The sequence below is a fragment of the Oncorhynchus mykiss genome, chromosome 20, assembly GCF_013265735.2.
Source record: "Oncorhynchus mykiss isolate Arlee chromosome 20, USDA_OmykA_1.1, whole genome shotgun sequence".
Taxonomy (NCBI): Eukaryota; Metazoa; Chordata; class Actinopteri; order Salmoniformes; family Salmonidae; genus Oncorhynchus; species Oncorhynchus mykiss.
The window spans coordinates 23766086-23838174 of NC_048584.1; the positions used below are offsets into that span (position 1 = coordinate 23766086).

Consider the following 72089-nt stretch of genomic DNA (forward strand, 5'->3'; position numbering starts at 1 on the left):
TGAAAACCCCATTCATGGCCAGGGCTAATGCTGCGTTGTAATTAACTGTGATTACTGGAGCAGAGGGCTCTCTCTCCCTCTCCCTCGCTCCCTCCCTCCCTCCCTCCACTGGTTTCCTGGGCAGACCTAGGACCTCAAGCCCCCGGTGCTCATGGGAAATCGTGTGCATGCCTGGCCCCAGAAAGGCCTCCATTCAGCGGTCCGCATGCTTGACCTCTCAGGGGTCAGCACTCTGCTTTGTGTCCCGCGACCCCACCGCGACCTGGGGTCACCTACAGAGGTCAGTAGGTCAAATCCAGATGCCTGTGTCTAATTTCACCCCAACTGGATTATCCTCCCAAATCTGCCATGAAATGTGTCCCCAGAAAAATGCCCCTAACTACAACTGCTGGCCATGTACTTGGTCCTGCCCCTGCCAGTCTTAGCAAGGCAACTGCCTTCCATACCTTCATGTACCCATCTCCTGCCGGCCTCATTGCACGCAAGCACACACACACACACACTCCCTCAAACCCCAGCCGTATCCCAACCGAGGCCTTGGGCCTACCTTGAGGGATTAGGTGTGGACAGCCAGGACCCTCCAGCCAATCAACCAGTCTGTCACATTGATTTTGAGGGGTCACTGGAGCACAATGGCCAGGCTTTTCGTGTCTTAACCTCCCCATACCTCCGTGACGCACACACACTTGCGCATGCACCCACACACACACTCTTTCCCCTTCCCTCTCCCACCACCGAAAGCTCCATCGGATCCCTGCCTGTCAAATCCCCCTTCCCCAGAGCCCTTACTGGGGTAAAGTGCTCGGGTCATCCCCCTCCTCTGGTCCCACACCTGCCTGGTCAGATGACACAATAACCACTAGGGCTCAGGGAAGTTACCCTAACCACAGATCTAGCCTATAGGATCGTCTTCCTTTCCCCCAGTCATGACTGTAACATTTGGAAGAAATACACAAAACTGAAGCAAAGAATCTGAAGCAAAGAACATCTATTCTTCTTTAAAGTTTTATGTCATACTACACCTATTGGTGTATTGCCGCCTCCTACTGTATGGGTTCTTCTTCTTTGATATTACTGTGGTCTGCAAACAAATGCTATAGATGCATGCCTCCACCTACTGTTTTGGCTGTATATCAGCAAAAAAGAATGAACATAAAAGTAAACTAAACTAAACTCAATGTAGTCCTTTATTCAGATTCAACTGCCAACACCCATCCCTACAGGCTCTCAACTGCCAACACTCATCCCTACAGGCTCTCAACTGCCAACGCCCATCCCTACAGGCTCTCAACTGCCAACACCCATCCCTACAGGCTCTCAACTGCCAACGCCCATCCCTACAGGCTCTCAACTGCCAACGCCCATCCCTACAGGCTCTCAACTGCCAACGCCCATCCCTACAGGCTCTCAACTGCCAACGCCCATCCCTACAGGCTCTCAACTGCCAACACCCATCCCTACAGGCTCTCAACTGCCAACACCCATCCCTACAGGCTCTCAACTGCCAACACCCATCCCTACAGGCTCTCAACTGCCAACACCCATCCCTACAGGCTCTCAACTGCCAACACCCATCCCTACAGGCTCTCAACTGCCAACACCCATCCCTACAGGCTCTCAACTGCCAACACCCATCCCTACAGGCTCTGTTGCCTGAGAAGGAAGAGCATCTTCAAATCAAATCCCTTTGTCACATGCGCCGAATACAACACCTTACAGTGAAATGCTTACTTACCCTTAGCCCTTAACCAACAATGCAGTTTTAAAAAATTGACTTGGCGCTAGATCCTTGGACAGTAATCTTTGCAATGTTTTGGCAGTGAAGTCCTGGAAACCCAAAAACCTCTCAGCCCCAGATACTATTAAGGCCAGTTTGTTGGACTTTTTGTTTGTGTGTGCAGTACAATTAATCACATGCATAATAAATACCATAAAATAAGATTGTCTATTCTCTGCCTGAAGGTTTTTCATATGGTCGCGGCTGCGCAAACACAGTTCATTTGTTGGCTCTAGGGACGCTACTTTTCCGAAATGCTGTAACACGCCTGGCCGCTAGAGAACGCCCAAGCGCATCATGAACAGTCTTGTCACGATTCAACGACAAAAGAGATAGGAATCCCAACTGCAATGAATAAGACAGTGTAACACCCAGCCAGCAGACTATAATCATGCTGCGTCACGCAATCCCTTCTCGAAAATCAGGAGTCGAGAAACTTCACTATTTTCCACGAAAGTACGTAATGTCACGATTCCAAAGCTATACGATATTACAGAGAATATGTCTTACATCTCGGAAAAGAGACGTATGGACAATTTACACATTGGGCGTTAATACGATTTCAAAGAACTTTCCCATGCCCTCAAAAGTATCTCTGGGTATAATATGAGCCAGATGCATTGGTAATAAACTGCACAGCTCTAACAAAGAACAAATCAGAGAAAATAGGCATCGTTGTGAGTGCGGGACTCCGCGATTGTACAGCAGAGGCATTACAAGGAAACCTGTCGATGAATGTTCCTTCCACACAGGCACCTGGAGTGGGGTGGGGATTTATTTTGTTTGTATTGTATATGACGTTGGTATTTTCCCGCAATGGATATTTGTTATTTATCGTTCAGAATCCATACAGTAGGTGGCGACAATACACCAATAGGTGTAGTCTATCATAAAACCTTAAAGACGAAGAAGAGTAAAGAGCCAGATTCATACTTCCTGTGTACACGTTCAGGAAATAGTGATTTCCGTAGCTTTTGTAGTTGTTTATCTCAAATATGAAAATACAACTTTATAGCGTTATGTGACGGATATACATTGATATCGGTCTATTTTAACCAAGTGGACGAGTCACCGATGATAACATAAGCTTCAACATCAAGGGAATCGAAAACGGTTAAGGTTAGGTGTGTGTTGAACAAAGTTTTTGCAACAACAAAAGCTCGATTTCCTTTCAGCTGTCAATTTTTCATTTTGAACGTACATGCACGATGCAGATACATGTATTTTATTTCGTGAAATGAAATATAACTACATGTATTTTAGCTGAATGATCTAGTTTGCCTGTTCGGTATGTTTTGGTTTCTCTAGCTATCCTACTAGCGCCACGTCACATAGCTCTTGAAAAAGATACGCTTTGGAAAAAGTAAAGCAGAATCGGACGGATTCAACTACTGTCATCATTGTTACTTGGACCAAAGAACGGCTGCCACTTTACCGTGGTCATTTCTCTACGTAGTATTGAACGTTTTTTGTGTGGTGAAGAAAACCTAAACATTCAAAATGACGGCGGCGGCTTCAAACTGGGGTTTGATCATGAACGTGGTCAACAGCATCGTTGGAGTGAGCGTTCTGACCATGCCGTTCTGTTTCAAACAGGTACGGTTTCCGCTATCTTACACCGGTCACACGATTATTCCATTGCAGAGGTAGTTTATCTTATCGTGTGTAGCGACTTTGAACTCACGATAAGCTACTAGTGTGACGGCAGGTAATGAGTGAACATTTGTTCCGTGTTTACCTTTCCACGCGCCTTAACAGGTGCATTATACAGGCTGTGCCTCATGCTTTATGCTGATCTTGACATCTTTGTACCGAATTGCAGTTTTAGGCCCCCATCATGCCCTTGTTAAACTGAAATGTGTATGACAGAGTTGCCATATTTGCAGTTTTGACATAACCCTCTCTGTCTCTGCTTCTCTCGCTCTAGTGTGGGATAGTGCTGGGGACTTTGTTGCTGTTCTTCTGTTCGTGGATGACCCACCAGTCGTGTATGTTTCTGGTCCACACGGCTAACAGCACCAAACGCAGGACCTATGCTGGCCTAGCTTTCCATGCCTACGGCAAACCAGGCAAAACACTGGTGGAGACCAGGTAGGTGTCCTCTCCTTTGAGAGCCAATACTGTTTTGATGTATGTCTTGTGTCTTTAGAGCCTTGATCAAATGCTAATATCTGAATTTCTCTCCCTCTTCCTCCCACTTTCTCTTGGTCTCTCCCACTCTTCCTCTACAGTATGATAGGTCTGATGTTGGGGACCTGTATTGCCTTCTATGTCGTCATCGCTGACCTGGGCTCTAATTTCTTCGCCCAGTTGTTGGGCCTACCGGTAGGAGTCAAGAGTTTTGAATTACAGAAGCAATCAGAGAATACAATGGGGCCGCATGATTTGGACAAAATACCCAAGTGCACATGTTTTGGGACAGATATTGGTGTTATGAATTGATATTTTTAAAAGCTTGGTAATTCCATCAGCCATGGTTAATACAAGTGTCTGGGTAAAGGACATCACTTCTAAAATGAGATCATATGAATTAATACATACCGTGCTACCTGAATAAAAAACGAATTAAACAAATATTTTACAATATTGTTATACATATGATAGCAGATAGGATTATTGCACCTACATATTAACCAATGGAATATAAAGCTTATGATTGTGTAATTATGTATAAGTAGGCCCAATCATTGTTATAATTTAAATGAAGTCACATTGCTTTAAAAACATCTAACACGTAGCCTACTTATTGCAAGGTGCAGCCTGTGACCAAAACATTGGAGTCTGGTCCAGTCATTCAATGTGATGGCCTTTACCGCGTTTGGTCCAGTCAACACACCGACCTTTCAGTTGAAACTACTCATCAAGTGTAGTTTCAAAGGAATGTAGGGCTCGGTTGTAAACAACATGTGTGAACTCTGTTTCAACTTCTCAATTTTGTTATATAGTGTTGGCATGGCGACTTGGGAGAAATGCAGTCTTTTATCTCCTGTCCAGCTTTTTTATTATTATTATTTTTATTATCTTGAAGCCGTCTACAGTTACATGCACACAATATGATTATTGTGAATAATCAGATTTAAACGTTTACATTATTTGCAAGAATACTTATTTCCCTAATGATCCTGTTTACATGGATACATCTGAAATCAGGGTAGCCTATTTGATTCTGAGTTCGGACATATAAAGTTTCTATTTAAAAACCATTTCTAAGATTAATGCATTCACTTTACCGAACTCACCCCATTCTTGGTTTTAATGTTCATGTGTCACATGCACAAAAAAAGAAGGAAGCTTGTGCTTTTAATTAGTGTACACTTACTTTGAGTATGATTTAGGCAGATTAAGATAAGCAGAGTAAGGTGTTTACGTGTCTAATGCCATACTCGGCCTAGTGCCATAATCAGTTTAATATAGAATTACTAGTGTGCATGTAAACGTAAGTGTAGACATGAGTCATGTCGTTGGCTATATGATAGATGGGTGACAGCCTCTGTGATTTCTGTGTGTCTGCGGGTTGTGTTTTCGTAGGGTGTTACACTTGAAAACGCATTAGCAATCAATGCCTGCTTAATGTACAGTGCATTCGGAAAGTATTCAGAGCCCTTGACTTTTTCCACATTTTGTTACATTAGTCTTACTCTAAAATTGATTCAATATTGTTTTCCTCATCAATCTATGCACAATACCCCATAATGACAAAGTGAAAACAGGTTTTTAGACATTATTGCTTATATATATTTTTTAAAAATAAAGCTTATTTACATAACTATTCAGACCCTTTCCTATGAGACTCAAAATTGAGATCAGGTGCATCCTTTTTCCATTGATCAACCTTGAGATGTTTCTACAACATGATTGGAGTAAATTCTGTTTATTGGATATGATTTGGAAAGGCACACACCTGTCTATATAGTTGACAGTGCACGTCAGCGCATAAACCAAGCCATGAGGTCGAAGGAATTGTCTGTAGAGCTCTGAGACACTGTTGTGTCGAGGCACAGATCTGGGGAAGTGTACATTTCTGCAGCATTGAAGGTCCCCAAGAACACAGTGGCCTCCAACATTCTTAAATGGAAGAACTTTGTAACCACCAAGACTCTTCCTAGAACTGGTCGCCCGGCCAAACTGACCAACCGGGGTAGAAAGGCCTTGGTCAGGGAGGTGACCAAGAACCCGATGGTCTCTGATAGAGCTCCAGAGTACCAATCAGGCCTTTATGTTAGAGTGGCCAGACAGTAGCCACTCCTCAGTAAAAGGCACATGACAGCCCACTTGGAGTTTGCCAAAAGGCACCTAAAGGACTCTCAGAACATGAGAAACAAGATTCTCTGGTCTGATGAAACCTGGATCGAACTCTTTGGCCTGAATGCTAAGCATCATGTCTGGAGGAAACCTGTCTCCATCCCTACAGTGAAGCATGGTGGTGGCAGCATCATGCTGTCAATGTTTTTCAGCGGCAAGGACTGGAAGACTATTCAGGATCAAGAGAAAGATGAACGGAGTAAAGTACGGAGAGATCCTTGATGAAAACCTGCTCCAGAGCGCTCAGGACCTCAGACTGGGGTGAAGGTTCACCTTCCAACAGGACAACGACCCTAAGCACACAGCCAAGCCAACGCAGGAGTGGCCTTTCGGACAAGTATCTGAATGTCCTTGAGTGGCCCAGCCAGAACCCGGACTTGAACCCGATTGAACATCTCTGGAGAGACATGAAAATAGCTGTGTAGCAACACTCCCCATCCAACCTGTCAGCTTGAGAGGATCTGCAGAGAAGAATGGGAGAAACTTCTTAAATACAGTTGTGCCAAGCCTGTAGCGTCAAGACTGGAGGCTGTAATCGCTGCCAAAGATGCTTCAACAAAGTACTGCGTAAAGGGTCTGAATACTTATGTAAATATTATATTTCAATTTTGTATTTTTTTTAATACGTTTGGTAACATTTCTAAAAACCTGTTTTTGTTTTGTCGATATGGGGTATTGTGTGTAGATTGATGAGGGGAGGGGGGGAAACAATTTTATCCATTTTAGAATAAGGCTGTAATGTAACAAAATGTGGAAAAAGTAAAGCGGTCTGAATACTTTCAGAATGCACTGTAGGTGGCTGGCTATGGCTCGATCTTCATAAAATAGGGGATGGTTCTTCTTCAAATGATTGAATAAATGTGTCGTGTTGCCTCTCGTCTCCACAACTCAAAAGGTACTTTTTGCACCACACTTGGTTTCCTTGTACTGTTGCTGATTTGTTCAAACCGATTGTTTGCGTGGTATGATTGGTTAGAGATTGTGTCCTTTCTCGCCCTCCGCAGGTGTCATTTGGTTTCCGTGTGCTGCTGCTGATCACGGTGTCCCTGTTCATCGTGCTGCCTCTCAGTCTGCAGAGGAACCTGATGTCATCCATCCAGTCCTTCTCTGCCATGGCCCTCATGTTTTACACGTTCTTCATGTTCACGGTGAGACCAAAACCACACAGGTAGGGGAAGGGGTACAGGGCTGCCTGCAGCAGGTGTAATGTTAAGAGTTTTGCTAATATACATTTTACTCGATAGGTTTTTACAAAGAATTATGGCTCTTCTATCATGATGATATGTGTTTCTAATTCCTGTTTCACACTGATAGAATAATGACTGTTGACACTGTGACTCCCTTGCCTTTTCTTTGACCCTATTGCGAAAATGTGTTGATGTTGATGTTATTGTCGATGGCTCTGTGAATTTCTGTAGTATTTGCACTGCTTACACAGTTAGCCTTTTAGTGCTGCTGGTGTATAGTGTAGCCTCTTTGTGCTATCCTGTGCTCTGCCCCAACCTCCTGTAGTAAAACCATGACATCTCTACTGAACACCACTGTGAGTTGGAGTACTGTTGTGTCTGGGATTAGAACCAGTCCTGGCCCTGACCTCCACCCACCTTGGTCCAGACCACTAACCCTCTAACTGATGTATCTCCCTTCCTCTCCTACTTCTTTCTCTATCACTGCCGTTCCTGACCCCCCCCCTTCCTTTCTGACATCTCCTTTACGATTCTCTCTACCTTCCTCTCCCTTGTGACTGTTTCTCTCCTCTCCTGTGTTGCTGCTGACTGCTGTCTGGCTGGCTGCTGTAGATAGTCATGTCTTCTCTGCGTTACGGCCTGATCTCAGGCTCCTGGTTCGAGCGTGTACACCTGTGGCGGGTCAGGGGCGTCATACAGTGCCTGCCCATTATCGCCACCACCTTCTGCTGTCACCCGTAAGTAACCATGGAAACAATCCTTGAACTCCGACCTGGGGGAAGGTATCAACTCGGACGCTAAGGGGACAAAATTCAATCCCCAACCCACCTACCACCTCCTAAAAGTAATAGCATCCTCCCTCTCAATCTCCAATCCAATCCTCGCATTTCCATTTCCTCTCCCCTCTTCAAATTCATTTTTTGTTTGTCTTTAGGTTGTTTGTGTGTCTATGGTTTGGAGGCAAGGGGGTGCACAATTATTGATTGCTCAACCCCTGTCCCCCCAAACTGCCATCCTCTGATGTGGAGGATGCTCATGGAGCTCTCTTTCTCTGGTCCTCTGGAGCTGGATATGGGAATCAACTACAGACAGTAAATGCCGTACCGATCAAAACATCTGCCCCTCAGAAATATTTATTTTCTTGATCAGTCTTTAAATTCTGCATTTTAGTTGGTTGGGCTGCACGAAATGAGTAAAAATCAAATTGCTATTTTTGTACCAAATATTGCTATTTTACTTGCGATTATTGATCAAAACACTTGGTTAAACTGATGGAATCATAGAAATTGAATTATGATTTTAATTTTATGGTTGGAATACAGTGGGCACTTGGAATTCAGTTCTGTTTCGCATGACAACAAAGGGAGGAGATGGTTGTGACAGAGCAGGAACCAAAGTGTTGGTCAGTCTTTCCCATGGGAACCTAATTAGATTTAAATGGATAGGTACATTCATACAAAGATTTTAGAATATTCTTCACCTTTTCCTCTCTGATTAAGAACAAGCTGTCTCTCATTAAGAACAAGTAGCATTAGGAGCTAACAGGAAACCTTTAGGCATATTTGCAGTTTCCTAAGGCCAACTAAGAGCAAGTTACACTAACAAATAGTATAATATAGAAAATATGTGGAATTATATTAAGAAGTAAGGTGGAAAGTTGTGTTCTTGTTTGGGAAAAATCTGTTGACTGCATGCTGTTTGGTCGATGCATGCAGAGTGAAGCTCGAGAAACTGCCTGGCTGAGTGACGGGGCGGAGAGAACTCTGTCAACTTAAGCAATAAATCCAAAGTAAAAATACGGGCCTTACAGATGGCTGTTTCAAAATAACGCAGCCTCTTGTCATATGGATATTGCGCATCTCAATATCACAATTTAGATTACCATTTGATTAAATGTGCAGCCCTACAAATTGGACATTGGGCATGTGTAAATGTCTAACAGGTTCGAGAGGATGATTTCTGATTTCGTCACAGCCTTATTTGGGCAGGAGGAGACTTTTTTATCAACATGGCATATTCTGTCTCGTTTTTTAAATGTTGTGTTCAAATTCATTTTCTCCGGTTCCTCCCTTCTTCATTCTTTCACTCATGATCAGACAGGCCTTCAGAATGGGCTTTTCTCCTCCTCTTCAATCCTCCTGTTCTTCTTTTGGTTCAAGCCATAACTCCCCCCTGCTCTCCCCCCTCCCTCCCTCAGATGGTGCTGTCCTCATTCAAACACGGGCTACTCAGTGGCTTTTGGCTGGGGCGGGTCAGTTTGGTGCGCTGGGACGGTGTCTTTCGCTGCCTCCCTATCTGTGGCATGGCCTTCGCCTGTCAGTCGTAAGTACCTCCCAGTCCCTTCCCGCCCCTCCTGCGCAGTCCCTGAAAGGGTGATAGGATATGGGTTGTGTTCATTAGGCACAAAAAGAAGTCCGAGACACTTTATAAAATAAAAAATAAAAAACATAATAATAATGGAGGGGTACACACCTAAACTTGTCCAATAAGTTTCCTGTTTCATGCCTATTGAACATGACCAGGATGTAGAGTCTAGAGACAGAAATATAATGGGTAGAATGGACATGATAGTCATGTGGTCTTTCTTTCATGCTGCTCCTAATTTGTTGTTTAATGTGCTATTGTTGCATGTAGAACACTGATAAATGTACTGAATGGAGCATGACTACATGCATTCATAAAGACAACACAAAGGCTATAGGGTTAGTCTGCAAGGTGACGGAGACAGAGTTAGGGGTGGGGGAGTTTGCTGTTTCACTTTCACGGCTTCACACTTAACCAATCGGCTACTTCATTCCCTGTTCTATTGCCAGGTACTTCTACTTCAAGATGCAGTCGCCTGCTGTAGTTGTATCTGTCTAACAAAAGTGCATCATGTTGTTTCGGTGTGGGTTTTATAATGGGTTGCCAGGAACTGCATTCTAGCCCTGGGAAAATAGGTTATTTATCACAACAGCACTGCTTGCATACCGGCTGTTAAAGCCTGGAGACGAGGTGTTGATTGGAGATCTTGAGGAGTAAAGAGTAGGATCTACAATGTAACTAGCGAGAGATGGACTAAGAGAGCATTTTCTTCCTCTCTGTCCTGGAAAGCCAGGACAGAGAAGAGCTACTCAACTGTAGGGGTGGGAGGGCTAAGAGACCAGAGGTGGCAAAACAGAGTATTCGGGTTGGGGTGTAGGGTTTGAGCCTAGCCTGAAGGTAGCTGCTCCATTGGCAAGTGCGATGGTCTTGTAGTGGATGCGAGCTTTGACTGGAAGCCAGTGGAGAATGCAGAGGAGTGGTTTGACATGGGACAACTTCAGAAGGTTGAACACCAAGTGGGCTGCAGTGGTCTGGATAAGTTGCAGGGGTTTGATGGCACAAGCGGATAACCCAGCCAACAGCGTGTTACAGTAGTCCAGACAGGAGATGACAAGTGCCTGGATAAGGACCTGCGCCACTTCCTGTGTGAGGTAGGTTTGTACTCTACAGATGTTGTAGAGCATGAACCTGCAGGAGTGAGTCACTGCTTTGATGTTTGCAGAGAATGACATGCTGTCCAGGGTCATGCCAAGGTTCTTTGCACTCTGGGAAGGGGACACGTGGAGTTGTCAACCGTGATGGAGAGATCTTTGAACGAGCAGGCCTTCCCTGCGAGGAAGAGCAGCTCCTTCTTTTTGAGCTTGAGGTGGTGGGCCAACATCCCAGCTGAGATACCTGCGTTTCGCTACCTTGGTGTCAGTAGGGGGGGAAGTTGAAAAGTAGTTGAGTGTCATCCACATACAAATGATAGGAGGGACCATGTGAGGATATGACAGAGCCGAGTGACTTGGTATATAGAGAGAAGAGACGGCCTAGAACCGAGCCCTGTGAGAGAACGGGGTGCAGACAAAGATCCTCTTCACCTGATAGGAGTGGCGTGTCCGGTAGGATGCAATCCAAGAGTGCAGAACCTGAGACACCCAGTCCTGACAGTGTCGAAGGGCAGCAGGTAGATCTAGGAGGATGAGAACAGGGAGAGAGTCAGCTTTGGCAGTGCGGAGAGTCTCTGTGACACAGGAGAGCAGTCTCAGTTGAATGACCCGTCTTGAAGGGTTAGGGTCAAGAAGATCGTTCTGAGAGAGCTGGTGAGAGTGTTGGTCAGAGACGGCACGCTCAAGTGTTTTGGAATGAAAAGAAACAAGGGATACCGGTAGGTCGTTTTTGACGGCAGAGGGGTTGAGTGTTGGTTTCTTAAGGAGGGGAACAAACATTTTGAAGTCAGAGGGGACATGCCAAATAAAATGTTATTTGTCACATGTTTTGTATAACAACAGGTGTAGACTAACAGTTAAATCCTTACAGGCCCTTCCCAACAATGCAGAGATAAAGAAAATTGAGACATAATAGAAAAGCAATAACAATAACTTGGCATTATACTAGGACTGACCCCAATTATTCGACTAGTCGATTGTTTGGTCGATAGGCTGTTGGTAGACCCAAGATATTCTTTAGTCGAGCAGAGGCAAATATATACCCTACTGTTCAAAAGTTTGGGGTCACTTAGAAATGTCCTTGTTTTTGAAAGAAAAGCATGTTTTTGTCCATTCAAATAACATCAAATTGATCAGAAATACAGTGTAGACATTGTTAATGTTGTAAATGACTATTGTAGTTGGAAACGGCAGATAATATATATTTTTAATGGAATATCTACATAGGTGTACAGAGGCCCATTATCAGCAACCATCACTCCTGTGTTCCAATGGCACGTTGTTAGCTAATCCAAGATTATCATTTTAAAAGGCTAATTGATCATTAGAAAACCCTTTTGCAAAAGAAAACCCTTTTGCATTTTAAAGAAGCAATAAAACTGGCCTTAGACTAGTTGAGTATCTTTAGCATCAGCATTTGTGGGTTCAATTACAGGCTCAAAATGGCTAGAAACAAAGACCTATCTTCTGAAACTCGTCAGTCTATTCTTGTTCTGAGAAATGAATGCTATTCCATCTAGAAATTGCCAAGAAACTGAAGATCTCGTATAACGCTGTGTACTACTCCCTTCACAGAACAGCGCATACTGGCTCTAACCAGAATAGAAAATTGAGTGGGAGGCCCCAGTGCAAAACTGAGCAAGAGGACAAGTACATTAGTGTCTAGTTTGAGAAACAGACGCCTCACAAGTTCTCAACTGGCAGCTTCATTAAATAGTACCCGCAAAACACCAGTCTCAACGTGAACAGTGAAGAGGTGACTCTGGGATGCCTCCTCCTAGGCAGAGTTGCAAAGAAGAAGCCAAATCTGACTGGCCAATAAAAGATTAAGATGGGCAAAAGAACACACACTGGACAGAGGAACTCTGCCTAGAAGGCCAGCATTCCGGAGTTGCCTCATCACTGTTGATGCGCACCTGATTACACATAGAATAAGGCCTATAGGATACCTGCCCTGCTTGCAAATGTAGGCATATAAAATGGGCCCATTTGGGGATGTGGTAGTATTTCTGATTGGCTTAATGCACCACAACTAATCAGCTGTGGAGCTTCTCAAAATTATGTTTTCTTCACCTCAAACAGCAAGTAAACAAAGTTTAGCAAACAGCAAGTAAACAAAGTTTCTGAGGGCCCAGAATTGTATACAATGTACAATGAACTTCAGGCCAGACCCAAGTTAATAGTTGATCCAATGTTTCAAGGTTATTGCAGACAGGCCATGTGTGTAGCCATTGTGATTTATCGGATATTTATTTTTATCAGGATATTTTCTACCTGCAGGCTGCAATGTTTTTATTTGTTGGCTTTATAGGCTATTTTTACATAGTTTGTCCTTTTCATTTCGATTTGGATAGAATTTTGGTTAACCACATGACAATGATTTTAAGATATGAATACGTTATTATAAACGAAAGGAAACTGTCCTACGAAAATGTTCTATGAAAACCATAACTGGCACACAGATCGGTAGAAATGGTAAGATAAATTGGCATTACACATGAGAGGTTGCCGACTCTTTGTTTAGCCTGTTACCGACAACTTCAGGAGAGTAACGGCAGAATCGGCGAAAGCCAGTAGGAGCGGGAAGAGGATGGTCGGGACAGGTTCAGTTTTATTTTCTTCTTGTTATCTTGATCTCGGGCTCCCTCTTGAGTCATTTGTGTCTTATTTCATCAAACAGTGAGCTTAAAGCTATTGGACTGTGGAGCAGTGGAAATGCGTTCTCTGGAGTGATGAATCACGCTTCACCATCTGGCAAGTCCGATGGACGAATCTGGGTTTGGCGGATGCCAGGAGAACGCTACCTGCCTTAATGCATAGTGCCATCTGTAAAGTTTGGTGGAGGAGAATTAATGTTCTGGGGCTGTTTTTCATTCTAGACGACTCAGTTTTAGCAACAGTTTGGGGAAAGCCCTTTCCTGTTTCAGCATGACAATGGCCCTGTGCACAAAGCAAGAGCCATACAGAAATGCTTTGTCAAGATCGGTGTAGAAAAACTTGACTGGCCTGCACAGATCTCTAACCTCAACCCCATCAAACACCTTTGGGATGATTTGGAATACCGACTGCGAGCCAGGCCTAATTGCCCAACATCAGTGCCTCACCGCACTAATGCTTGTGTGGCTGAGCGGAAGCAAGTCCCTGCAGCAATGTTCCAACATCTAGTGGAAAGCCTTCCCAGAAGAGTTTAGGTTGTTATAGCAGCAAAAGGGAGACCCAAGTCATATTAATGCTCATGATTCTGGAATGAGATGTTCGATGAGCAGGTGTCTACATACTTTTGGTCATGCAGTGTACATGGGGTACAAGTACCAAGTCGATGTGCAGGGGTACGAGGTAATTGAGGTAGATATGTACATATAACCTATGAATAAAGTGACTATGCAACGTGATGGGTATTAAACAGTAGCAGCAGTGTATGTGATGAGTCCAAAACAAAAGACTTGCAAAAAGGGTCAATTCAGATAGTTTGGGTAGCTCTTTATTTAACTAACAGTATACCAGTTTTATTTCTTGAGCGTAGATGCTGTTCAGGATCCTATGGGTTCCAGACTCCGCTTGCCATGCGGTAGCAGAGAGAAGAGCCTATGACAATATTTTTGGGCCTTCCTCTGACGCCACCTGGTATAGAGGTTCTTGATGGCAGGGAGCTCGGCCCCAGTGATGTACTGGGCCGTACGCACTACCCTCTTTAGCGCGATGCCAAGCAGTTGCCATAGCATGTGTTGATGCAGCCAGTTAAGATGCTCTCAATGGTGCAGCTGTAGAACTTTTTGAGGACCTGACAGCCCATGCCAAACCTTTTCAGCCTCTTGAGAGGAAAGAGGCATTGTCATTCCCTCTTCACGTCTTTGTTTTGGTGTGTGTTTGGACCATGATAGATCCTTAGAAAGTGGATACTGAGGAACTTGAAGCTCTCGACCCGCTCCACTACAGCCCCATCGATGTGCTCGGCCCGCCAGTGGTCAGGGATGGGGGAAGTGAGGAATGGGAGGAGGTCTCCGGAGATGGTCTAGAGAAGGGAGGGGGAATGGGGTCAAGCAGGCAAGTTGTCGGGAGGCCGGACCTCACCAGTTGCAGGATTAGAGGGGAGAAAGAGGTCAAGGTGTAGGGTAGTTCTGTGTGAGTGGGATCAGTGGAATCAATAGGCTGAGTGAATGAGGAGCGTATGTCGTCAACCTTCTTTTCAAAGTGGTTGGCAAAGTCGTCCACAGAGGGGGATGGGTGGAGGATTAAGGAGGGAGGAGAAGGTGTAAGAGTTTCCTAGGGGTAGAGGTGGAAGCTTGAAATTTAGAGTGATAGAAAGTGGCTTTAGCAGTGGATACAGAGGAAGAGAAGATAGACAGGAGGGAGTGAAAGGATGATAGGGTCTCCAATAGTTTAGCTTCCTCCATGCCCGCAATCCTGTTCTGTAAGCTCACAATGAGTCACTCAGCCACGGGGCAGGAGAGAAGGGCCGAGCCGGCTGGGAGGAAAGGGGATTGTGCGAGTCATAGGATGGAGAGTAGAGTTGAAGAGGCAGAATCAGGAGGGAGGATTTAGCAGAAGGGGGAGATGATAGGATTGAAGAGGAGAGAGGGGGAGAAAATGGCAACAGCACACAACCATCTGGGTAGGGGCTGAGTGGGTAGGGTTGGAGGAAATGGAGACCGAAAAGGAAACATATTAGTGATCAGAGACCTGGAGGGTGGTTGCAGTGAGATTAGTAGGTAAAAAGCCTCTAGTAAAGATGTCAAGCATATTTCCTGCCTTATGAGTGGGAGGGGACTGGGGAAGAGAGGTCAAAAGAGGCAAGGAGGGGAAAGAAAGAGGTGGAAAGAAATTCATTTAAGGCAGACGTTGGGAGGTTGAAGACACCCAGTATGAAGAGCTGTGAGCCATGTTCAGGAAATTAGCTTATCAAGGTGTCAAGTTCATTGAGGAACTCTAAAGGCACCTGGTGGACCATAGATGACAACAATGTTAAGCTTGAGTGGACAAGTGACAGTAACAGTATGGAATTCAACAGCATAACCCATCCCTCCCTCCCTCCCTCCCTCCCTCCCTCCCTCCCTCCCTCCCTCCCTCCCTCCCTCCCTCCCTCCCTCCCTCCCTCCCTCCCTCCCTCCCTCCCTCCCTCCCTCCCTCCCTCCCTCCCTCCCTCCATCTTCACCTCCATCTGCATGTTCTGTCACTGCCTCCTCTCTTCTGTCATTGCCATGGTGCCTGGGATGAAAGGGGAAGGGTTTTGGGTGGGTGGGTGGGTGTGTGTGTGTGTTTGGGGTTGACTGGTACATACGCTTACGGTTTGCATGTATGAAGTGTCTTAAGGGAGTTTTTTTGGAGGTGATTGGGTAAGGTTTATTGGGGGGGGGGGGGGGGGGGAGAGGCTGACTGGTGCTGAGACTGGAACAAGAATAATTATCCCACCGAGGTAACAATACTCTCGCACGGGCCTGTCCTAGTGTGTGTGTGTCACACTCTAGCGGTGATGAATGTTATTTGGCAGGGCCCTCTGTTGGCCAGTGGTCAGACAGCGAGCGGAGCGCTGCTCGACTCCATGCTGCTTCAGCCAAACCGCTAATCAGACCAATGGACGGCTGCCATCTAATGTATTCACACACTGATTAAACAGCTTTCAACACATACGCTTTTTATGACCTTTTTATTAAAGCTGTTTACGTTCATTTATAACATGACTTAATATCACCATTAACCAGGCCAAGACTATAGAGTTATGAAACTGTGCAGTCATAGAATAGACAAACACTAATGAAAATGTCCCTCTGTGATACTGCTGTGGAGTCAAACAAACTAGACAAGCAATATGAAGACCATGTCTGTCCCTCTACCCACACATGCTGGAGTGTTAGTTTCAGTTTGACGGCAAGAAGTATTTCAAATCAATAGCTATAGTACGCTGTTTTACAGATCGTATAAACCCAATAAGAAAACATACATTGGACTATTTTACAGATGGTTGTAAACTATAAATAGAATGAAAAAACATTGGAATGAGGTATATTGAGAGAATGTACAGTACTCTACAGGTTTGAGGTCTCGTTCCAGTAAGCTGTTTTATTTGAGCTCAGCTATAAGTTGGAATAGTTCCTGAGTTTAAACAGGCGTCAAGGAAAAGCACTGTGGGACAGTGCTGTACACCCATAAAAACCAGAAAGAGGGAGTGAATGAAAGGGAGAGAATGCGGTAGAGAGACATGGTAACTGTATGCTCTCTCTTTCTCTCTCTTTCCCGCACACACGCACACACACACAAAAGTGAGTGCAAAAAAGACGGCCAAGAAAGGTTATAATGCTCTAACCCTCGTCGAACACTAGCTGTTATATAGAAGGCCTGTACATTCCCCTGTTAATGTGCTGCTGGCCTGTTCTTTTACAGCGCTGCTTGATGACAGACAGCCCGTTCTGTCGCTTCTTTGTTTCTCAGAGATAATAACCAGCACTTTACTGCACCCCTCCCTGACTGACAGACAGCCTCACCCACTCTCATTCTCTCACACACACACACACACACTAGTGCATGGCATCGCACGAACACGCACATACGGTGTCGCACATACGGTGTCGCACACACACTGTGCGGAAACCACAACTGCCTTTTTGCTGTTTTTCTCTCCCTGTGTGTTAATCTAATATGATACCAATGCTGATCCTCCCTGTTCAATCTCACCATCTATAATGAGTAGAGATCTAAACCGTCAGATAAACCTTTATACCCTCTCATGACCAATTTGCCTCGACCAATATCTTATTCTTTGATTCAAATATACAAATTTGATTTTGATTTGATTATGATCTTTAAAAACCCCAAAACATTGAATTATCCCCAGTTGATGTTGACAGCTGTGGTGTCTTTAGAGAGAGGAGACCAGACTACAAAGTTTGTACTAAAACTTTAGCTTTTTCTAGTAGAGCACAAAGTTTGCCCTGAAATTTGACCTGTCTAGTCCTGTCTGATGTGGCAGCAGTAGTTTGTGTGCTGGTTGTTTGTTTACAGGCAGGTGTTGCCTACCTACGACAGTCTGGACGAGCCCTCCATCAAACGCATGAGCACCATCTTCACCACCTCCCTCAACGTCGTCACCACCTTCTACATCACGGTGAGTGGTGCACGCTGATGTCACTTCCCGTCTCGATGTCTTCACCGCATAGTACGTGTGTGCGTGGCTTTTGAATTTATCACTGTGATTTTCCCCTCTTCCCTCCTTCCTTCCTCTATTCCTCCTCTCCTCCTCTCTCTAGGTGGGCTTCTTTGGTTACGTCAGTTTCACAGACGACATAGCCGGTAACGTTCTGATGAACTTCCCTTCTAACCTGGTGACAGAGATGATCCGGGTGGGCTTCATGATGTCAGTGGCTGTGGGCTTCCCCATGATGATACTGCCCTGTAGACAGGCCATCAACACCATGCTGTTCGAACAACAGGTGAATCTATACACAAATGAAGGTTAACACACACAGTAAACAGTGATAAGAAATGATCATTCCCTAACCAGAAGAGCTTTACTGTAGAATACTGTTATAATGAGTATTTTTGTCCCCCAGCAGAAGGACGGGACGTTTGCTGCAGGGGGGTACATGCCTCCACTTCGTTTTAAGATGATCACCCTTGCCATCGTCTTCGGAACCATGCTGGGAGGCATCCTCATCCCCAATGGTGTGTGTTTGTATGTGCGTGTGGTGCAGGCGGGCATTCACGTGTGTGTGTGTGTGTGTTCACGTGTGTGTGTGCGCGACTGTTCGCGTGTTCTTATGTTTGTATGTCCGCAGGCCTTCATGATGCATGTGTTGTTTTATGTGTGTGTTGTAACTCAAGCTTTTTACGATGTGTGTGAATATGAGTTTATGACTCAGTGACTGTCACACTCTTAACACACACCTTAAATCACACCTCTACTTTTATCTCCTCTGGACGAACAGACAGGAAGATAGCGCTATTATTCTCCCTTCCTCACACACAGCCACACACACACACACACACCCTCTGGCTCATAGACCCCCACAGCGCACATTTGTTCTTTAGTGGTCTCCGTTAGTTGTCTGTGTGCTGTAATAATGATCTAGATGTGAAGGTTGGGGTGAGTTTGAATGTTTTATTCATCTTGTTTGGTAAGGCTATTTGTTAGGGCTGTGTTTGGGTAGGGACACACACACACACACACTGCTGTGTTTGGCTGGGGTGTGTGTATCTAATCAGGCTAATAGAGAGGAAGGGGGAGGAGGGACTCCAGGGGGAACAGACACTAAATCTGAGGGACACAATATAGCCTGGGTTCCCAGGATGAGAGATGGGGCCTGGGCCCAGCGCCCAGACAGACCTGCCCAGGGGAGGGAGGGGTTGGGTCGGGAGGAGGATGGCACTGGTACTGGCTTGAAACACAGGTTCTGTAAGTGAAGCTTGTACTAGATTAGATCAGGGGTGTGTATGTTTGTGCTTCATTTGGGACAGGGCCATGGGCAAGATGGGTTGAAAGATGGTGTGGAGATACTGACTTCTGATTGAACAGGAAGGCTAAGCCCTGTCTCTGTACTGTATGTATGGTGTGGAGGTGCAGGAAGAGGTGGAGAGAAAGATGAGAGCGGATGAGGAGGATGAGGACTGTTAGCCTGACTGACGCACAGACCCACGTGGTACACTGTCAGCTGGAGTATGTCGCTTTAGCCAACCAAGGGATTGTGTGTAACTAAATGTTTCTCTATGATCTTATGTCTGTAGTGGAGACCATCCTGGGACTGACTGGAGCCACCATGGGCTCCCTCATCTGCTTCATCTGCCCCGCACTCATCTACAGAAAAATACAGAAGAATGGACTCACTGCACAGGTACCACACACACACACACACACACACACACACTATCCCTACTAACCCCATCACTGACCAACATCCCTCTCTCGCTCTCTCTCTTTCATTCTCTCTCTTTCTCTCTCTCTCTCTGGTGGTCTTCTGTAGCTCAGTTGATAGACCATGGCGCTTGCAACAACAGGATAGTGTGTTTGATTCCTGGGACCACCCATATGTAAAATGTATACACACTTTTGGATAAGCGTCTGCTAAATGGTATATTTTATTATTATATAATCTTTCTCTCTCTCCCTCTATAGCTGGTGTTATGGGTGGGGTTAGGCATCCTGCTGGTCAGCACCCTTACCACGTTGTCAATCTCAGCCAGTGACTCCACCCCCAAGCATGCCCCTCCTCCCCCTGCATCGGTCAAGAGTGCCATCTTTGGGGTCCTTCCTGATGTTCCTGATATACGGAACGGTACAGCCCATATATTACTATTATAGCCACAGGCCATGTTCCATCGCCGAGTCAACTTTCCATTCTATTTTGTTATTTTTTTTTCTTTTCTAATCAGTTCCAAATCTGCAATGTTCAAAACTCCAAAGTTCACATTTTGATGTCATTGTTGGAGAGAGAGGTGCAGAAAAGTGAGAGTATAGAGAACAAGAGCCAAAAGGTGAAAGCAATCTTAAAACAAAGAAATATGGAACCGCAGATAAATGGGGGAATATATTGTGTTTTTGACTGACAGACAGCTAGACAGACTGACAGACGGGGGTAGAGGATAACCACTTGATAATATCGAAGAGAAGCAGGGTTTGACATTGATGGAGCCAGAATGATGCCCTTCAAACTCCAGTTTCTCATCTTCCCCTTATCCCCCCACTCTCTCCCCCTTTCCTTCTCACCTACTCCCTCTCCTCTTCCCCCTTTCCTGGGCAGCTGAAATGCCTGCTAGCTCTTTCCTGTAACAGTGGTATCAGATGGAGGTGGCATGGAGGGAGGGGTTGAGAGATACAGACAGAGGAAATGAGGGGAGAGATGAGTGAGACAGGAGGGCTGGGGTTAGGGGCTTGAGGGGTTTTGGTAGGAGGAGAAGAGGGGGATCGTAAAAATTAGAAAGAGCTCCACACATAGGAGCGAGGACAGTTCACACAGCCTCATCCTCTGCCTTCCGTTTTCCTCTTTCTATCACTCTTTATCTCGCTCTCTCCCTCTGACTGATAGTCGCCCACTTCCTTCCACACCTGTTTCCTGTTTATTGCAGATTAGTGAGGCCAGTAGAACAGAAGCATGGGTCTCTCTCTCTGTACCCTCTCGTCATTTTCTCTCCTGATTCTCTCTTAGACTGTACTGTAGCAGGTATTGTATTTATTGCATTAGTGTTGCATCTCTTTATAGTTTAGATCTCTGCTGCCATCTAGTGGATCTCACACTCACACATATTGGTATATACAGTGCGTTAAGGAAAGTATTCAGACCCCTTGACTTTTTCCACATTTTGGTACGTTACAGCATTATTCTAAAATGGATTAAATAAAAATGTTCATCAATCTACACACAATACCCCATATTTACTAAGCGAAAACAGGTTTTTAGACATTTTTGCAAATTGATTTAAAAAAAAGATACCTTATTTACATACAGTACCAGTCAAGTTTGGACACACCTACTCATTGAAGGTTTTTTTAAACATTTTTAAAAACTATTTTCTACATTGTAGAATAATAGTGAAGACATCAAAACTATGACATAACACATATGTAGTAACCAAAAAAGTGTTAAACAAATCCAAATATATTTTAGATTCTTCAAAGTAGCCACCCGTTGCCTTGATGACAGCTTTGCACACTCTTGGCATTCGCTCAACCAGTTTCATGAGAAATGCTTTTCCAACAGTCTTGAAGGAGTTCCCACACAAATTCAATTGATTGGTCATGATTTGGAAAGTCCCACAGTTGACAGTGCATGTCAGAGCAAAAACCAAGCCATGAGGTTGAAGGAATTGTTCGTAGAGCTCCGTGACAGGATTGTGTCGAGGCACAGATCTGGGGAAGGGTACCAAAAAACATCTGTAGCATTGAAGGTCCCCAAGAACACAGTGGCCTCCATAATTCTTAAATGGAGGAAGTTTGGAACCACCAAGACTCTTCCTAGAGCTGGCCACCTGACAATACTGAGCAATTGGGCCAGAAGGGCCTTGGTCAGGGAGGTGACCAAGAATCCGATGGTCATTCTGACAGGGCTCCAGAGTTCCTCTGTGGAGATGGTATTCCTTCTGGAAGGTTTTTCTATCTCTGCAGCACTCCACTAATCAGACCTTTATGGTAGAGTGGCCAGACGGTAGCCACTCCTCAGTAAAAGGTACATGACAGCCCACCAAAAAGCACCTAATGGACTCTTAGACCATGAGAAACAAGATTCTCTGTTCAGATGAAACCAAGATTGAACTCTTTGGCCTGAATGCCAAGTGTCACATCTGGAGGAAACCTGGCACCATCCCTATGGTGAAGCATGGTTGTGGCAGCATCATGCTGTGGGGATGTTTTTCAACAGCAGGGTTAGGAGACTAGTAAGGGAAAGTTGAACGGAGCACAGTACAGAGAGATCCTTGATGAAAACCTGCTCCAGAGTGCTCAGGGACCTCAGAATGGGGCGAATGTTCACCTTCCAACAGGACAACGACCCTCCGCACACAGCCAAAACAATGCAGGCGTGGCTTCGGGACAAGTCTCTGAATGTCCTTGAGTGGCCCAGCCAGAGCCCGAACTTGAACCCGATCTAACATCTCTGGAGAGACCTGGAAATAGCTGTGCATCGACTTTCCCCATCCAACCCGACAGAGCTAGAGAGGTTCTGACATATTCAATCAATCCTTATCCCATTCTGCTGTTCCCAAGAAAGCGATGGTAACTGAGCACTCACTTCTGTCATCATGAAGTGCTTTGAGAGACTAGTCAAGGACCATATCACCTCCACCCTAGACCCACTCCAATTTGCTTACCGCCCCAATAGGTCCACAGACGACGCAATCGCAACCACACTGCACAAACCCATCTGGACAAGAGGAATAACTATGTGAGAATGCTGTTCATCGACTACAGCTCAGCATTTCACACCTAGTACCCTCCAAACTCGTCATCAAGCTCGAGACCCTGGGTCTTGACCCCGCCCTGTGCAACTGGGTACTGGACGGGTCGCCCCTAAGTGGTGAGGGTAGGTAACATCTCCCCCCCGCTGATCCTCAACACTGGGGCCCCACAAGGGTGCGTTCTGAGCCCTCTCCTGTACTCCCTGTTCACCCACGACTGCGTGGCCATGCACGCCTCCAACTCAATCATCAAGTTTGCAGACGACACTACAGTGGTAGGCTTGATTACCAACAACAACGAGACGGCCTACAGGGAGGAGGGGAGGGCCCTCGGAGTGTGGTGTCAGGAAAATAACCTCACACTCAACGTCAACAAAACAAAGGAGATGATCGTGGACTTCAGGAAACAGCAGAGGGAGCACCCCCCTATCCACATCGACAGGACAGTAGTGGAGAGGATAGAACGTTTTAACTGCCTGTTCACCCCGCTATCATCCAGAAGGGGAGGTCAGTACAGGTGCATCAAAGCAGGGACCGAGAGACTGAAAAACAGCTTATATCTCAAGGCCATCAGACTGTTAAACAGCCACCACTAACATTGAGTGGCTGCTGCCATACATGTAAAAAATGTATCACTAGCCACTTTAAACAATGCCACTTAATATAATGTTTACATACCCTACATTACTCATCTCATGTATATACTGTACTCTATACCACCTACTGCATCTTGCCATCTTTATGTAATACATGTATCAAGCCACTTTAAACTATGCCACTTACTATGCCATCTTTATGTAATACATGTATCAAGCCACTTTAAACTATGCCACTTATTATAATCTCATATGTATATACTGTACTCAATACCATCTACTGCATCTTGCCTATGCCGTTCTGTACCATCACTCATTCATATCTTTATGTACATATTTTTCATCCCTTTACACTTGTGTATAAGGTAGCTGTGGTGAAATTGTTAGATTACTCGTTGGTTATTACTGCATTGTCGGAACTAGAAGCACAAGCATTTCGCTACACTCGCATTAACATCTGCTAACCATGTCTATGTGACAAATACAATTTGATTTGATCTGCAGAGAAGAATGGGAGAAACTCCCCAAATACAGGTGTCCCAAACTTGTAGCATCATACCCAAGAAGACTTGAGGCTGTAGTTGCTGCCAAAGGTGTTTTTGCTTTGTCTTTTATGGGATATTGTGTGTAGATTGAGGGTAAAAAACGATTTTATCCATTTTAGAATAAAATTTATAAAATAACGTAACAAAATGTGGAAAAAGTCAAGGGGTCTGAATACTTTCCGAATGCACTGCATTCTCTCTCTCTCTTGTCTCGCTCTCATTTCTCTCCCTCCCTCTCCCTCCCAGCAGTAGAAAAGCCAGTGGCAGTGAAACAGCCTGAGGTGAAGCCTGTGTTGGCGGAGAGGCCTAATGCCCCAGCTGCAGTAGAGCCAGACCGTCCAGTGGAGAGACAGCAGGAACAGGCTGAGGCCCCCCAGATCAAAGGACCTGAACAAGCAGTAGCAGACATGAAAAATAAGGAGGAGGTACAGCTGGACCGCCCCGACGCAGGTATGGAACTAGGGGGAACCTTTCAGAACTAGGGAGAGAGTTTCAGAACCTAGGAGAACCTGTTAGAACCAAGCAAAATCCACTAGACTGCAACATATAAGAAAACCAATAATCTATAAGTGCTAGGTTTAAAAGAAAAGTCAGGAATACTATTTACAGCAACACATGAAAACCCATGTGTTATACCTGTGTGTGTGTGTGTGTCCCTCCTCCCTCCCTTCAGGTGTGGCGGTACCTGATGGGGAGGCCCATCGGCACGAGCCGCCCATCCCTCACGATGAGGTCCAGATAGAGAAGAGGAAGAACGACGCCGAGCTGGAGGAGGAGAAGAACCAACCTGCAGCTGGAGGAGAAGAGGGGCAGTCTGAGGGAGGAGAGAAGAAGGAAATGGTGGTGAAAAAGGAGGAAGTGGAAGAGGCCGAGGCTCAGTTCAATGAGGTGCTGGAGAAGCCTGACCCGGGGGTGGGGAAGAAACAAGAAGTCCTGCCCCTAAAGGAAGTGGAGAAACTTGGCCCAGTGAAAGAGGTGCTTGCTGTGAAGGATATGGTGGCTGAGCAGGCGCTGGTTGAGGATTTGGCCAAAGCCCCAGATGCTGCTGGGAAACGTGCGTATGACTGTTCTTTATCCAGAACATTCAATCAACTCAGATGCTCAGGGATTTGATTGGCAGTAGATGTTTGACGTCACCCGACCTTTGACACTGTGGTTTAGGTGAGCCGGCGGCCCCAGTTCCTGTGGCAGTGGTTCCTGGGGCAGCGGAGGTGGCTGCTGCTCCAGAAGCAAAGGAAGAGAGGGAGGGAGGAGCAGAGGACAAAATGGATGGTAAGTGGAAGAGTAAGAAGGAGTAAAGAATTGAAGTACAGACCAAGGACCAGGGTTAGCAGCTCATAGACTGGCAGAATGGATGGATTTTTTAATAAATTCTTGTTATAGTGGATATACAGTGAAGTCGGAAGTTTACATACACCTTAACCAAATATATTTAAACTCAGTTTTTCACAATTCCTGACATTTAATCCTAAAAATGCCCTGTTTTTAGGTCAGTTAGAATCACCACTTTGTTTTAACATTGTGAAATAATAGTAGAGAGAGATTTATTTCAGCTTTTATTTCTTTCATCATATTTCCAGTGGGTCAGAGGTTTACATACACTCAATTAGTATTTGGTAGCATTGCCTTTAAATTGTTTAACTTGGGACAAACATTTTGGGTAACCTTCCACAAGCCTCCCACAATAGGTTGGGTGAATTTTGGCCCATTCCTCCTGACAGAGCTGGTGTAACTGAGTCAGGTTTGTAGGCCTACTTGCTCGCACAGGCTTTTTCAGTTCTGCCCACAAATTTTCTATGGGATTGAGGTCAGGGCTTTCTGATGGCCCCTTCAATACCTTGACTTTGTTGTCCTTAAGCCATTTTGCCACAACATTGGAGTATGCTTGGGGTCATTGTCCATTTGGAAGACCCATTTGCGACCAAGCTTTAACTTCCTGACTGATGTCTTCATATGTTGCTTCAATATATCCACATAATTTTCCCTGCTCATGATGCCATCTATTTTGTGAAGTGCACAAGTCCCTCCTGCAGCAAAGCACCCCCACAACATGATGGTGTTCTTTGGCTTGCAAGCCTCCCCCTTTTCCTCCAAACATAACAATGGTCATTATGGCCAAACAGTTCTATTTTTGTTTCATCAGACCAGAGGACATTTCTCCAAAAAGTACAATCTTTGTCCCCATGTGCAGTTTCAAACCATAGTCTGGCTTTTTATGGCGGTTTTGGAGCAGTGGCTTCTTCCTTGCTGAGCGGCCTTTCAGATTATGTCGATATAGAACTAATTTTACTGTGGATATATAGATACTTTTGTACCTGTTTCCTCCAGCATCTTCACAAGGTCCTTCGCTGCTGTTCTGGGATTGAGTTGCAGTCTTTGCACCAAAGTACATTAATCTCTAGGAGACAGAACGCATCTCCTTCCTGAGCGGTATGACGGCTGCGTGGTCCCATGGTGTTTATACTTGCGTACTATTGTTTGTACAGATGAACGTGGCACCTTCAGGCGTTTGGAAATCACTCCCAAGGATGAACCAGACTTGTGGAGGTCTACCATTTTTTTTCTTAGGTCTTGGCTGATTTCTTTTGATTTTCCCACGATGTCAAGCAAAGAGGCCCTGAGTTTGAAGGTAGGCCTTGAAATACATCCACAGGTACACCTCCAATTGACTCAAATTATGTCAATTAGCCTATCCGAAGCTTCTAAAGCCATGACATTTTCTGGAATTTTCCAAGCTGTTTGAAGGCACAGTCAACTTAGTGTATGTAATCTTCTGACCCCCTGGAATAGTGATACAGTGAAATAATCTGTTGTAAAAAAATTACTCCTGTCATGCACAAAGTAGATGTCTTAACCGACTTGCCAAAACTATAGTTTGTTAACAAGAAGTTTGTGGAGTGGTTGAAAAACGAGTTGTAATGACTCCAACCTAAGTGTATGTAAACCTCCCACTTCAGTTGTCCCATTCCATGCTTTGTCTGTATTCTTTCTCTCTCTGACTTGTACCGCCTCTTTGTCTGACTGCTTCTCTCTCTGTCTATCTCTCTATTCTCGCTTTCCATCTCAAGTGTGTCTTTGGCAACAAGCTTTTGCCTGGTTGTTTTTGAAGAGTGGATTCTCTCGTTACTTTCTCGCTCTTTGGCTTGATTCACTCAGGACACTCCGCAGCACATTTTTGGTTTCTCTCTGCTGACTCACTCTTTCTTTTCTCTCTTTCTCGCTCCTTTTCTTTTCCTCTGCCGGGCTCCTGTCACAGTGATAAAAAAGATGGTTGCAGGTATGAACTCCTCTCTCTCCTACTGTATTCACATCTAGTCATTCAATCAACTAATGAAGTCTGGAGATGAGAGCGTAGTATCCAGTTTAGTAATATTTTCTAGTTCTGCCCCCCCCAACCCACATGGCCATAATCCCCAAGTCCTAACCCACCTCACACCCTCTCACACAGTATCCCCCCCACCTTGCCTAAACTGCTCACATCTTGTTTGTAGCAACCGTACCCTACATTAGTTTGACTGAGTTATCCCTCCTCCAGCCCCCCACCCATAAACACATCCCTATGCTGTTTGTTTGGATAAATCGAATGCTCCTTCTCCCTCCGATGTAGATACCAATACTGCTCAATATACAGTGCATTCGGAAAGTATTCAGACCCCTTGACTTTTTGCACATTTTTTGTTACAGCCTTCTAAAATGTATTCAATTGTTTATTTTTCTTCATTTATCTACACACAGTACCCCATAATAAGAAAGCAAAAACAGGTTTGTCAAAATTTTTGCCAAATAATTTTTAAAAAACTGATCACATTTACATAAGTATTCAGACCCTTTACTCTGTACTTTGTTGACGCACCTTTGGCAGCGATTACAGTCTTGAGTCTTCTTGGGTATGACGCTACAAGCTTAGCATACCTGTATTTGGGGAGTTTCTCCCATTATTCTCTGCAGATCCTCTCAAGCTCTGTCAGGTTGGATGGGGAGCGTTGCTGCACATCTAATTCTATCTATTTCCTGGGCTCAGAGACTTGTCCCGAAGCCACTCCTGCGTTGTCTTGGCTGTGTGCTTAGGGTTGTTGTCCTGTTAGAAGGTGAACCTTCGCCCCAGTCTGAGGTGCTGAGTGCTCTGGAGCAGGTTTTCATCAAGGATCTCTCTGTACTTTGCTAATTTCATCTTTCCCTCGATCCTGACTAGTCTCCCAGTCCCTGCTGTTGAAAAACATCCCCACAGCATGATGCTGCCACCACCACCATGCTTCACCTGAGGAATGGTGCCAGGTTTCCTCCAGACGTGACGCTTTGCATTCATGCCAAAGAATTCAATCTTGGTTTCATCAGACCAGAGAATCTTGTTTCTCATGGTCTGAGTCTTTAGGTGCCTTTTGTCAAACTTCAAGTGGACTGTCATGTGCCTTTTACTGAGTGGCTTCCGTCTGGCCACTCTACCGTAAAGGTCTGATTGGTGGAGTGCTGCAGAGATGGTTGTCCTTCTGGAAGGTTCTCCCATCTCCACAGAGGAACTCTAGAGCTCTGTCAGAGTGACCATCAGGTTCTTGGTCACCTCCCTGACCACGGCCCCCCGATTGCTCAGTTTGGCTGGGCGGCCAGCTCTAGGAAGAATTTTGGTGGTTCCAAATTTCCTCAATTTTTAAGAATGATGGAGGCCACTGTGTTCTTGGGGACCTTCAATGCTGCAGACATTATTTTTGTCGCCTTCCCCAGATGTGTGCCTCGACACAATCCGGTCAAGGAGCTCTACGGACAATTCCTTCAACATAATGGCTTGGTTTTTGCTCTGACATGCACTATCAACTGGGACTTTCCAAATCATGTCCAATCAATTGAATTTATCACAGTTTGACTCCAATCAAATTGTAGAAACATCTCAAGGATGATCAATGGAAACCGGATGCATCTGAGCTCAATTTCGAGTCTCATAGCAAAGGGTCTGAATAGTTTATTTTTAATACATTTGAAAAAAATGTTTATTAAAGATATTTGCTTTGTCATTATGGGGTATTGTATGGAGATTGATTTATTTCACCTTTATTTAACCAGGTAGGCAAGTTGAGAACAAGTTCTCATTTACAATTGCGACCTGGCCAAGATAAAGCAAAGCAGTTCGACACATACAACGACACAGAGTTACACATGGAGTAAAACAAACATACAGTCAATAATATAGTAGAAAAAAGTCTATATACGATGTGAGCAAATGAGGTGAGTTAAGGGAGGTAAAGGCAAAAAAAAAGGCCATGGTGGCAAAGTAAATACAATATAGCAAGTAAAACACTGGAATGGTAGATTTGCAGTGGAAGAATGTGCAAAGTAGAAATCAAAATAATGGGGTGCAAAGGAGCAAAATAAATGAATGAATAAATAAAATAAATACAGTAGGGAAAGAGGTAGTTGCCTGGGCTAAATTATACTGTAGATGGGCTATGTACAAGTGCAGTAATCTGCACTGACAGCTGGTGCTTAAAGCTAGTGAGGGAGATAAGTGTTTCCAGTTTCAGAGATTTTTGTAGTTCGTTCCAGTCATTGGCAGCAGAGAACTGGAAGGAGAGGCGGCCAAAGAAATAATTGGTTTTGGGGGTGACCAGAGATATACCTGCTGGAGCGCGTGCTACAGGTGGGTGACGCTATGGTGACCAGCGAGCTGAGATAAGGGGGGACTTTACCTAGCAGGGTCTTGTAGATGACATGGAGCCTGTGGGTTTGGCGACGAGTGTGAAGCGAGGGCCAGCCAACGAGAGCGTACAGGTCGCAATGGTGGGTAGTATATGGGGCTTTGGTGACAAAACGGATGGCACTGTGATAGACTGCATCCAATTTGTTGAGTAGGGTATTGGAAGCTATTTTGTAAATGACATCGCCGAAGTCGAGGATTGGTAGGATGGTCAGTTTTACAAGGGTATGTTTGGCAGCATGAGTGAATGATGCTTTGTTGCGAAATAGGAAGCCAATTCTAGATTTAACTTTGGATTGGAGATGTTTGATGTGGGTCTGGAAGGAGAGTTTACAGTCTAACCAGACACCTAGGTATTTGTAGTTGTCCATGTATTCTAAGTCAGAACCGTTCAGAGTAGTGATGCTGGACGGGCGGGCAGGTGGGGGCAGTGATCGGTTGAAGAGCAAGCATTTAGTTTTACTTGTATTTAAGAGCAATTGGAGGCCACGGAAGGAGAGTTGTATGGCATTGAAGCTCGCCTGGAGGGTTGTTAACAGTGTCCAAAGAAGGGCCAGAAGTATATAGAATGGTGTCGTCTGCGTAGAGGTGTACCAGAGAATCACCAGCAGCAAGAGCAACATCATTGATGTATACAGAGAAGAGTCGGTCCAAGAATTGAACCCTATGGCACCCCCATAGAGACTGCCAGAGGCCCGGACAACAGGCCCTCCGATTTGACACACTGAACTCTATCAGAGAAGTAGTTGGTGAACCTGGCGAGGCAATCATTTGAGAAACCAAGGCTGTTGAGTCTGCCGATGAGGATGATTGATGATTTAATACATTTTATAATAAGGCTGTAACATCACAAAATATGGAAAAATGGAAGTTGTCTGAATACTTTCTGAATGCACTGTATGATTTATGAACTTGTAATTGACTCCCCCTGTGTGTGTTTTGGTATGTTCTAACCCTGTCTCCCCCCATGTAGAGGGTCAGTTGGACCATGCCGTTCTGCTGCAGGTTATAAAGGAGCAGCAGGAGCAGCAGAAGAGACTGTTGGACCAGCAGGAGAAACTACTGGCTGTCATACAGGAACAACACCAGGAGATGCACCCCAAAAAGACAGGTGTGTAAACACACACACACACACACACTCCGTGTGTGCACTCTCGTACATGCTCTAAGTTTATATTCTGATGCATGTCTAAGTGCTGAGTATGAGTAATTGAAATGTAAGGTCAGTTAAAGGCAAAGTAAATAATGATCTTTGTATCTTGTGTTACATTAGATGGAGCTCCAGAGGCTGATGCAGAGAAGGGAGTACAGGAGGAGGGGGGAGCATCCAAGCTCAAAGACCCAGATCAAGATGGCCCTGCCCTGGCCTCAGATGCCAAGGAGCCCAAAGGAGCAGAAGCTCTACAGGCCGAGCCTCACGTCCAGCCCCAGAATGAGGTCCTCCCTGTGGAGAAGAGTGCAGAAGAGCAGGTCGTCAAAGTGGTTCTCCCCGTGATCCCCAAGGAAGTAGTCCAGGAAGTCCCTAAACAGACGATTGTGGCAGGGGCAGCGTTGGAGGCCCCTAAGGAGAGGGAGCTGGGAGCTAGAGGGGTACCGCTGGGTCAGAAGGTGGCAGAGGGGGTGAAGGTAGAACCAGACCAGCCCAAACACAGAAAGGAGCAACCACCACCTGCTAAAGCTGAGGACGGGCCAGGGAAAGGATCGGTAGAGGCAGTAGTAGACAAGGACAAGGAGAGGATGGAGAAAGAGACACTGGAGGAGGAGAGGATCAATAGAGAGGTGCAGGCGAGAGTGGAGAAGGAACGGTTAGAGAGGGAGAGGAGAGGGAAACTGGTGAGAGAGCAGGAGATGGAAAAAGACCAAGTAAAGAAGGAGAGAGCGGAGAAAGAGAGGCTGGGAAAGGAGCGAGCAGAGAGGGAGAAGGTGGATAAGGAGAAAGCAGAGCAAGAGAGGATCCAGTGGGAGAAGGAAAAGACTGAGAGAGAGGTGATGGAGAGAGCGAAGAGGGGAGGAAGAGGGGAGGAACAGGCTCTGGCTGTAGCTGGGCCAGGACCTGTTGAACCAGGAGAACTAGAGGCTGTGAAGAAGAGTGGACGGGACCTGAAGGAGAGGGCAGCCGTCCAGTCAGACTCCAGGGACTTTCTGGAAGCCCAGCCCCAGGTGATCCACGAGAAGGAGAAGGCCAGGGACCAAGGAGACATGGACCTGAGGAGGAGGAGGAGAGCCCTGGGGGTAGGAGGTGCTGGAGGGGCAGGGGAGTCCAGGGAGGGTGAGCTGGAGCCCTTCTTGGACATGGGGGGGTCAGATCTCCATGCAGCCTTGGGGGGAGCACTGGTACACACACGCCAGATTAAACAGATCTCTGAGCTTGAGAGAAACGAGTAACAGGGACTGGGTAACGGCATACACGCACATGAATACGGTATAACATACACTCATGGACCGTTGGGTTGGACTGTGCGAATCCCTATATTTAAACAAACACTCTCACATAGTGGGTCAGACTGTGCACACACACACTGGGTCAGACTGCGCTAACCTTGTACACATCTTCATACTAATCACAACGCATACACACACTCTTTCTCTCCCCCACACAGTCATGTACCGTGGATCACACTCTATTGCCTTACCACCTGCCTTCACAATACCTGACATGTACAGGAGGAGTGTGTGTGTGAGATGCATTGATGTGATAGGGAACATTCTGGCTGCGTTTACACAGGCAACCCAATTCTGATCTTTTTCACAATTATTGGCAAAAGATCTGATCTGAATTGGGCAGCGTCTTCATGTGACCTTAGTCTGTGGGCATCTATTACCAAATACTAGTGCTTTCTTTAGTGCTCCTTCCATGATTCCAGAAGATACAGGATAATAGTGATGATAAAGATATTGTAGCAATGATCACATATTATTCTATAATAATATGCTGTATAATGCTGCCATAGATCTAGTCTTTATTAAAAATAGATTTGTATGTAAATGTTAACTTATTTTTTGTTTTCTCTGGGGTGAGATTTGGACTAGAATGTATGTTAAGCGATGCAATACCACATACAGAGTTTCCTTTTTTCCTGTGTTTTGAGAGCGCAATGTACCATCTATCCAATGACTTGTATTTTAGTCAATTTAAATCCCTTGATACTTCTAAGTGATTAGGCGTTTTCATTTTGGCTCTGGAAAGATTACGTGCTGGTGTTTTTGTTACTGTAGTGGTTTTGTTAAGCCCAATGTATGTTGGTTATCGTGTGCTGTGAATAGCGTCTATATGTTCTCTGAACTGTCGCTAAATGTCCTCGTGCTGGTTTCTACATATTTTTGGAAAGCGTTCAAAGAACATTTTAAATAGGGATCAATTGGTTAGCTTCAGTGCTCCTTCCAGATCATTTGACTCTTGATTTTGAAAACAGAATCATATTTTTGACGAATAAAAATAAGAATGTAGTGCTGTAGAAATGCGTATCCTTCTCACACACATACGGTACAATTCCAATATGATTTTATTTTTCGTGTGAGTTCCGAATCCATAACTCTGATTCTACATTCCATGTTCTTGTGCCTTACATGTGCTACAGCAGTGTTTCTTCTGTGACTGTAAAGGAATATGGTTCTTTCTTTTGTTTTGTCGTATCCTGTGTGTGAGGGCTCCACTGCTTTGTGCCTTTATCCTAACTAGGGGTGAAATGAACGGGTCGAAGTGAATATCTTTATGCCTGTATTGAGATGTAAATGCATCATTTCCAGAACAGAAGTGCAATTAGTCGTCATCTCTATTCTTGTAGCATTTGAAACAGTGGCTTGGACTTCTTCAATGGTGCCCAGTGCTGTGGCTACCATAAGGAACAGTGAATGAAATGGACTTCATAGAGGGAGGACATCAACAGTGTCTTCATGACTTCTTTAATTCTGGGTCGACTCATATTTCTGAAAATGTCACAATATGAAATGTTGGTTGTCAATGTGTGTTGTGTACATTAACCAAAGAGAACCCCATACACCAATTTGCATATTTCTACATGACAAATTCACAGTCCTGCAAGTCTTCGGTGGTGGGTTACATGTTATTACATAGTCAAACGGTATGACCTTGACGCACTATTGAAGACTAGTTGAAACACCATGCTAGCATTACCTCTGGGACCAACAACAGGTCAAACATTATGCTTGTGGGACTAGTCAAGATATATTTCAGCACCTGCCATCGTAGTACTGGTTCAGTAATGCATGATGTTCATGGAACAATGGGGACATTAGGTCAACTGCCTGGGGTGTAGTCATTAGTACAGATGCAAACGTTTTACAATGTAATTGAGCGTTTCTATTGAACAAATTCAGGTAGGTCCCTCCTCGTTTCCGTCCGTTTAGTTCCTAGTGAATGTTGACGATAAAGCCTATGTCCAGCAGAATGCACTATATGTCCAGCAGAGATGTGTTGGGCGGAATGGTCTACTTCACTCCCTTCTTGGCCTGCAAGACAATAAGATGATCAAGTCAGTTGAATTTATACATCAAAGACAGACAAAATGTCATACAAAATGATGGAACACTTGTAATATGCCACTCACTGCTGTAACAATGCAAGTCTTCAGAGCATCAAACTCTTTAACACACAGGTCCTTTCTCAGCTCCTGTCTGCCTGTGGTAGTAGCTGTCACACACTTCCCATAAGCTGCAGCCTGAGGACATGATATTCAAAAGTCAGTATTTAGATCAAACTTCTGTTGGAGGATGATTGCGGAAACACAATAGATATATTATTGTTTAAGGCAGTGTTTCCACCTTCTTTTATTTTACGAGCTTCCTCCCCAAAAGCATCATCCAGGGCCACAAGCCAAATTCCTTGGTGGGCCGCCCCAGTTATACAATGGTAGGAGAAACACTGGGACAAGTCCTCACATTGGCAGAATGACAACTTAACTTGGCTTTATGCTTTTGGATATTGTATGGCAAACAGTGGCCATCTATACTGAACAAAAATATAAACATGTAAAGTATTGGTCCCATGTTTTATGAGCTGAAATAAAAGATCACAGAAATGTTCCATATGCACAAAAAGCTTCAATTTTTGACAAATTTGCTTACATCACGCTTAGTGAGCATTTCCCCTTTTCCAAGATAACCCATCCATTTGACAGGTGTGGCATATCAAGAAGCTGATTAAAGCGGCATTATTATTACATAGGTGCACCTTGTGCCCGGGACAAAAAGTCAGCCGTTTTGTCACACAACACAATGCCACAGATGTCTCATGTTTTGAGGGAGCGTGCAATTGCCATGCTGACTACAGGAATGTCCACCAGAGCTGTTGCTAGAGAATGTGATGTTAATTTCTCTAGCATAAGCCAACTCCAATGTCGTTTTAGAGGATTTGGCAGTATGTCAACCGGCCCCACAACCGCAGACCACGTGTAACCACGCCAGCCCAGGATCTCCACATCCGGCTTCTTCAACTGCGGGATCGTCTGAGACCAGCGAACTGATGAAACTGAGGGGTATTTATGTCTCTAATAAAGGCCGTTTATGGGGAAAAACGAATTCTGATTGGCTGGACCTGGCTCCCAGTGGGTGGGCTTATGCCCTCCCAGGCCCACCCATGGTTGCACCCCTGCCCAGTCATGTGAAATCCATAGATTAGGGCCTAATTTATTTATTTCAATTGACTGCTCTCCTTATATGAACTGTAACTCAGTAAAATCGTAGAAATTGTTGCATATTGCCTTTATATATTTTTTCAGTATGAATTTGTTTGGTGGCTACGCACCTCACCAGAACACTGGGCAAACAGCTCTGGGAACCGTCTCATCCTCTCCCGACTGCGAGTCCACACATTTGTCCCCGACATGATCAGTTGTGTGAGCAGCAGCAGAGATGGACACTTGTTCAATACTCTTTGACAGTGGAAAAACAACGAATAACAATCTAATGCCCCAGCATTAGCTCTTGTACAATATTAGCGAAGTGTCATAGAAATAAAAGGCATTCGTAGGAAAATATCCACTCAAATCATTGGCTCGCCCAGACCATGGACGGCACCATGTTGTTGACCCTGAATCAGGAAATGACACGCATGTAAATCTACAAACGTGATTTGTTAATTTCCACGTCCATCTTCTTCTGTGGGGTTTATCAGCGATTGGCAACCAACGTTATGGTGCATTACCGCCACCTACTGTACTGGAATGTGGGTCGGAGACCTGCTAGCCCCGTTAAAAAAACATATTTAATACTGTATCTAATGACGTTCTACTCAGTATACTATTTAAACAAATTTCCTGTATACCCTTCTCCCTCATACTGGATCTCAGCCTCTCTCTTCCCGCTCATACTGCCTACACTGTATCAGTACATGCTCCACTGTCTCTGGTTTCCTGGCAAGAATCACACTTTCCTGCTGGATGCTTTTCTATCACATTTATAGTCTTATTCAACTGGCTGCTACATGAGCTAAAGGACTGCATACTCATCAATCCTGCACATGAATAAGAGCAAATAACTTCTCTGTCTGCCTTGACTTCCTCCACCCACTGCAAGGCCAACAGTATGGCCATCAGCTCAGCTGCATATACAGCCAGATGATCTGTAATACGTTTCCTGACTGCCACCCCACATTCTTGCACTACAAATGCTGACCCAGTATGTCCTTGGAAGTCCTTGGTCCTTGGCTGCCAAACCATACGCTATACTGCCATAGTCTATTACAGATTTGAACAATGCAACATACAGTACATGTTCCTCAATGAGGATCGGCCAGCCCCCCCACTCAATCACCATCAGACAGCACATCACATCTAGCACCTTCTTACAGTTTCCCACCACTCTCTCAATGTGTTCTGCCCTGGTCAGCCTAGTGTCAAAATACACTCCAAGGAACCTGAAGGCCCCCACCCTCTCCAAGTTTCTCCTATATAACCTCAAGCGTACCTCATCTACCACCTTCCTCCTGATGAAGAACACTTTACTTTACTGACTTTATTGTCCCCCTATGGGGAAATTGTGTTGCAGTGTCATGTACACGTTTAAAGTGGCGTTTAAATAACAAAACAAATTGACAATACAACTTTCATAACAGTTACATAACAATAAAAAGAGACTAGCCTCACTGGGTCGATAGGAACATGAGCCCGAGCTATTTAGGAGGGATTTCACACCTGGCACAAATGATTGTCTAGTTCTGTTTTTCCTGCCGAGGGGTGCCCTAAACCTGCGCCCAGAGGGGAGTAGTTCAAAGTCCAGGTACAGGGAGTGGCTTGGGTCTAAAAAGATTTTGTGAGCCTTGAGGAGGGCCCTGACCTTAAAGACCTCATCCAGGCCTGTATGTTTGACTCCAAGTACGTACCTTGCTTGCTGTGGTAATAATCCTTCTCAGCATATTTCTCTAGCTGACAGTGAAATTGCCAAACCAACAAACAATACAAAAAGTTAAAATACTCTAAATGAAAGATTTGTAAAACAGAGTCAGTATAGGACAATTAACATGAAAAGAGCTCAGCTTTTTGAGAAAGTACAGTCTCTGTTGACTCTTTTTGTGGATCAGGTCTGTACATTTACTCCACTGAAGCTTCTTGTCCAAGAGGACACCCACATATTTGCATTCCTCTACAATCTCTATGTTCTGACCTCTGATAGATGTTGCCGAGGTAAGTGTTGTATGCTTCCTTACTGGTATTGAGGACCAAGAGTGATTGGTCACACCACTCTACAAAGTAATTTAGGACCGGGCCATGGTGTTCCTCGTTATCATGCAACAGGCTGATCAAGGCAGTGTCATCAGCGAACTTAACGAGGTGTCTGTCAGGATGGAAACTAGTACAACTATTAGTGTACAAGAGGAGTGGGGACAAAACACATCCCTGAGGAGAGCCTGTGTGGGTGTTGCGTATGTCCGACGCGTGGGGACGTATTTTGACCCGCTGTGACCATTGGCTCAGGAAGTCCAACAGCCACAAAACCAGCCCCCCCATCTAAGGGGAAGTCTCGAAAGAGTCTGTGCCAGAATGTAAGGCTGGATTGTGTTGAAGGCAGAAGAAAAGGCAACAAACAAAACCCTGACATTGGATTTGGCACCCTCTTGATGTCTGTAAACCATGTTGAGGAGAGTAAGAATGGCATCATCAACTCCTCTGCTGGGCTTCACAATTTTCTCAAGGCATTTCATTTCTAAGGATGTCAAGGCGAAAGGGTAGTCATTCAGCACAGATGGATTAGATGTGATTAGACACGGTCTGAGTTCTCTACAGAGAACCTGAATCCTGACATTAATGCCCATCGCTCTACCTCATCAATTGCTTCCTGTACCTTCCTGACTATGTATGGCACATTTCTTCCCCTCTTCTGTAAGGCGCCTTCATCTGCAAATGTTTTATTTTTTTATTTGATTTATTTCACCAGGTAGGCAAGGTGAGAACAAGTTCTCATTTACAATTGCCAAGATAAAGCAAAGCACATACGACACATACAACGACACAGAGTTACACATGGAGTAAAACAAACATGCAGTCAATAATACAGTAGAAACAAGCAACATTTATTGGATGCCAACCGCAGTTAAACCTCACGAAGAAGAAGAACGGGATGGCAAAATCATAGTAATATTCAAGGAATGACTGGCTTTCCTTCAAAACGTTGGTGCTATTTACAAATAAAAACACTATGAAAAATAATATTTTGATATGTGGATATGTCACATTTTGCGGGAACAGTAAATAGTTTTGTATATTCCATTACGCCCACTGTTTACTGTACCACTACAGCAGCCTAACTAACGTTAGAATGCTAGCACATTGTATGACATCACAGTCACTGAACAGAAATCGTATGTCATCGTCAGACTAGACTTGAGCTTTACAGTCCGTTGATATGATTTCTTTCACACTGTATCACCACGGACCCACCCTGTGTGTCCTGTTTGTGCTAAAGACAAAATTGATGCTTTGGCCTCCCGAGTGGTGCAGTGGTCTAAAAGAACTGCATCACAGTGCTTGAGGTGTCACTACAGACCTGGTGTTTGATCCCAGGCTGTGTCACAGCCAGCCGTAACCAGGAGACCCATGAGGCGGAGCACAATCGGAGTACAGTGTTTTCCGGGTTAGGGGAGGGTTTGGCTGGCCGGGATTTCCTTGTCCCATTGCGCTCTAGCTACTCCTTGTGGCGGGCCGGGGGCCTGCAAGCTGAACGGTGTTTCCTCCGACCCGTTGGTGCGGTTCGTTTCCGGGTTAAGCGAGCAGTGTGTCAAGAAGCAGTGTGGCTTGGAAGGGTCGTGTTTCAGAGGACGCATGGCTCTCAACCTTCGCCTCTCCCGAGTCCGTAGGGGAGTTGCAGCGATGGGGCAAGACTGTAACTACCAATTGGGGAGAATTGTTTTTTTTATTTTTATAATTGAGGCTATGACATGACAGCAATCCTTGCTAAATGTTCTATTCTGGGCTTCACCTGGCCATGCCTGAAGATATCTCTCTCTCTCAGGTTCCCACTCTAATGAAAGCAACAGCAGATGATGAATCGCCTTGTCCTGGCTACCTCTTTGAAGAAATCGGAAGTATCCTTTTAACCCATGTTGGGCATGGCTGGCCATGATGATATCAGCACTGTGTTCTGATATGAAAAATCATTTAGTAAGATTCACCTTTACCCTCCTGGCTGTGTAGAAATCTCCCAGGAGTCCACTGGGTGTGGTCAGTTCCTGTTGGAGTACCTGTTGAAGAGGCTGGAGTTAGAATCCTGCCATGTCAAAATAATGGTGAGCTCAGCTAGCCAGGTTAGCAGGATTTCACCTGCATTAAGAAACCCCAAACCCTGAATTTTACCATAGTTTGTTAACTGAGGCTGAAGAGGAATCATGTAGAAGAATGAAGCTAATCTTCACCATATATAATATAATCTATTTATCTGTTCCTCCTGAGCCTTATCCCTCTTCCCTTTCCATCGTTTCTGTCCTTCCAGGTTCTGAAGATCTTCGTCCATCTCTGTGGCCACGGATTGCCTCACTTTCTGACAGAACTTGGACGGAAATCCACCTTCATCCAGCAGTCCTCAGGTGAGATGATGGACATGACGATGATGATATGACCAGTAACACACCTCACTGTCTCCATTTCATCTTACTATTTCCGACAGTAGCATTTCAGATAGCTATGAGTGTTGTACTGAATGTGTTTTTCCCTTCAATTTAGTGGTCCCCCTGATCCCATGCATGGCATTGCTCTGTATCAGAAAGTGAGGGCCACAGCACAGGTGGCCAAGAGAATGAGAGACACTGTCTAAGCCAATCACTATCCCTCTATGTATCTCACACACACACACAATGCTAATCCTGTCATTATCTGTCTCCAGGACATAGACAGGTTACTTTTGACAGACACAGCCTCTCCCCAGAGCAGCAAACTAGCCATGCCCAACGTGGGTGAGTACATTATATTGTTGTTATTCCATGTTCTGCATGTCTACCTTACATTTACATGTTAGTCATTTAGCAGGTGCTCTTATCCAGCACTACTAACAATTAGTGCATTCATCTTAAGATAGCTAGGTGGGACAACCACACATCTCAGTCATAGTAAGTAAGATTTTCCTCAATAAAGTAGCTATCAGCAAGGTAAAAGTTAGTAAGGGGGGAGCTGTGCGATTATTTAAGATAAAATCAAATCAAATTTCATTGGTCACATACACGTGTTTAACAGATGTTACTACGAGGGTAGCGAAATGCTTGTGTTTCTAGCTCCGACAGTGCAGTAATATCTAACCATTTCCCAACATATACCCAATGCACACAAATATAAGTAAGGAATGGAATTAAGAATATAAACATATATGGATGAGCAATGTCAGAGAGACTAAGATACAGTAGAATAGTATAGAATACAGTATCTACAGTGGGACAAAAAAGTATTTAGTCAGTCACCAATTGTGCAAGTTCTCCTACTTAAAAAGATGAGAGAGGCCTGCTTTTTCATCATAGGTACACTTCAACTATGACAGACAAAATGAGGGAAAAAAATCCAGAAAATCACATTGTAGAATTTTTTATGAATTTATTTGCAAATTATGATGGAAAATAAGTATTTGGTCACCTACCAACAAACAAGATTTCTGGCTCTCACACTGTAACTTCTTCTTTAAGAGGCTCCTCTGTCCTCCACTCGTTACCTGTATTAATGGCACCTGTTTGAACTTGTTATCAGTATAAAAGACACCTGTCCACAACCTCAAACAGTCACACTCCAAACTCCACTATGGCCAAGACCAAAGAGCTGTCAAAGGACACCAGAAACAAAATTGTAGACCTGCACCAGGCTGGGAAGACTGAATCTGCAATAGGTAAGCAGCTTGGTTTGAAGAAATCAACTGTGGGAGCAATTATTAGGAAATGGAAGACATACAAGACCACTGATAATCTCCCTCGATCTGGGGCTCCACGCAAGATCTCACCCCGTGGGGTCAAAATTATCACAAGAACAGTGAGCAAAAATCCCAGAAGCACACGGGGGGACCTAGTGAATGACCCGCAGAGAGCTGGGACCAAAGTAACAAAGCCTACCATCAGTAACACACTACGCCACCAGGGACTCAAATCCTGCAGTGCCAGAAGTGTCCCCCTGCTTAAGCCAGTACATGTCCAGGCCCGTCTGAAGTTTGCTAGAGAGCATTTGGATAATCCAGAAGAAGATTGGGAGAATGTCATATGGTCAGATGAAACCAAAATATAACTTTTTGGTAAAAACTCAACTCGTCGTATTTGGAGGACAAAGAATGCTGAGTTGCATCCAAAGAACACCATACCTACTGTGAAGCATGGGGGTGGAAACATCATGCTTTGGGGCTGTTTTTCAGCAAAGGGACCAGGACGACTGATCCATGTAAAGGAAAGAATGAATGGGGCCATGTATCGGGAGATTTTGAGTGAAAACCTCCTTCCATCAGCAAGGGCATTGAAGATGAAACGTGGCTGGGTCTTTTAGCATGACAATCATCCCAAACACACCACCCGGGCAACGAAGGAGTGGCTTCGTAAGAAGCATTTCAAGGTCCTGGAGTGGCCTAGCCAGTCTCCAGATCTCAACCCCATAGAAAATCTTTGGAGGGAGTTGAAAGTCCGTGTTGCCCAGCAACAGCCCCAAAACATCACTGCTCTAGAGGAGATCTGCATGGAGTAATGGGCCAAAATACCAGCAACAGTGTGTGAAAACCTTGTGAAGACTTACAGAAAACATTTGACCTCTGTCATTGCCAACAAAGGGTATATAACAAAGTATTCAGATAAACTTTTGTTATTGACCAAATACTTATTTTCCACCATAATTTGCAAATAAATAAATTAAAAATCCTACAAATGTGATTTTCTGGATTTTTTTTCTCATTTTGTCTGTCATAGTTGAAGTGTACCTATGATGAAAATTACAGGCCTCTCTCATCTTTTTACGTGGGAGAACTTGCACAATTGGTGGCTGACTAAATACTTTTTTGCCCCACTGTACATATAAGATGAGTAATGCAAGATACGTAAACATTATTAAAGTGACGAGTGTTCCATTTATTAAAACGGCCAGTAATTTCAAGTCTGTCACACCCTGATCTGCCTCACCTGTCCTTGTGCTTGTCTCCACCCCATCATGGTGTCACCCATCTTCCCCATTATCCCCTGGGTATTTATACCTGTGTTTTTTGTCTGTCTGTGCCAGTTTGTCTCGTTTTGTCAAGTCAACCAGCGTGTTACTCCATGCGCCTACTTTTTCCTTTTCTCTGTTTTTTGCTAGTCATCCCGGTTTTGACCCTTGCCTGCCTCGACTCTGTACCCGCCTGCCTGACCATACTGCCTGCCTGACCATACTGCCTGCCCTGACCATACTGCCTGCCCTGACCTCGAGCCTGCCTGCCACTCTGTACCTCCTGGACTCTAACCTTGTTATGACCTTTTGCCTGTCCACGACCATTCTCTTGCCTGCCCCATGGATACTAATAAACATTAGGAATCTGCCTCCCGTGTCTGCATCTGGGTCTCACCCTGTGCCCTTATAGTCTATGTATATAGGCAGCAGCCTCTAACTGCTAGTGATGGCTATTTAACAGTCTTGAGATCGAGAGACTGAAAAACATCTGTCCCGGCTTTGATGCACCTGTACTGACCTTGCCTTCTGGATGATAGTGGGGTGAACAGGCTGTGGCTTGGGTGGTTGTTGTCCTTGATTTTTTTGACCTTCCTGTGACATCGGGTGGTGTAGGTGTCCTGGAGGGCAGGTAGTTTGCCCCCGGTGATGCTTTGGGCAGATCGCACCACCATCTGGAGAGCCCTGCAGTTACGGGAAGTGCAGTTGCTGTTAGTGATACAGCCCGACAGGATGCTCTCAATTGTAAAGGTTTGTGAGGGTTTTGGGTGCCAAGCCAAATTTCTTCAGAGGTTGAAGAGGCTCTGGTGCACCTTCTTCTCTATGCTGTATGTGTGGGTGGACCATTTCAGTTTGTCAGTGATCTGTACGCATAGGAACTTGAAGCTTTCCACCTTCTCCACTGCAGTCCCGTCGATGCTGTTTCCTTAGGTCCACGATCATCTCCTTTCTTTTGTTGATGTTGAGTGTGAGGTTATTTTCCTGGCTCCCAGAGCCATCATCTCCTCCCTGTAGGTTGTCTCATCATTGTTGGTAATCAAGCCTACTACTGTTGTGTCATCTGCAAACTTGATAATTGAGTTGGAGACGTGCTTGGCCACCCAGTCATGGGTGAACAGGGAGTACAGGAGGGGGTTGAGCACGCACCCTTGTGGGGCCCCAGTGCTGAGGATCAGCGGAGTGGAGGTGTTGTTTCCTACCTTCACCACCTGGGGGCGGCCCATCAGAAAGTCCAGGACCCAGTTGCACAGGACTCAATGAGGAGAACAGGGCCACAAACTTAATGATGAGCTTGGAGGGTACTATGGTGTTGATTGCTGAGCTATAGTCAATGAACAGCATTCTTACGTAGGTATTCCCCTTGTCCAGATGGGATAGGGCAGTGTGCAGTGTGATTGCATCGTCTGTGGATCAATTGTGGCGGTAAGCAAATTGAAGTGGGTCTAGGGCGTCAGGTAAGGTAGAGGTGATATGATTCTTGACTAGTCTCTCAAAGCACTTCATGATGACAGAAGTGGGTGCTACGGGGCGATAGTCATTTAGTTCAGTTACCTTCGCTTTTTGGATACAGGAACAATGGTGGCCATCTAAAGCATGTGGGGACCAGTGATGGGTCATTCACGAACGATTCGGCTCTAAGAGCCGGCTCTTGTAGGTGAATGTTGGGAGCCGGCTCGCATATCAGAAGAGCCTAATCTATTTATAAAAAAATTAAGATATGAATAATCAAAATATTTAAATGAATAGAATTAACTAATGCAAAGAGCAACATTTTTTGTAATAATTATATAGGCCTAAATGCTCAAGCGCGCACACACATTCTTTCTAACTGTCTGCTCAGACTAAAAGCCCCACCTGTTGTTCCTGTCAGACATGCAGTGTCAACCAATGAACCAAATATGCCGAGCCAATTCACTCAGTCACACACTTAGCAGCCGATGAGAGAGAGGAAGGACAGCTGTGAAAACAACAGCTAGAAAATGAATCAGAAGCACAGTAGCATTTGGATGCATTTTAATAATGTAGACAATATTAGAGCAGAGTGTAGAATTTGCCAAAACAAAATCTCATATAAAGCCGGTTCTACGCTCAACCTAGACCGGCATATGCGAACTGTGCACCCAACTGTGAAGCTAGCTGTAGCGGAGCTTCGAGAAACTAGCGGGCCTGCTAGTGATAGTGGTGGAGCCAGCACCTTCACACGTGGAGATGTATCCACTCAGTCAAGTAGGCCTACTAGTGATAGTGGTGGAGCCAGCACCTTCACACGTGGAGACGTATCCACTCAGTCAAGTAGGCCTACTCCGCGACCCACAGCAACGCAGTCTTCTATGGACCAGTTTATGCCAAAGTCTATGTCTGTAGAAAAACAAGGCCAAATTGCTATTGCATTGGCTAAAATTATTGCCACCGATTTCCAGCAATTTTCGACCGTGGAGGACAGAGGTATTAGAAATTATAGCAATAGTCTAAATCCAATATACACAATTACAAGCAGGAAAACCCTTTCAAAATCACTTATTCCACAACTGTATGAGAGGACACAGGCTTCAGTGCGGGAAAGAGTCCAAAAAGCTACTGCAGTTTGCCTTACCACTGACTGCTGGACATCAGGGGTAACCACTTCTTACATGTCAGTTACATGTCACTTCATTGAAGATTTTTCAATGTCTAGCTGTCTTCTGGACTGCTTTGAGTTCACAGACAGACACACCTCAGAGAACGTGGCAGAGGAACTGTTGAGAGTGGCAAGTAGATGGGAAAAGTGGTCTGTTGTGTTAGCAACAATGAGGCTAACATAACCAAAGTCATGAACATTTTTAAATGGACCCATCATCCATGTCAATCAACCTGATTGTAAGAGATGCTCTGAAGGTGATGAAGCCCACTGTGGACAAAGTGAAAGCAGCTGTGGAATACTTCCACAGGAGCACAGTAGGTGCTAAAAAACTAAAGTCTACACAACGCCAGATGGGGATGCCTGAGCTGAGGCCTAAACAAGACTGCACTACAAGGTGGAATTCAACATTTTATATGTTGAAGCGGTTTCTTGAGTCAAAGGATGTCATCATCTCTTCCCCGGCCATTGTCAATGCACCTGTTGATACTCTAACCCAAGAGGAATAGGAGGTGGTGGAGGAGGTGTGCAGAGTCCTGGAACCCTTTGAGCAGGTCACTGTGGAGATCAGTGGAGAGAGGTACAGTAAGCAGTTATTACTACATCATTATTTAATCCAGTATTGTACATGAGCAGTAGATGAGAATGTGGTATCACTAGACAAAACATGAACCTGAACTAATAAGTTACTGTTCTCGCTCTTCAGCTATGTGACAGCCTCAAAAATGATACTCCTGTGTAAGGGTCTGCAGCGAATCACAGCCAGCCGCCAGAGGGAAGCAAATGTAACCACAGGACATGTGACAGAGTTAATGCACACCCTATGTTCATCAATGGACAGAAAGTTCCACAGAATGGAATATAATCACGTGCTATCAGAAACCACTACACTTGACCCCAGGTTTAAGAAGTTAGCCTTCAGTGTTGCCAGAGCGATTAAGGCTCTTCAAAGAATAGCCTCAGCAGTAGGGAGGGACAGCCCCAGCAGTCAAGCTGGCTCAGGCACCAGGGCATCTGCTGTTTGGATGCTGTTTGACGAGAGAGCAACTGGGGATGCAGCACGAAGGAATCACTCAGCAGATGCAATAATGGAGGTCCGATCCTATTTGGAGGAAAAAGATCTCCAAAGATCTGCAGATCCTCTGAGCTGGTGGAAGAACAAGGCCTCTGTCTAGCCACGGCTTACTAAAGTCATGACAGGGAGACTGCATAGTGGCCACATCCGTTCCCTCTGAGAGGGTCTTCTCGAAAACAGGACAAATAATTACTGAGAGAAGAAACCGCATCAGCCCCTCGAAAGTGAGGCAGCTTGCATTTCTGAATTCAAATCTCTCATAAAAGCTAAATATGGTCAGCTTTGCTGTCTGCTGCTGGTTATAACATGGCAATAAAGAAGACAGGGAAAAGAGGGACCAGTGGAATATTTTAAGTGGGATGCTGCAGTTTTGCACATTGCGATTTATTTTTCTTTGATATGGTGCAGTATTCTATTATGTTGTTCAGATTATATTCATTTTGAATGGTTAGATTTATATGCTCTTTGTTTATATACTGTCACGACTCCCACCGGTCCCAAAGGAGCGTGGTCGAGGGCCTTGTAGGCATCCCGGAAGTTGGAGTAACAGTGGTCGAGTGTTTTAGCAGCGCATGTACTACAGTCGATATGTTGATAGAACTTTGGCAGCCTTTTTCTCAAATTTGCTTTGTTAAAATCCCCAGGGACAATAAATTTAGCCTCAGGATATGTAGTTTCCAATTTGCATAAAGTTCAGTGAAGTTCTTTGAGGGCCGTCCTGGTATGGGCTTGAGGGCGGATATAAATTCAGCAAAAAAAAGAAACGGCCCTTTTTCAGGACCCTGCCTTTGAAAGATAATTAGTAAAAATCCAAATAACTTCACAGATCTTCATTGAAAAGAGTTTAAACACTGTTTCCCATGCTTATTCAATGAACCATAAACAATTAATGAACATGCACCTGTGGAACGGTCGCTAAGACACTAACAGCTTACAGACGGACGGCAATTAAGGTCACAGTTATGAAAACTTAGGACACTAAAGAGGCCTTTCTACTGACTCTGAAAAACACCAAAAGAAAGATGCCCAGGGTCCCTGCTCATCTGCGTAAAAGTGCCTTAGGCTTGCTGCAAGGAGGCATGAAGACTGCAGATGTGGCCAGAGCAATGAATTGCAATGTCCGTACTGTGAGATGCCTAAGACAGCGCTACAGGGAGACAGGACGGATAGCTTATCATCCTTGCAGTGGCAGACCACGTGTAACAACACCTGCACAGGATAGGTACATCCGAACAACACCTGGGGGACAGTTACAGGATGGCAACAACAACTGCCCGAGTTACACCAGGAACGCACAGTCCCTCCATCAGTGCTCAGACTGTCTGCAATAGGCTGAGAAAGGCTGGACTGAGGGCTTGTAGGATGTTGTAAGGCAGGTCCTCACCAGACATCACCGGCAACAACGTCGCCTATGGGCACAAACTCACCATCGCTGGACCAGACAGGACTGGCAAAAGTGCTCTTCACTGATGAGTCGCGGTTTTGTCTCACCAGGGGTGATGGTCGGATTTGCGTTTATCATTCAAGGAATGAGCGTTACACTGAGGCCTGTACTCTGGAGTGGGATTGATTTGGAGGTGGAGGGTCCATCATGGTCTGGGGCAGTGTGTCACAGCATCATGTTGTCATTGCAGGCAATCTCAACGCTGTGCTTTACAGGGAAGACATCCTCCTCCTTCATGTGGTACCCTTCCTGCAGGCTCATCCTGACATGACCCTCCAGCATGACAATGCCACCAGTCATACTGCTCGTTCTGTACGTGATTTCCTGAAAGACAGGAATGTCAGTGTTCTGCAATGACCAGAGAAGAGCCCGGATCTCAGGGACACATTATTCCATTTATGTTAGTCACATGTCTGTGGAACTTGTTCAGTTTATGTCAGTTGTTGAATCTTGTTATGTCCATACAAATATTTACACATGTTAAGTCAGCTGAAAATAAACGCAGTTGACAGTGAGAGGACGTTTCTTTTTTTGCTGAGTTTACATGGCCGTGACTATATCCAAAGAAAATTATCTTGGGAGATAATACGGTCGGCATTTGAATGTGAGGTATTCTCGGGTGAACAAAAGGACCTGAGTTCCTGTATGTTATCACAATAACAGCATCAATTACATGTATTTATAAAGTCCTTTTCACCTCAGCCGATGTCAGAATGTGCTATACAGAAACCCAGCCTAAAACCCCAAACAGCAAGCACGTAGAAGCACGGTGGCTAGGAAAAACTCCCTAGAAAGGCAGGAACCTAGGAAGAGACCTAGAGGGGAACCAGGCTCTGAGGGGTGGCCAGTCCTCTTCTGGCTGTGTCGGGTGGAGATTATAACAGTACATGGCCAATATGTTCAAACGTTCATAGATGACCAGCATGGTCAAATAATAATAATCACAGTGGTTGTAAAGGGTGCAACAGGAGTAAATGTCAGTTGGCTTTTCATAGCCAATCATTCAGAGAGAGAGTCGAAAACAACAGGTCCAGGACAAGGTAGCACATCCAGTGAATAGGTCAGGGTTCTATAGCCGCAGGCAGAACAGTTGAAACTGGAGCAGCAGCTAGAACAGGTGGACTGGGGACAGCAAGGAGTCATCAGGCCAGGTAGTCCTGAGGCATGGACCTAGGGCTCAGGTCCTCCGAGAGAAGAGAGAAAGAGAGAAAATTAGAGGAAGCATACTTACAGTGCCTTGCGAAAGTATTCGGCCCCCTTGAACTTTGCGACCTTTTGCCACATTTCAGGCTTCAAACATAAAGATATAAAACTGCATTTTTTTGTGAAGAATCAACAACAAGTGGGACACAATCATGAAGTGGAACGACATTTATTGGATATTTCAAACTTTTTTAACAAATCAAAAACTGAAAAATTGGGCGTGCAAAATTATTCAGCCACCCTTTACTTTCAGTGCAGCAAACTCTCTCCAGAAGTTCAGTGAGGATCTCTGAATGATCCAATGTTGACCTCAATGACTAATGATGATAAATACAATCCACCTGTGTGTAATCAAGTCTCCGTATAAATGCACCTGCACTGTGATAGTCTCAGAGGTCCGTTAAAAGTGCAGAGAGCATCATGAAGAACAAGGAACACACCAGGCAGGTCCGAGATACTGTTGTGAAGAAGTTTTAAGGCGGATTTGGATACAAAAAGATTTCCCAAGCTTTAAACATCCCAAGGAGCACTGTGCAAGCGATAATATTGAAATGGAAGGAGTATCAGACCACTGCAAATCTACCAAGACCTGGCCGTCCCTCTAAACTTTCAGCTCATACAAGGAGAAGACTGATCAGAGATGCAGCCAAGAGGCCCATGATCACTCTGGATGAACTGCAGAGATCTACAGCTGAGGTGGGAGACTCTGTCCATAGGACAACAATCAGTCGTATATTGCACAAATCTGGCCTTTATGGAAGAGTGGTAAGAAGAAAGCCATTTCTTAAAGATATCCATAAAAAGTGTTGTTTAAAGTTTGCCACAAGCCACCTGGGAGACACACCAAACATGTGGAAGAAGGTGCTCTGGTCAGATGAAACCCAAATTGAACTTTTTGGCAACAATGCAAAACGTTATGTTTGGCGTAAAAGCAACACAGCTCATCACCCTGAACACACCATACCCACTGTCAAACATGGTGGTGGCAGCATCATGGTTTGGGCCTGCTTTTCTTCAGCAGGGACAGGGAAGATGGTTAAAATTGATTGGAAGATGGATGGAGCCAAATACAGGACCATTCTGGAAGAAAACCTGATGGAGTCTGCAAAAGACCTGAGACTGGGATGGAGATTTGTCTTCCAACAAGACAATGATCCAAAACATAAAGCAAAATCTACAATGGAATGGTTCAAAAATAAACATATCCAGGTGTTAGAATGGCCAAGTCAAAGTCCAGACCTGAATCCAATCGAGAATCTGTGGAAAGAACTGAAAACTGCTGTTCACAAATGCTCTCCATCCAACCTCACTGAGCTCGAGCTGTTTTGCAAGGAGGAATGGGAAAAAATGTCAGTCTCTCGATGTGCAAAACTGATAGAGACATACCCCAAGCGACTTACAGCTGTAATCGCAGCAAAAGGTGGCGCTACAAAGTATTAACTTAAGGGGGCTGAATAATTTTGCACGCCCAATTTTTCAGTTTTTGATTTGTTAAAAAAGTTTGAAATATCCAATAAATGTCGTTCCACTTCATGATTGTGTCCCACTTGTTGTTGATTCTTCACAAAAAAATACAGTTTTATATCTTTATGCTTGAAGCCTGAAATGTGGCAAAAGGTCGCAAAGTTCAAGGGGGCCGAATACTTTCGCAAGGCACTGTAAATTCACACAGGACACTAGATAACACAGGAGAAATACTCCAGATAATAACAGACTGACACTAGTCCCCCGACACAAACTATTGCAGCATAAATACTGGAGGCTGAGACAGGGGTGGGTCCGGAGACAGCGATGTTACCCCCGGACAGGGCCAACCATGCAGGATATAACCCCACCCACTTTACCAAAGCATAGCCCCCACACCACTAGAGGGATATCTTTAAACCACCAACGTACTACCCTGAGACAAGGCCAAGTATAGCCCACGAAGATCTCCCCCACGGCACGGAACCGAGGGGGGAGGCACCAACCCGGACAGGAAGATCACGCCAGTGACTCAACCCACTCAAGTGACACACACTAGAAATTGTAGGGACAATAAGGAGGCCTGCGTCTTGTGACCGTATCATGAGTCATTAGTCATGAAACATACACCCCTGCCCTTCTTCTTCCCAGAGAGATACTTATTCCTGTCTGCGCAATGAACTGGGAACCCTGCTGGCTGGACCGACTCAGACAGTACATGCCGAGAGAGCCATGTTTCCGTGAAACAGAGAATGTTACAATCCCTGATGTCTCTCTGGAAAGAAACCCTCGCCCTGAGCTTGTCAACATTATTATCCAGAGACTGAACATTAGAGAGTAATATACTCAGAAGCGGTGGGTGGTATCTGCGCTTTGCCTAGAAGACCACTCTGAGTACCTCGCCTAAGCCGGCATTGTTTTGGGTCGGCCTCTGGAATCAGTTCAATTGTCCTGGGGGGTGCGAACAAAGGATCCGCTTCGGGAAAGTTGTATTCCTGGTCATAATGCTGGTAGTGCTGGTGAGTTACCGTCGCTCTGATATCCAATAGTTTTTCCCTGCTGTATGTAATAACACAAAACATTTTCTGGGCTAACAATATAAGAAATAATACATAAAAAAACGAAATACTATAAGAGTTTCCTAAGAGCTAGAAGTGAGGCAGCCCTCTCTGTCGGTGCCATTTCCACTCTACTCTTTGAAGAGGTAGGGTTTCAGATGTTTTCGGAAGATGGGCAGGGACTCTACTGTCCGAGCCTCAGGGGGAAGATGGTTCCACCATTGAGGTGCCACTGCATTGATGTTTGCAGAGAACGACAGGGTGTTGTACTTTGCGCTCTGGGAGGGGGACACCGTGGAGTTGTCAACCTGATGGAGAGGTCTTGGAGCGGGCAGGCCTTACCCGGAATGAAGAGTAGCTCCGCCTTGTTGAGCTTGAGGTGGTGGGCCAACATCCAATCTGAGATATCTGCCAGGAACGCAGAGAATCGTGCTGCCACTTGGTGTCAGAAGAGGGGAAGGAGAAAAGTAGGTGTGTCATCCACATGAGAATGATAGGAGAGTGTTGTTGTTTTACGTGTGTGTTGTAACTCAAGGTTTTTACGACGTGTGTGAATATGAGTTTATGACTCAGTGACCGTCACACTCTTAACACACTCCTTAAATCACACCTCTACTTTTATCTCCTCTGGACGAACAGACAGGAAGATAGCGCTATTACCCACAGCCACACACACACACACCCTCTGGCTCATAGACCCCCACAGCGCACATTTGTTCTTTAACGGTATCCGTTAGTCTGTGTGCTGTAATAATGCCCTAGATGTGAAGGTTGGGGTTAGGTTGAATGATTTTTCATCTTGTTTGGTAAGGCTAGGGGAGGGAGGGGTTGGGTCAGGAGAAGGATGGCACTGGTACTGGCTTGAAACACAGGTTCTGTAAGTGAAGCTTGTACTAGATTAGATCAGGGGTGTGTATGTTTGTGCTTCATTTGGGACAGGGCCATGGGCAAGATGGGTTGAAAGATGGTGTGGAGATACTGACTTCTGATTGAACAGGAAGGCTAAGCCCTGTCTCTGTACTGTATGTATGGTGTGGAGGTGCAGGAAGAGGTGGAGAGAAAGATGAGAGCGGATGAGGACTGTTAGCCTGGCTGACGCACAGACCCACGTGGTACACTGTCAGCTAGAGTATGTCGCTTTAGCCAACCAAGGGATTGTGTGTAACTAAATGTTTCTCTATGATCTTATGTCTGTAGTGGAGACCATCCTGGGACTGACTGGAGCCACCATGGTCTCCCTCATCTGCTTCATCTGCCCCGCACTCATCTACAGAAAAATACAGAAGAATGGACTCACTGCACAGGTACCACACACACACACACTATATTGTAATTACTTCACCACCATGGCCTATTTATTGCCTTACCTCCCTTATCCTACCTTATTTGCACACACTGTATACAGACTTTTTCTACTGTATTATTGACTGTGTTTGTTTATTCCATGTGTAACTCTGTTGTTGTATGTGTCGAACTGCTTTGCTTTATCTTGGCCAGGTCGCAGTTGTAAATGAGAACTTGTTCTCAACTAGTCTACCTGGTTAAATAATTGAAAAACACACACACACAATCCCTACTAACCCCATCACTGTCCAAAATACCTCTCTCTCTCTCTTTCTGGTGGTCTTCTGTAGCTCAGTTGATAGACCATAGCGCTTGCAACAACAGGATAGCGTGTTTGATTCCTGGGACCACCCATATGTAAAATGTATACACACCTTTGGATAAGCGTCTGCTAAATGGTATATTTTATTATTATATAATCTTTCTCTCTCTCCCTCTATAGCTGATGTTATGGGTGGGGTTAGGCATCCTGCTGGTCAGCACCCTTACCACGTTGTCAATCTCAGCCAGTGAATCCACCCCCAAGCAGGCCCCTCCTCCCCCTGCATCGGGGTCCTTCCTGATATTCCTGATTTACGGAACAGTACAGCCCACATATTACTATTATAGCCACAGGCCATGTTCCATCGCCGAGTGAACTTTCCATTCTATTCTGTTCTTTGTTATTCTATTCTAATCAGTTCCAAATCTGCAATGTTCAAAACTCCAAAGTTCACATTTTGATGTCATTGTTGGAGAGAGAGGTGCAGAAAAGTGAGAGTATAGAGAACAAGAGCCAAAAGGTGAAAGCAATCTTAAAACAAAGAAATATGGAACCGCAGATAAATGGGGGAATATATTGGGTTTTTGACTGACAGACAGCTAGACAGACTGACAGACGGGGGTAGAGGATAACCACTTGATAATATCGAAGAGAAGCAGGGTTTGACATTGATGGAGCCAGAATGATGCCCTTCAAACTCCAGTGGTTTCTCATCTTCCCCTTATCCCCCCACTCTCTCCCCCTTTCCTTCTCACCTACTCCCTCTCCTCTTCCCCCTTTCCTGGGCAGCTGAAATGCCTGCTAGCTCTTTCCTGTAACAGTGGTATCAGATGGAGGTGGCATGAGAGGTACAGACAGAGGAAATGAGGGGAGAGATGAGTGAGACAGGAGGGCTGGGGTTAGGGGCTTGAGGGGTTTTGGTAGGAGGAGAAGAGGGGGATCGTAAAAATTAGAAAGAGCTCTACACATAGGAGCGAGGACAGTTCACACAGCCCCATTCTCTGCCTTCTGTTTTCCTCTTTCTACCTCTTCCTCTCTCTCTCACTCCCTCTGACTGATAGTCACACACTTCCTTCCAAACCTGGTTCCTGTTTGTTGAAGATAAGTGAGGCCAGTGGAACAGTTTCTCTCTCTCTCTCTCTCTGTACCCTCTCGTAATTTTCTCTCCATTCTCTCCTGATTTTCTCTTAGACTGTACTGTAGCAGGTATTGTATTTATTGCATTAGTGTTGCATCTCTTTATAGTTTAGATCTCTGCTACCCTCTAGTGGATCTCACACTCACAAATATTAGTATATAGATAAAAAATTATGTTCTACATTCTCTCTCTCTATCTCTAATTTCTCTCCCCCTCTCCCTCCCAGCAGTAGAGAAGCCAGTGGCAGTGAAACAGCCTGAGGTGAAGCCTGTGTTGGCGGAGAGGCCTAATGCCCCAGCTGCAGTAGAGCCAGACCGTCCAGTGGAGAGACAGCAGGAACAGGCTGAGGCCCCCCAGATCAAAGCACCTGAACAAGCAGTAACAGACATTAAAAAGAAGGAGGGACAGCTGGACAGCCCAAAGCAGGTTTGGAACCAGGGAGAACCCGTTGGAACCATGGAGAATCTGTTAGAACCCTATGGAACCAGGCAGAATCCAGTAGACTAGAACATACAAGAAAACCAGTAATCTATAAGTGATAGATTTTTTTCAGTTTATTCCGGAATACTATTTACATCAATATCTGAAGACCCATGTGTTATACCTGTTTGTGAATTCCCTCTCCTCCCTCCCTTAAGGTGTGGTGGTGCCTGAGGTGGAGACTCATCGGCACGAGCCGCCCATCCACCATGACGAGGTCCAGATAGAGAAGAGGAAGAACGTTGCTGAGCTGGAGGATGCTGCACAGCTATTTTCAGGTCTCTCCAGAGATTTTCGATTGGGCTCAAGTCCGGGCTCTGGCTGGGTCACTCAAGGACATTGAGTCTTGTCCCGAAGCCATTTCTGCATCGTCTTGGCTGTGTGCTTAGGGTCGTTGTCTTGTTGGAATGTGAACCTTCGCCCGCAGTCTGAGGTCCCGAGCAGGTTTTCATTAAGGATCTCTCTGTACTTCGCTCCGTTAATCTTTCTTTCAATCCTGACTAGCCTCCCAGTCCCTGCCGCTAAAAAACATCCCCACAGCATGATGCTGCCACAACCGTGCCAGGTTTCCTCCAGACTTGATGCTTGGCATTCAGGTCAAAGAGATCAATCTTGGTTTCAGAAGACCAGAGAATCTTGTTTCTCATGGTCTGAGAGTCATTTAGGTGCCCTTTGGCTAACTCCAAGCGAGCTGTCATGTGCCTTTTACTGAGGAGTGGCTTCCGTCTGACCACTCTACCATAAAGGCCTGATTGGTGGAGTGCTGCAGAGATGGTTGGGGTTCTGGAAGGTTCTCCCATCTCCACAGAGGAACTTTGGAGCTCTGTCAGAGTTACCATTGGGTTCTTGGTCACCTCCCTGACCAAGGCCCTTCTCCACCGATGGCTCAGTTTGGCCGGGCGGTCAGCTTTAGGAAGAGTCTTGGTGGTTCCAAATGTCTTCCATTTAAGAATGATGGGAGGCCACTTTGTTCTTGGGGACCTTCGATGCTGCAGGAATTTTTGGTACCCTTCCCCAGATCTGTGCCTTGAAACAATCCTGTCTCAGAGCTCTACGGACAATTACTCCAACCTCATGGCTTGGTTTTTGTCCTTACATGCACTGTCAACTGTAGGACCAACTGCACTGGTCGGAACTGTGGGAAGTTTTTACTGTAATTATGGAGTATTGTGTGTAGATTGATGAAGGGAAAAAATTGTTAATCCATTTTAGAATAAGGCTGTAACGTAACAAAATGTGGAAAAAGTCAAGGGGTCTGAATACTTTCCGAATGCACTGTATAGACGGGTGTAGGCCTTTCCAAATCATGTCCAATCAATTGAATTTACCTCAGGTGGAGTCAATCAAGTTGTAGAAACATTTCAAGGATGATCGATGGAAACAGGATGCATCTGAGCTCATTTTCAAATCTCATAGAAAATGGTTTGAATACTTATGTAATTAAGGTATTACATTTTTTTGTTGTTGTATACATTTGCAAACATTTGGGCCTCCCACGTGGCGCACTGCATCACAGTGCTAGAGGTGTCTCTACAGACCCGGGATAGATCCCAGGCTGTGTCATAATCGGCCGTGATTAGGAGTCCCAAGGGGCGGCGCACAATTGATCCAGCGGTTTAAGCGGATCAATTGATTCCGGTTTAAGCGGGCGAGTGTTAAGAAATGCCCTGTGTGGCAGGTCATGTTTCGGAGGACACGTGACTCGACCTTCGCCTCCCAAGCCTGTTGGGGTGTTGCAGCGATGTGACAAGATCGAAATTGGAGAGAAAAAGGGGGTAAAATACATTATGGGGTATTGTGTGTAGATTGATGAGGGGAAAAAAACATTTAATCAATTTTAGAATAAGCCTGTAACGTAACAAAATGTGGAAAATGGGAGGGGCCTGAATACTTTGCGAATGCACTATATGTCCAGCAGAATGCACTATATGTCCAGCAGAATGCACTATATGTCCAGCAGAATGCACTATATGTCCAGCAGAGATGTGTTGGGCGGAATGGTCTACTTCACTCCCTTCTTGGCCTGCAAGACAATAAGATGATCAAGTCAGTTGAATTTATACATCAAAGACAGACAAAATGTCATAGAAAATGATGGAACACCTGTAATATGCCACTCACTGCTGTAACAATGCAAGTCTTCAGAGCATCAAACTCTTTAACACACAGGTCCTTTCTCAGCTCCTGTCTGCCTGTGGTAGTAGCTGTCACACACTTCCCATAAGCTGCAGCCTGAGGACATGATATTCAAAAGTCAGTATTTAGATCAAACTTCTGTTGGAGGATGATTGCGCTGATTAGACTATATACACATTATTGTTCAAGGCAGTGTTTCCCCTTGATTGTTTTTCTTAGTGAGGCACAAAGGCCCCCAAAGCATCATCCAGGGCCACAAGACAAATTCCTTAGCGGGCCACCCCGGTTAAACAATGGTAGGGGAAACACCGGGACATCTCATCCTCTCCTGACTTCGAGTCCACACGTTCCTTCCAGACATGATCAGTTGAGTGAGCAGCAGCAGAGATGGACACTTGATCAATACTTTTTGATGGAGGAAAAACAAGGAAAATAATTGAATAACATTGTAATGCCGTAGCATTAGCTCTTGTACAAGATTAGCATAGTATCATAGAAATAAAATGCAGTCGTAGAAAAATATTTACTCAAACCATTGGATTATCCAGACCATGGACAGCGACATGTTTGTTGTTGACTGAATCAGGAAATGACACGCAAGTAATCTACGAACGTGATTTGTTAATTTGCAAATTAATCTATGGAGATAAGGGATTATGATATTTTTTTATTCGCCAATGGGTACCCTAACTCAAAAGTATTGGACCAATGGTATCGTATAAGTCCTACCCATGGTTGTTTGATTGGCTACCTGTTATTATAGGCCTTGGCTTCCTTGTCTGTGCCAAGGAAGCGATGTGCAGACGCATGTTGCTGTAATTGTGGTAGGATTCACGTTCCCGAGCTCCCTGTAAGGATGAAGAATGAAGGATGTCGCGGTAGCTAGGATCAGAGCTATCCAACATGTCTCATATGTGGAGGCAGTGGAAATAGCTGAAGTGAGTAGAGATGAGATGGTAGTGTGTCCCACAGTCTGCAGTGAATGCCATGCAGGAGAAGGATCAAATAAAATCGAATTTATTTATATAGCCCTTCTTACATCAGCTGATATCTCAAAGTGCTTGAACAGAAACCCAGCCTAAAACCCCAAAACAGCAAGCAATGCAGGTGTAGAAGCACGATGGCTAGGAAAAACTCCCTAGAAAGGCCAAAACCTAGGAAGAAACCTAGAGAGTAACCAGGCTATGAGGGGTGGCCAGTCCTCTTCTAGCTGTGCCGGATGGAGATTATAACAGAACATGGCCAAGATGTTCAAATGTTCATAGATGATCAGCATGGTCAAATAATAATAATCACAGTAGTTGTCGAGGGTGCAACAAGTCAGCACCTCAGGAGTAAATGTCAGTTGGCTTTTCATTGCCGATCATGAAGAGTATCTCTACCGCTCCTGCTGTCTCTAGAGACAATCATCATTCCCCAATCTGTCACCATGCAGTCATCAATCAGAAGACACACCTCCTCCTGTTTCCATAAAATTGAGCTCAGGTACACAATGTTCCCATTGATCATCCCTGAGCTGTTTCTACAACTTGATTGGAGTCCACCTGTGGTAAAGTAAATTGATTGGACATTATTTGGAAAGGCAAACACCTGTCTATAAAAGGTCCCACAGTTGACAGTGCATGTCAGAGCAAAAACCAAGCCACAAGGTCGAAGGAATTGTCCGTAGAAGTCCGAGACAAGATAGTGTCGAGGCACAGATCTGGAGAAGGGTACCAAAAAATGGCTGCAGCATTGAAGGTCCCCAAGAGCACAGTGTCCTCCATTCTTAAATGGAAGAAGTTTGGAACCACCAAGACCTCCTAGAGCTGGCCGCCCGGCCAAACTGAGCAATCGGGGGAGAAGGAACTTTGTCAGGGAGGTGACCAAGAACCCGATCACTCTGACAGAGCTGCAGAGTTCCTCTGTGGAGATGCGGAAAGCACCATCTCTGCAGCACTCCACCAATCAGGCCTTTATGGTAGAGTGACCAGACAGAAGCCACTACTCAGTAAAAGGCACCTAAAGGACTCAGAACATGAGCCAAGCGTCACATCTGGAGGAAACCTGGCACCATCCCTACGGTGAAGCATGGTGGTGGCAGCATCAAGCTGTGGGGATGTTTTTCAGTGACAGGGACTAGGAGACTAGTCAGGATTAAGGGAAAGATTAATGGAAAAAAGAGCAGATCTTTGATGAAAACCTGCTCCAGAGCATTCAGGACCTCAGACTGGTGTGAAGGTCCACCTTCCAATAGGAAAATGACCCTAAGCACACAGCCAAGACAACGCAAGAGTGGCCTTTGGACAAGTATCAATGTCCTTGAGTGACCCAGCCAGAGCCTGGACATGAACCTGATCAAACATCTCTGGAGAGACCTGGAAATAGCTGTGCTTCGACACTCCCCATCCAACCTGATGAAGCTTGAGAGGATCTGCAGACAAGAATGGGAGAAACTCCCCAAATAGAGGTGTGCCAAGCTTGTAGCGTCATACCCAAGAAGACTCATGGCTATAATCGCTGCCAAAGGTGCTTCAACAAAGTACTGAGTAACTCAACCAACTCTATAAGGCCATAAGCGAACAAGAAAATGCTCACCCAGAAATGGCACTCCTAGTGGCTGGGGACTTTAATACAGGCACACTTAAATCAGTTTTACCAGCAGGTCACATGTGCAACCAGAGGAAAAACTCTAGACCACAAACAGAGATGCATACAAAGCTCTCCCCCGCCCTCCATTTGGCAAATCTGACAATAATCATATCCTCCTGATTTCTGCTTACAAGCAAAAACTAAATCAGGAAGTACCAGTGACTTGCTCAGTACAGTGGTCAGATGACACGGATGCTACAGGACGGTTTTGCTAGCAGACTGGAATATGTTCCGGGATTCATCCAATGACATTGAAGAGTATACCACCTCAGTCATCGGCTTCATCAATAAGTGCATCGTCCCCACAGTGACCGTACGTTCCTATCCCAACCAGAAGCCATGGATTACAGCCAACATACTCCTCACCTACCTCACATACCTACCTCACCTGCCTACCCACAACTTACCTAACCTACCCTCTCCTACCTTACCAGCCTACCCACTACTTACCTACCCTCTCCTACCTACCCACTACTTACCTAACCTACCCTCTCCTACCTTACCTGCCTCCCCACTACTTACCTAACCTACCTTACCTGCCTACCCACTACTTACCTAACCTACCCTCTCCTACCTTACCTGCCTCCCCACTACTTACCTAACCTACCTTACCTGCCTACCCACTACTTACCTAACCTGCCCTCTCCTACCTTACCTGCCTACCCACTACTTACCTAACTAGCACCACCTGGTGCGCTAACCAAAATACAGAGTGTGATCTGCCCAGGTCTTACCTAGTGTGCATAGACATAGTACATACTACGGGTTATGTATGACCGCAGGCCTCTTGCCTAAGCACTCCCTAGGTGCCTTCACCTTCCCCCCTGGGAACAAAAAACAATTTCAATAATCAAAATAGTCCTTTGGACATAAACATACCACCGCAGGATGAGCTACTTCACAAAAACAAAACAACTCTGAGAAACTACTAACACAGGACATCAAATAAGCTCTCTTTGTCTGAGCAACAAACAAACAACCACAGAACATAGTACATACCAAATCTCTTTCTGAGAAATAACCAGCATATGATATAACCCTAAACTCTCTTCTGACCAACAGAACACTAGCTGGAGAAGGAGTCGGTAATTGAAGACAGCTGTTTCTGACGAGAGGGCGGGGTCAGCTCCAATCATTAAATGGGGCCAACCAATCAGCTGCTTGGGGGAATTTCAGGAAGTCATCCTGAAACACACACATACAAAACCACAACACAGAAACTGGGGAACGTAACAGCAAATGACCTCTAACCTACGTTAACTCAACCGTCCCGTGGAAGGGACACCGATCCCGAAGAAGAACAAATTCTTATTTACAATGACGGCCTACCAAAAGGCAAAAGGCCTCTTGCGGGGACAGGGACTGGGATTTAAAATAAAAATATAGGTCAAAACACATCACGACAACACAACACTACATAAAGAGAGATCTAAGGCAACAACATAGCAAGGCAGCAACACATGACAACACAGCATGGTAGCATCACAACATGACAACAACATGGTAGCAACACAACATGGTAGCAGCACAAAACATGGCACTAACATTATTGGGCACAGACAACAGCACAAAGGGCAAGAAAGTAGAGACAACAATACATCACACAAAGCAACCTCAACTGTCGTAAGAGTGTCCATGATTGAGTTTTTGAATAAAGAGATTGAGATAAAACTGTCCAGTTTGAGAGTTTGTTGCAGCTTGTTTCAGTCGCTAGCTGCAGCAAACTGAAAAGACAAATGACCCAGGGATGTGTGTGCTTTGGGGACCTTTAACAGAATCTGACTGGCAAAACCGGTGTTGTATGTGGAGGATGAGGGCTGCAATAGATATCTCAGATAGGGGCGAGTGAGGCCTAAGAGGGTTTTCTAAATAAGCATCAACCAGTGGGTCTTGCGATGGGTATCCAGAGATGATCAGTTTACAGAGGAGTATAGAGTGCAGTGATGTGTCCTATAAGGAGCATTGGTGGAAAATCAGATGGCCGAATGATAAAGACCATCTAGCCGCTCGAAAGCACCCTTACCTGCCTATCTATAAATTATGTCTCCGTAATCTAGCATGAGTAGAATGGTCATCATCATGGTTAGTTTGGCAGCTGGGGTGATAGGGGAGCGAATACAATAGAGGAAACCAAGTCTAGATGTAACTTTAGCCTGCAGCTTTGATGTGTGCTGAGAGAAGGACAGTGTACCATCTAGCCATACTCCCAAGTACTTATATGAGGTGACTACCTCAAGCTTTAAACCCTCAGAGGTAGTAATCACACCTGTGGGAAGAGGGGCATTCTTCTTATCAATCCACATGACCTTTGTTTTGGAGGTGTTCAGAACAAGGTTAAGGGTAGAGAAAGCTTGTTGGACACTAAGAAAGCTTTGTTGTAGAGCGTGTAGAATAGAATAGAATAAAACTTTATTGTCCATCCAGGATGGACATTTTTCTTTGGCATCACCTTCCATTAAAATAATCACATACACATACATTCTCACATCAGACACATTTAAACCAGTCAGTCCATCATGTTGCATACACTAACAACATAGAGGATATTAATACATTCACTCACAAACGACCACTGTCCCAACTGCACTAGATAGATAAGTACATATACGATACAATTTACTTTGCATTTAGTAGACCAACAGCACAAGCAACAACTTAATGTTTGAACACGTTCTTCTTGGCCATGGGCATTCTGAATCGTTGGCCAGAGGGAAGACTCTCGAACTGAGGGTGTAGAGGGTGGGAGGGGTCGCCAACGACAGCCAGTGCCTTCTTTTTGGTTGCCTTGTGGAACAGAATGCTCAAATGTGCCTGTGGTTGAGCAATTACTTTACTGGCTGTGTTTACTATTCTGGTCAGTTTGATTTTGCTCCTCGCACTCAGATTACCATACCAGACTCTCATACTGAACGTGAGGATGCTCTCCACCTAAGACTGAGAAGACTGTATCATCTGCATATAAATGGATGAGAGAACGTCCTACTGCCTGAGCTATGTTGTTGATGTAAATTGAGAAGAGCGCGGGGCCTAGGATCGAGCCTTGGTGTACTCCCTTGGTGACAGGCTGTGGCTGAGACAGCAGATGTTCTGACTTTATACACTGCACTCTTTGAGAGAGGTAGTTAGCAAACCAGGCCAAAGACCCTTCAGAAACACCAATACTCCTTAGCCGGCCCACAAGAATGGAATGGTCCACTGTATCAAAAGCTTTGGCCAAGTCAAAAAAAATAGCAGCACAACATTGCTTAGAATCAAGGACAATGATGACATAATTGAGGACCTTTAAGGTTGCAGTGACACATCCATAACCTGAGCAGAAACCAGCTTGCATACCAGAGATAATAGTATAGACATCAAGAAAGTCAGTTGATTATTGACAAGTTTTTCCAACACTTTTGATAAACAGGGCAAAATAGAATTAGGCCTATAACAGTTAGGATCAGCTTGATCTCCCTCTTTAAATAAAGGACGAAAAGGTAAAGGGTCTGAATACTTATATAAGTGTGATATCTGTTTTTTATTTTTAAGAAATGTGCAAACATTTCAGAAAAATGTTTTTTTCTTTGTCATTATGGGGTATTGTGTGAAGATAGGAAAATAATATTTTCAATCAAGTTTGTAATAAGGCTATAAAGTAACTAAATGTGGAAAAAGTCAAGGGCTCAGAATACTTGCCGAATGCACTGTATATGTTAACCCTTGGCAGCGTTATCAGAAAGCACTACATTGATTCTCACTGCTACACAGACTATACACAAGTTTACATGTCTGTGTCACCAGAGGATTTTAGCTCCATGGATAAATTATTAGACTGTATTAGTGATTGAAAAATGTTAATGGCTCACAACTTCCTCCAGCTACATCAAGACAAGGCTGAGGTACTTACTGTTGGAGCCAAAGCACAGAGAGAGAATATAGCCACACATTTTAATTCACAGGAAACAAAGATAAAACCCCACGTAAAAAATCTTGGTGTTATTTTAGATTTGGAACTCAATTTGAAATCACACGTTAGGAATGTGACCAAAATAGCTTTTAACCACCTGAGGAACATTGCCAAGTTGCGGCTGTTTCTCTCTCAGGCTGATACAGAAAGACTCACCCATGCTTTTATTACAAGCAGGCTTGACTACTGTACTGCTCTCCTGTCTGGCCTACCCAAGAAAGCCATTGGTCAACTGCAAAACATACAGAATGCTGCAGCACGGGTACTGACCAAGACCAGACGTAGAGCACACATCACATCGGGTTTAAGGTCTCTGCTCTGGCTGCCTGCGAGTTTTAGAATTCATTTTAAGATTCTTCTATTGTTTTTTAAATCAATCCACAATTATGAACACCAAGACATGTCACACATGCTTTTAAGTTAAGTTTTGTACTCAGTAGGTCCCTCAGGTCATCTGGCACTGGCCTTTAACTATTCCAAAGCGTAGTACCAAGAGGCATGTGTAACGACTCTCCTCTTCGTCTGATGATGAGGAATAGGAATCATTGGACCAACACGCAGCGTGGTAAGTGTTCATTGTAAATTTAATTAAATAAACTGAACACTGAATGAAAATAACAACAGAGATTGAATGACACGAAACAGTCCTGTAAGGTGAAAAAAAACACAAAACGGGAAACAACTACCCACAAACACAGATGGGAACAGGCTACCTAAGTATGGTTCTCAATCAGAGACAATGATTGACAGCTGCCTCTGATTGGGAACCATACCTGGCCAAACACATAGAAATAGAACACATAGAACAAAACATAGAATGCCCACCCCAACTCATGCCCTGACCAAACCAAAATAGAGACATAAAAAGGAACTAAGGTCAGGACGTGACAGTACCCCCCCTCAAATGTGCGGACTCCGGCCGCAAAACCTGAACCTATAGGGGAGGGTCTGGGTGAGCATTTCACCGCGGTGGCGGCTCTGGTGCGGGACGTAGACCTCACTCCACCTTAGTCTTGGCCCACTTAGGTGACGCCTCTGGAGTGGCGACGCTCGAACTGGGGACCCTTACAGCGGGCCCCGAATAGGAGGGAGAATCTGGCGGCGCCGGACAGGAGGGCGGCTCTGGCAGCTCCGGACAGGAGGGCAGGCTCTGGCAGCTCCGGACAGGAGGGCAGCTCTGGCAGCTCCGGACAGGAGGGCAGGCTCTGGCAGCTCCGGACAGGAGGGAAGGCTCTGGCAGCTCCGGACAGGAGGGCAGGCTCTGGCAGCTCCGGACAGGAGGGCAGGCTCTGGCAGCTCCGGACAAGAGGGCAGGCTCTGGCAGCTCCGGACAGGAGGGCGGCTCTGGCAGCTCCGGACTGGAGGGCGGCTCTGGCAGATCCGGACTGGAGGGCGGCTCTGGCAGATCCGGACTGGAGGGAGACTTGGTTCTGGGAGCAGGCACAGGACTCACCAGGCTGGGGAGACCTACAGGCGGCCTCTTCCTTGGCCTAGGCACTGGATGCACTGGGCCGTGGAGGCGCACTGGAGGTCTCGAGCAATGAGCCTGCACAACCCGTCCTGGCTGGATACCCCCTGTAGCCCGGCAAGTGCGGAGAGTTGGAACAGGCTGCACTGGGCTGTGCTGGTGAACCGGGGACACTGTGCGTAGAGCTGGTGCCGTATAACCCGGCCCGAGGAGACGCACTGGAGACCAGATGCGCTGAGCCGGCTTCATCCCTCCTGGATCGATGCCCACTCTAGCCCGGCCGATTCGAGGAGCTGCGAATGTAACGTACCAGGCTGTGAATGTGCACTGGAGACACCGTGCGCTCCACCGCATAACACGGTGCCTGACCAATACAACACTCCACCCGGTAAGCACGGGGAGTTGGCTCAAAAAAATTCTGGGGCTGCCTCTCGTGCACTTTTCCTCGAGCCAACTCCTCCTCGTAGCGTCGCCGCTCCGCTTTGGCTTCCTCCAGCTCTTTTTTAGGACGACGACACTCTCCCGGCTGTGCCCATTGTCCCTTGCCGTCAAAGATTTCCTCCCATGTCCAGGAGTCCATTCTTCCACGCTGCTTGGTCCTTTGGTGGTGGGTAGTTCTGTAACGACTCTCCTCTTCGTCTGATGATGAGGAATAGGAATCATCGGACCAACACGCAGCGTGGTAAGTGTTCAATGTCAATTTAAACTAATAATTTTGCACGCCCAATTTTTCAGTTTTTGATTTGTTAAAAAAGTTTGAAATATCCAATAAATGTTGTTCCACTTCATGATTGTGTCCCACTTGTTGTTGATTCTTCACAAAAAAATACAGTTTTATATCTTTATGTTTGAAGCCTGAAATGTGGCAAAAGGTCGCAAAGTTCAAGGGGGCCGAATACTTTCGCAAGGCACTGTACACACATAGTCACTGTTCTATTACCAATGGCAGTTCGGATAGGTAATTTCTGACACACAAACAGGTACAATGTTGAAGTTTAAATAGGTCAGATAAAACCTACCCAATTATGGTCCCTCCATCAAACAACTGAGGCTGCAGTCTGGCATCTACAGTCTATCTGTATAAATAGGCAGAGTTGAGGCAGAGTTCACCAGTGACACACGGAATGAAAAGAGTGTACTGGATATTTCTGCTGTACTGTATTATTAGTAATCACTTTCAGTCGCACATTGTGGATGTGTTGAGTGCCAGGTCTCTCTCGACTCAGAGACGTCAGTCTCAAGCCTGTCTGTTTGTCAGGACTCCGTCACATCCTCTTGCAAGTCTCCAAGTGCTGGCTCCATAGATTCTATATATTAATGTTTTATTTAACCTTTATTTAACTAGGCAAGTCAGTTAAGAACAAATTCTTATTTACAATGACGGCCTATCAAAGGCAAAAGGCCTCATGCGGGGATGGGCTCTGGGATTAAATAAAAATATAAATAAATACAATATAAATATAGACACACATCACAGCAAGAGAGACTGGTAAAATGTTAAACACAGTGATCAGACTGGTTCCACTAGGCTAGGTTATGAAGGTGAATTGGGATAAAACTACAGGTCAACTGTCACCAACCCGACTCAAGTGTCCTCCCTCTTCCATTTATAGGAATGCTCACAGCGAGGCCATGTCTGCATGATGCTGAGGGGCCCCTTACTGGTCTTCTCTATGTTGCAAACAATAGACAGCCAAGTGGTAAATTGCATTTTGTTATTAAGAAAGGCAAATGCTTTTTGATACCGCACTTCACAACCAAAATGACTCTACTACTTGTATCTGCTTGTTTGGGTAATTACCCTACTAATTTATCAAACCGTGTATTTTTTATGCAACGTTTCACATAACAGACATTACCGTTGTTGATGAAGCCATATGTGTCTTCATGGCAGTAACTCAGGTCAAGCTAATTCTAGGTCGTCACTAATTACCACAGCAAAGTCATAAATGTGATTTTAAATGTAACCGTTGCCCACCAAGCTAGTGTTAATGTTGCAGAGTTGGAGACCGACGAACTACCACCACTTTTCCGCATGTGTCACGCCCTGACCTTAGAGAGGCTTTTTATTTCTCTATTTGGTTAGGTCAGGTTGTGATTAGGGTGGGCATTCTAGGTTTTCTGTTTCTATGTTGGTGTGTTTGATTCCCAATCGGAGGCAGCTGTCTATCGTTGTCTCTGATTGGGAATCAGATATAAGTTGTCAGTTTCCTTTTGGGTTTTGTGGGATCTTGTCTTTGTTTGTTGCTTTATGCACGACTAGCTTTACGTTCGGTTTGTGTTCATTGTTTTTTCCCGGTGTTACATTTTCAAATGAAGAGAGAATGTACGCCTACCACGCTGCACCTTGGTCCGGTCATTTATCAACCGACGACGAGCGTTAACAGGTCCTTCAGCAGGGCTTGCAAGACATAGAACTTTGTCTGTGGAGGCATGCTCAATCCGTATAGGGCTTTTCAGTATTAAACGGCCATGATCCTTTGAACGCTTGAGGGCAATGAAACAACAGAGCCCCGTTCAATGAAGGAAAGCGAAGTGGGCAGAGACAATTTGCACATGGACCTTGGCCAAAAGGAGCACAATTTGTTGACATAATTGTATTCCATAATTGTAATCCAAACCCAACCTTCAACCTTCCCCGCTCTGCCCTTTCATCGCCTTTTACCCGCTCTCCTGATCAATTGCTTTATGCCTCTCTCTAATGTCAATGTGCCTCGTCTACTGCTGTCTTGGCTAGTTTTTATTTCTTTATTTCACTGTAGAGCCCTCAGTACCGCTCAAAATGCCCTTAGATAGCTCTTTCGTCCCACCCCACACACATGCAGAGACCTCACCTATGTTAATTGATGCCTCCAGAGACGAAACCTCTCTCATCGTCACGTAACGCGTAGGTTTACCTCCACTGTACTCACATCCTACCACACCCTTGTCTGTACATTATGCCTTGAATCTATTCTACCATGCCCAGAAATCTGCTCCTTTTATTCTCTGTCCCCAACGCACTAGACGACCAGTTCTTAAAGCCTTTAGCCGTACCCTTATCCTACTCCTCCTCCGTTCCTCTGGTGATGTAGAGGTTAACCCAGACCCTGTAGCCTCCAGTTGCAGTCCTATTCCCCAGGCGCTATCATTTGTTAACTTCTGTCAATGCATGTTAACATCAGAAGCCTCCTCCGTAAGTTTGTTTTATTCACTGCTTTAGCACACTCCGCCTACCCTGATGTCCTAGCCGTGTCTGAATCCTGGCTTAGAAAGGCCACCAAGAATTCTGAAATGTCCATCCCCAACTATAAAATTTTACGTCAAGATAGAACTGCCAAAGGGGGTGGAGTTGCAATCTACTGCAGAAACAACCTGCAGAGTTCTGTCATGCTATCCAGGTCTGTGCCCAAACAGTTCGAGCTTCTACTTTTAAAAATCCACCTTTCCAGAAATAAGTCTCTCACTGTTGCCACTTGTTACAGACCCCCTCAGCCCCCAGCTGTACCCTGGACACTATATGTGAATTAATGGCCCCCCATTAATCTTCACTGATAGGTGACCTAAACTGGGATATGCTTAACACCCCGGCCGTCCTACAATCTAAGCCAGATTCCCTCAATCTCACCCAAATGATCATGGAACCTACCAGGAACAACCCCAAATCCGTAAACTTGGGCACCCTCAAAGATACCATCCTGCCCAACCTGCCCTCTAAATACACCTCTGCTGTCTTCAACCAGGATCTTAGCAATCACTGCCTCATTGCCTGCATCCGTAATGGGTCCGCAATGGGTAGGCGGTCAAACGACCACCCTTCATCACAGTCAAACGCTCCCTAAAACACTTCAGCGAGCTGGCCTTTCTAATCGACCTGGCCCGGGTATCCTGGAGCTGGTCATGGGTGCACCTCAGCGACGCTCAAGGTCCTAAACGATATCATAACCGCCATCAACAAAAGACAATACTGTGCAGCCATATTCATTGACCTGACCAAGGCTTTAACTCTGTCAATTTCACCATTCTTATCGGCAGACTCAACAGCCTTGGTTTCTCAATTGACTGCCTTAACTGGTTCACCAACTACTTCGGAGGGCCTGTTGTCTGTACCTCTGGCAGCCTCGGTGGGCCTGTTGTCTGGACCTCTGGCAGCCTCTATGGGGGTGCCACAGGGTTCAATCCTTGGGCCAACTCTTTTCTCTGTATATATCAATGATGTCACTCTTGCGGCTGGTGATTCTCTGATCCACCTCTACGCAGACGACACCATTCTGTATGTCCATTCTTTGGACACTGTGTTAACTAACTTCCAGATGAGCATCAATGCCATACAACACTCCTTCCATGGCCTCCAACTGCTCTTCAATGCAAGTAAAACTAAATGCATGCTCTTCAACCGATCGCTGCACGCACCTGCCCGCTCGCCTAGCATCACTACTCTGGACGGTTCTGACTTAGAATACGTGGACAACTACAAATACCCAGGTGTCTGGTTAGACTGTAAACTCTCCTTCCAGACTCATACTAAGCATCTCCAATACAAAATGAAATCTAGAATCGGCTTCCTATTTCGCAACAAAACATCCTTCACCCATGCTGCCAAACATACCCTTGTAAAACTGACTATCCTACCGATCCTTGACTTCGGCGATGTCATTGTAACAGTTTTCCTGTTGTGAAGGAGAAGCGGACCAAAATGCAGCGTGGTGGTTATTCATGTTCTTTAATTTATAAAGACACTATACATGAAATAACTAAACAAAACAAGAAAAGTGAAAACCTAAACAGTCCTATCTGGTGCAAACACAGAGACAGGAACAATCACCCACAAACACACAGTGAAACCCAGGCTACCTAAATATGGTTCCCAATCAGAGACAATGACTAACACCTGCCTCTGATTGAGAACCATCAGGCCAGACATAGAAATAGACAAACAAGACATCCAACATAGAATGCCCACTCAGATCACACCCTGACCAACCAAAACATGGAAACATACAAAGCAAACTATGGTCAGGGTGTGACAGTACCCCCCCCCCCCCAAGGTGCGGACTCCGGCCGCAAAACCTGAACCTATTGGGGAGGGTCTGGGTGGGCATCTGTCCGCGGTGGCGGCTCTGGTGCTGGACGTGGCCCCCACTTCACCGTAGTCTTAGTCCCCCACCTTGTCCGCTTCCGTGGCCTCCTAGCCACGGCAACCCTACTTAATGACACTGGACTAAGGGGCAGCTCGGGACAGAGGGGCAGCTCGGGACAGAGGGACAGCTGCTCGGGACAGAGGGGCAGCTGCTCGGGACAGAGGGGCAGCTGCTCGGGACAGAGGGGTAGCTGCTCGGGACAGAGGGGCAGCTGCTCGGGACAGAGGGGCAGCTGCTCGGGACAGAGGGGCAGCTGCTCGGGACAGAGGTGCAGCTGCTCGGGACAGAGGGACAGCTGCTCTGGACAGAGGGGCCGCTGCTCGGGACAGAGGGGCAGCTGCTTGGGACAGAGGGGCAGCTGCTCGGGACAGAGGTGCAGCTGCTCGGGACAGAGGGACAGCTGCTCTGGACAGAGGGGCTCTGGCGCCTCTGGGCTGAGGGGCTCTGGTGCCTCTGGGCTGAGGGGCTCTGACGCATCTGGGCTGAGGGGCTCTGGCGCCTCTGGGCTGACTGGCGGCACTGGCGGCCCCTGGCTGACTGGCGGCACTGGCGGCCCCTGGCTGACTGGCGGCACTGGCGGCCCCTGGCTGACTGGCGGCCCCTTGCAGACTGGCAGCACTGGCGGCTCCTTGCAGACTGGCGGCACTGGCGACTCCTTGCAGACTGGCGGCACTGGCCGTGCTGGGCAGACTGGCGGCACTGGCGGCGCTGGGCAGACGGGTGGCTCAGACGGCGCTGGGCAGACGGGTGGCTCAGGCGGCGCTGGGCAGATGGGTGGCTCAGGCGGCGCTGGGCAGACGGGTAGCTCAGATGGCGCAGGGCAGACGGGTAGCTCAGATGGCGCAGGGCAGACGGGAAGCTCCGGCAACGCTGGAGAGGAAGGCTCTGGCAGAGCTGGACTGAGTAGCTCTGGTAGCGCCGAACAGGCGGGAGACTCCGGCTGCGCTGGAGAGGAGGAAGGCTCTGGCAGCGCTGGAGAGGCGGGAGACTCCGGCAGCGCTGGAGAAGAGGAAGGCTACGGCAGCGCTGGACAGGTGGGAACCCCTGTAAGGATGAGCCAGAGAGACAGCCTGGTGCGGGGGGCTGCCACCGGAGGGCTGGTGCGTGGAGGTGGTGACGGATAGACCGGACCGTGCAGGCGCACTGGAGCTCTTGAGCACCGAGCCTGCCCAACCTTACCCGGTTGAATGGTCCCGGTCGCCCTGCCAGTGCGGTGAGGTGGAATAGCCCGCACTGGGCTATGCAGGCGAACCGGGGACACCGTGCGCAAGGCTGGTGCCATGTAAGCCGGCCCAAGGAGACGCACTGGAGACGAGATGCCAGCCTAAAACCCCAAACAGCAAGCAATGCAGGTGTAGAAGCACGGTGGAAAGGAAAAACTCCCTAGAAAGGCCAAAACCTAGGAAGAAACCTAGAGAGGAACCAAGCTATGAGGGGTGGCCAGTCCTCTTCTGGCTGTGCGGGTGGAGATTATAACAGAACATGGCCAAGATGTTCAAATGTTCATAAATGACCAGCATGGTCAAATAATAATAATCAGTAGTTGTCGGGGGTGCAACAAGTCAGCACCTCAGGAGTAAATGTCAGTTGGCTTTTCATAGCCGATCATTAAGAGTATCTCTACCGCTCCTGCTGTCTCTAGAGAGTTGAAAACAGCAGGTAACACGTCCGGGGGACAGGTAACACATCCGGTGAACAGGTCAGGGTTCCATAGCTGCAGGCAGAACAGTTGAAACTGGAGCAGCAGCACAGCCAGGTGGACTGGGGACAGCAAGGAGTCATCATGCCAGGTAGTCCTGAGGCATGGTCCTAGGGCTCAGGTCCTCTGAGAGAGAGAAAGAAAGAAAGAAAGAAAGAAAGAAAGAAAGAAAGAAAGAAAGAAAGAAAGAAAGAAAGAAAGAAAGAAAGAGAATTAGAGAGAGCATACTTAAATTCACACAGGACACAGGATAAGACAGGAGAAAAACTCCAGATATAACAGACTGACCCTAGCCCCCGACACAAACTACTGCAGCATAAATACTGCAGGCTGAGACAGGAGGGGTCAGGAGACACTGTGGCCCCATCCGATGATACCCCCGGACAGGGCCAAACAGGCAGGATATAACCCCACCCACTTTGCCAAAGCACAGCACCCACACCACTAGAGGGATATCTTTAGCCCACAAAGACCTCTGCCACGGCACAACGTTTCCGTTCACCTTCACACTCCTGGGCCAGACTACACTCAATCATATGACCTACTGAAAAGATGAGTCTTCAGTAAAGACTTAAAGGTTGAGACCGAGTCTGCGTCTCTCACCATTCCATAAAAATGGAGCTCTATAGGAGAAAGCCCTGCCTCCAGCTGTTTGCTTAGAAATTCTAGGGACAGTGTAGGTATGTACGGCAGGACCAAATCGGAAAGATAGGTAGGAGCAAGCCCATGTAATGCTTTGTAGGTTAGCAGTAAAACCTTGAAATCAGCCCTTGCCTTAACAGGAAGCCAGTGTGGGGAGGCTAGCACTGGAGTAATATGATCAAATGTTTTGGTTCTAGCAGCCGTATTTAGCACTAACTGAAGTTGATTTAGTGCTTTATCCGGGTAGCCGGAAAGTAGAGCATTGCAGTAGTCTAACCTAGAAGTAACAAAAGCATGGATACATTTTTCTGCATCATTTTTGGACAGAAAGTTTC

At 45.7% G+C, this 72089-nt stretch overlaps 2 protein-coding genes across 7 annotated transcripts; one reads left to right on the forward strand and one right to left on the reverse strand.

Moving 5' to 3' along the window:
• The first annotated feature begins 2684 nt into the window (after positions 1-2684).
• LOC110499205 (putative sodium-coupled neutral amino acid transporter 10) lies at positions 2685-34469 on the forward strand. 5 transcript variants are annotated; one of them, XM_021576179.2, is made up of 17 exons: positions 2685-2901; positions 3086-3373; positions 3705-3868; positions 4009-4102; positions 7084-7227; positions 9464-9588; positions 17718-17820; positions 17963-18145; positions 18266-18377; positions 19437-19543; positions 19825-19984; positions 23986-24189; positions 24413-24793; positions 24901-25011; positions 26996-27016; positions 30399-30536; positions 30699-34469. In XM_021576179.2, the coding sequence occupies exons 2-17, from the start codon at positions 3278-3280 to the stop codon at positions 31808-31810; spliced, it is 3255 nt and encodes a 1084-aa protein (XP_021431854.2). In that variant the 5' UTR covers positions 2685-2901; positions 3086-3277; the 3' UTR covers positions 31811-34469. The 5 variants fall into 5 exon arrangements, with proteins under 5 accessions (XP_021431854.2, XP_036811934.1, XP_021431856.2 ...); XM_036956039.1 differs by lacking the exon at positions 9464-9588 and adding an exon at positions 7879-8003 and having other exon boundaries at positions 2685-3373; XM_021576181.2 differs by having other exon boundaries at positions 2685-3373; positions 23989-24189.
• ndufaf8 (NADH:ubiquinone oxidoreductase complex assembly factor 8) lies at positions 33312-35545 on the reverse strand. Of its 2 annotated transcripts, XM_021576217.2 has the most exons (3): positions 35190-35545; positions 33994-34104; positions 33312-33895 (listed from the first exon to the last, which is right to left on the reverse strand). In XM_021576217.2, the coding sequence occupies exons 1-3, from the start codon at positions 35268-35270 to the stop codon at positions 33875-33877; spliced, it is 213 nt and encodes a 70-aa protein (XP_021431892.1). In that variant the 5' UTR covers positions 35271-35545; the 3' UTR covers positions 33312-33874. The 2 variants fall into 2 exon arrangements, with proteins under 2 accessions (XP_021431892.1, XP_021431890.1); XM_021576215.2 differs by lacking the exon at positions 33312-33895 and having other exon boundaries at positions 33923-34104.
• Positions 35546-72089: the final 36544 nt, after the last annotated feature.

Excerpts from the sequence above, each read along its gene's own strand:
- ndufaf8 (XM_021576215.2), bottom strand. The coding sequence starts at position 35,270 with ATGTCGGGGACAAATGTGTGGACTCGCAGTCGGGAGAGGATGAGACGG. Across the intron at positions 34,105-35,189 it reads TTGCCCAGTGTTCTGGTGAG|GCTGCAGCTTATGGGAAGTG; the intron begins GTGCGTAGCCAC and ends TCATGTCCTCAG.
- LOC110499205 (XM_036956039.1), top strand. The coding sequence starts at position 3,278 with ATGACGGCGGCGGCTTCAAACTGGGGTTTGATCATGAACGTGGTCAAC. Across the intron at positions 7,228-7,878 it reads ACACGTTCTTCATGTTCACG|ATAGTCATGTCTTCTCTGCG; the intron begins GTGAGACCAAAA and ends TGGCTGCTGTAG. Across the intron at positions 24,794-24,900 it reads CCCAGATGCTGCTGGGAAAC|GTGAGCCGGCGGCCCCAGTT; the intron begins GTGCGTATGACT and ends ACTGTGGTTTAG.